This window comes from Microcaecilia unicolor, unplaced genomic scaffold (assembly GCF_901765095.1).
Source record: "Microcaecilia unicolor unplaced genomic scaffold, aMicUni1.1, whole genome shotgun sequence".
Lineage (NCBI taxonomy): Eukaryota > Metazoa > Chordata > Amphibia > Gymnophiona > Siphonopidae > Microcaecilia > Microcaecilia unicolor.
The window spans coordinates 728082-800170 of record NW_021963668.1 but is presented as its reverse complement, the minus strand read 5'-3'; the positions used below and the strand labels follow the sequence as shown (position 1 = coordinate 800170).

Below are 72089 nucleotides of genomic sequence, written 5' to 3'. Positions count from 1 at the left end.
TCCGAATCAGCAGCGTACAGCATGGCCACGGAGGAGGACGACGAACAAGAACTTGAAGACCTCGGCGGCTGGCGGGGGTTGGGGTCCCCCGCCAGCTGAAGAATTATTTTTAAAAGCAGGCGGAAGCGGACCTCGGCTGGCGGGGGTTGGGGTCCCCGCCAGCAAAGGTAAACAACGTCAGCGGGGGAGGGTTGGCAGCGGGAGAGGAGGTGGAGAGAGTCGTTGGTGGCAGGGGGGGGCTAAATGTGCCCCCTCCCTCTGGCCCTGGCCCCCCCTACTGCCAGAGTCCAGATACGCCCCTGGTCCATAGCGATATGTATTGTGCAGCGTGACCCAACAGCTGCCAGGCATGAAATGTGGATAGCCAGGGAGTCCGAATTGTTCCTTCACTGCCCAGTATTTTGCAAATAAGAGTTTGACTGTTAATGCATAAGTGATAGTTGGTTTGTGTCACGTGTTTTTCTCTCTTGTCCCAGACCTTTGTCTATATTTACATAGGTTCACAAAGTTACTGTGTAAACCTATGTGCTTTGAAAATGAGCCTCCATGTTAGATTAACAGTGACTATTGCAAACAAAGCTAATGGCTAAAGGTACTTAAATTCTGATCTCGCCGCTTCCTATAGCCAAAGACGTGTAAGCAAAGTGTCATTTCACAACATCAGCCAGTGTTTTTTAATATCATTCTTAAACCGATCTTAGTTTTCTGATTATTTGCATTCCAACTTTCAAAACAGGTCACCTCAATAAAGATACAATTTTGCAGATTTGTGTACAGATATATTAACCCTTCACAAATTCTTTCCAAGGTGTTGTACTGAGTGGTATATAAGAAACAAAAATACATAAAATGTTACCAATTTCAATTCCTTGCAAATTGGTTGATTGTGTTGTAAAATTTATTGAGGCAAATGCAATGAATGACCATTTATGAGTGTAACTTTCAGACATGTTTACATGGGTATATTTGTATTTGGCTACATAGCATTGCCACTTTGCTGAGTGGGTAAAAGAACATATGTTTGATGAAAGGGGTAGAGCAAGATTGGGGTTGGAAAAATATGGGCAGGTTTTTCATCTGTGTACCTGCTTGAAATCACAGCAGATGGGTGCAAAGTATCCTAATTGCCCTGCTGGCCTGAATATTAAAGGAAAATCTTCATGGACCATTTTCCTATGAAAATGAGCTTGCCAGGTTCCTGAGTACAGTGTACCCACAGGAAAGAAAATAGGGGGGGGGGGGAACAGTAGAGAAAGCTGAAATCAAATTGCCATAATTTAATGAAGGTGATTTAGAGGCTGTAATATGAAGCTTGCATTTAATTCAGAATTGTAAGAAAAAGTGAATAGTTCATGTTTTCTTAAAATAGTTTGGGTTTCCTGTCATGTACATGAAAGTTCATAGATTTTAAGAGTTTCTGCCTGACCTCCTAGATGGCTGTCTTCACTCCCAGTTTCCTCTCTCCCTCTACCCCATGCAGATCTGAGATGTGTTCATAGAAAGTAGGCAGTGGTTACCAGTTTGTCTAATCATTACACTTTTCAGGGGTTTGGAAAGAGAGTTCCATGATTCTCAAAATGTCTTTAAGAGTATTGACTTTTCATTGTGTGCTCACTTTTGAGTGCCCTTGATGAAGACTTGATAAGCAAAACGTGAGTGATATATTATTCTGTAAAGGAAAGTAAGTGTCTATATTCCTTTATAGAATAGGTTCCTGGGAGCTTAGTTCTAGGTGCCTTCTATATAAATTGCTTTGATATGGTTTTGTTCCATCTGATCATTGCTTACAATCAAAGATCACTTAGGAGGTTAGTGATGTTGCTTTGCATTTATTTATTCATTTCTTAATTCTCACCAAGTCACAATTAAAATGTAATAAAACACAGTGCAACAACATTACAAAAATACATCATTTGTTTAAAGCAGCAAAGTAACAGCTGGCACACCCAAGGTGTTTACAAAGGAGTGCATAAAGGAACGTGATCTTTCCAGTTCACTTCTGTGGTCATTACACCATTTGCTGGTGACAGTTTAAAGATCCAGTTGGGAGTGGATCAGATCCAAGACGTAGGCAGAGCTCAGGCTCCTGCTTTCATACAGCTAAAGTGACTTGTGATTATAAAGTGCATTTTCTCAACAGCAATGCAGGTAGGTGAAGTTGCACCACTGACCCTTTAAAGCATGCTGTGAATACAGAATGTAGCTGTTAAAAAAAATTGTGGGTATCCAGCATAAAAATTAGGTGCACCACAAACTTGGATCCTTTTTTTTTTTTTTTTTGAGACATTTTAACATTATAGTCTACAAAAAACTTGTATAGAAAGCTGAATAGGAAATACATCTTTAAATAATGTAAGGAAATTACATTCTTTTGAAATCTGGGGGGGGGGGGGGGGGGAGGACTAAGTCATCTCAAGTACATAAATAGGGGGGAGCCAGTACCATCAGAGATACTTAAAAAAAGGAAAAACAAAGCTACCTGTAGATCACATAGGACAAATATACAGCTAATTACCACCAGCAGGAGATGCTTCTAAAAGATATCTAGTTGCCAAAAGGTTGGATATGAAGGATCCCAGAAAACATATTAGATTGATAAGTAATTAAACATTGACATGGGAACTTCAGATTGAAAGCAGCACCCAACTGAATTACCTCTGGTCTTAACAAAACTTGTTTTCTCCTCTTGAGTCTCTTAAGAGAGATCAGGAAAAACTTTCCCAAAACATTCTTATATCTTATCTTATAACACACATTTCAGAACATAATCTCTGTCTCTAACATTTACAAAAGTTACTATCAAAACCATTCCAGAAAATTCTCCCTCTGCTCTGGCAAGTAATAAAAGCTTTAACTAAAGATAGAATATCTTACTATACAGCAAATGCAGTGTTTCCATGTAATAATGTGTAAACTAGGGCTGCACATTTAACGTATTAACATTATTAACGAGTTAAAAATGTAACTTGCATTAATAAATTGAATGTGATTAACTTATCTCTATCCTGCGCCCATAGTCTGGGTTCTCTGATTCTTCCAGCATTTCTCTGTACTCGTGCCCCCCCCCCCCCTCCCCAGACCGGGGGGGGGGGGGGATTTCAGGAGTAGTAAGCAGAGGTACTCAGCTGACAGGAGAAACTGGAAGAGAGAGATGTGGTGTTAGGTTCCATCTCATGCGTTAGCACCCAAGAAAAAAATCTAGGTGTTCATTGTAGACAATACACTGAAATCTGGCCAGTGTGTGGCAGTCTCCAAAAAAGCAAAATGCTAGGAATTATTAAGAAGGGAGGAGTGGCCTAGTGGTTAGGGTGGTGGACTTTGGTCCTGAAGAACTGAGTTTGATTCCCACTTCAGGCACAGGCAGCTCCTTATGACTCTGGGCAAGTCACTTAACCCTCCATTGCCCCATGTAAGCCGCATTGAGCCTGCCATGAGTGGGAAAGTGCAGGGTACAAATGTAATAAAAATGAATTATAATGCCTCTGTATTGCTCCATGGTGCACTTGGATTGAATTTGTTCAATTTTATATACCGCTTTATACCACGATCTCACCTTGAATATTGGGTACAACCACCCGCCCATCTCTCTGTTTTCTTCCCCCACTCATCACTGTTACCTTTCCCCATGAGACTGTCATTGTAATGCTTAACATGTGTATTCTGCTATGTCATCCTTTGCTCATTTTGGACCTGAAGAAGGAAGAAAGGTATCATTGTTTGTTACATTTGTACCCCGCGCTTTCCCACTCATGGCAGGCTTACATGGGGCAATGGAGGGTTAAGTGACTTGCCCAGAGTCACAAGGAGCTGCCTGTGCCTGAAGTGGGAATCAAACTCAGTTCCCCAGGACCAAAGTCCACCACCCTAACCACTAGGACACTCCTCCACTCCTCTTATTTTCTTTGTTTTTTTATTTCTGTTTCTTCTTTTCTGAAATACAAAATACCAATGAAGCCACTATGTGCAAAAATCTACCTTTTGACGGAATACTAATTAGGGGCCAGATTCTAGAGATCTGTGCCAAAGTCCAGGTGTATTCTATAACAACGTGCATAACTTAATTGTCTTAATCAGCGTTTTTAACAGCACTTAATGAGCACTAATTGGCCATTAGAATTTATATGCACAACTTGCTAAGCATATTCTCCTGCATGCAGTTCAAAAGGGGTGTGGCTATGAGCGAAGAAATGGGTGTTCCTAACTTTATACACATAGTTAATACACATACAGTGGTGGAAATAAGTATTTGATCCCTTGCTGATTTTGTAAGTTTGCCCACTGACAAAGACATGAGCAGCCCATAATTGAAGGGTAGGTTATTGGTAACAGTGAGAGATAGCACATCACAAATTAAATCCGGAAAATCACATTGTGGAAAGTATATGAATTTATTTGCATTCTGCAGAGGGAAATAAGTATTTGATCCCCCACCAACCAGTAAGAGATCTGGCCCCTACAGACCAGGTAGATGCTCCAAATCAACTCGTTACCTGCATGACAGACAGCTGTCGGCAATGGTCACCTGTATGAAAGACACCTGTCCACAGACTCAGTGAATCAGTCAGACTCTAACCTCTACAAAATGGCCAAGAGCAAGGAGCTGTCTAAGGATGTCCGGGACAAGATCATACACCTGCACAAGGCTGGAATGGGCTACAAAACCATCAGTAAGACGCTGGGCGAGAAGGAGACAACTGTTGGTGCCATAGTAAGAAAATGGAAGAAGTACAAAATGACTGTCAATCGACAAAGATCTGGGGCTCCACGCAAAATCTCACCTCGTGGGGTATCCTTGATCATGAGGAAGGTTAGAAATCAGCCTACAACTACAAGGGGGGAACTTGTCAATGATCTCAAGGCAGCTGGGACCACTGTCACCACGAAAACCATTGGTAACACATTACGACATAACGGATTGCAATCCTGCAGTGCCCGCAAGGTCCCCCTGCTCCGGAAGGCACATGTGACGGCCCGTCTGAAGTTTGCCAGTGAACACCTGGATGATGCCGAGAGTGATTAGGAGAAGGTGCTGTGGTCAGATGAGACAAAAATTGAGCTCTTTGGCATGAACTCAACTCGCCGTGTTTGGAGGAAGAGAAATGCTGCCTATGACCCAAAGAACACCGTCCCCACTGTCAAGCATGGAGGTGGAAATGTTATGTTTTGGGGGTGTTTCTCTGCTAAGGGCACAGGACTACTTCACCGCATCAATGGGAGAATGGATGGGGCCATGTACCGTACAATTCTGAGTGACAACCTCCTTCCCTCCGCCAGGGCCTTAAAAATGGGTCGTGGCTGGGTCTTCCAGCACGACAATGACCCAAAACATACAGCCAAGGCAACAAAGGAGTGGCTCAGGAAGAAGCACATTAGGGTCATGGAGTGGCCTAGCCAGTCACCAGACCTTAATCCCATTGAAAACTTATGGAGGGAGCTGAAGCTGCGAGTTGCCAAGCGACAGCCCAGAACTCTTAATGATTTAGAGATGATCTGCAAAGAGGAGTGGACCAAAATTCCTCCTGACATGTGTGCAAACCTCATCATCAACTACAGAAGACGTCTGACCGCTGTGCTTGCCAACAAGGGTTTTGCCACCAAGTATTAGGTCTTGTTTGCCAGAGGGATTAAATACTTATTTCCCTCTGCAGAATGCAAATAAATTCATATACTTTCCACAATGTGATTTTCCGGATTTAATTTGTGATGTGCTATCTCTCACTGTTACCAATAACCTACCCTTCAATTATGGGCTGCTCATGTCTTTGTCAGTGGGCAAACTTACAAAATCAGCAAGGGATCAAATACTTATTTCCACCACTGTAGTTATAGAATGTGGCCTAGTATGCATAAATCTATGTGCAGGGATTTAGGCTATATTTTTGTTGGCCTAAATGGGCACGCATAGATTTAGGTGCAAGGATTTCTGCCTAAGTGTATTCTATATACCGCGCCTAAATCTAGACTCCGCTTATAGAATATGCTCAGGCATAAATCTTTACCATGTGGATTTTTTAGGTGTCATATATAGAACCTGGTCTTATATAAATACTTGTGGTTTAAACTTACTAGTCTTAAAAATCATGGTTTTAGTGACAGCAGCCTCTAAGTAACCCCTGACTGTTCAGCCATTTGGTTCCACTTCCTAGGCCCTCTAACAGCAAGTTTCTCACAGCTTTTGGGATGGTTCTCACTTTTGGGATACATCAGTGCTGTCCTGAGAACTGTGGAGGTGGTGTGACTAGATGGGGCACGAGAAAGATGAGCGTAAAAATTGCTTCCTGTCATTTTTTTTTTTTTTAGTTACATTTGTACCCCGCACTTTTTTCCCACTCATGGCAGGCTCAATGCGGCAGGCAATGGAGGGTTAAGTGACTTGCCCAGAGTCACAAGGAGCTGCCTGTGGTGGGAATCAAACTCAGTTCCTCAGGACCAAAGTCCACCACCCTAACCACTAGGCCACTCCTCCAAGCTGAGAAATATTGTGTTTTCATGGTCTAGAGCAGAGGAGGGCAACCATGGTCCTCAAGGGTCGCAATGTAGTTGGGTTTTGCAGGTTTCCACGACTATGCATGAGATTGGTTTGCATACAATGGAAGCAGTACATGCAAATCAATCTCATGCATATTCATTGTGGAAATCTTGAAAACCCGACTGGCCCTCGAGGACAGTGGATGCCCACCCCTGCTCTAGAGCTGGATACATTCCCTGAAGTCCTGCAGAACTTGCCTGTCCCTCGCTATTGGCAGGACTGTAGGTGGAGGACTCCTGCTCAGCTGAAGGAACAGTACTTCCCATCTGTTTTCTCCCCTGCACTGGTTGTGGGATGGGGGCACGGGGTGCAATTCTAGCTTGGAGCGCTCCGGGGGATAGACAGCCAAAATTCTTAAGCTGCTCCCTACCTGAGACACTCTCCTGCTACAACACTAGCAGCAACCTCAGCTGCATTGCTTAGGGAACTTTTTACCTGAACAGGATTGACAAAGACATCTGCCACTTCATCAGACACATGCGTTAATAGCCCTCAAATGTTTATGCCTCAATAAATTGGTTGGTCTATAAGGTGCTGTATGCTTTTGGAATTATATTACACCACACTAGCATGGCTACCCCTTTTTAAAGTTTTTACCTGAAGAGAATGGGTTGTACAATAAGCCTGTGCATTTTATTTTCTGTATCGTCTCATGAGTTAGCAAATGACACAAAAGTCCTACAACCCCTTTCTCTCCTCAGCTCCATCTCCTCTATATTAATGATGTTCTGTCTCATGGTTGGATGAGCTGTGCTTTATGTCAGCAAGCTTGATCTGAATACTGAGAAGCACAAAAAGGTAGTATGGTTCATTAATGGGGGGAAATGGGTTGGCGGTGAAATCTGAATTTAATACTTTTTTTTAATGGTGAGTTGTAAGGAGAAACATGTAATTCTTCGTTCTCTACAATTCTGTTAGAATCATGATCTAAGTGTATTTCTGGTACAATGGTAGTATAGTGTTCACCTATTAGCTGATTTTCAAAAGTAAATTTGGGTTTGCTGGGGGCTGGTGAATGCATAATTTGTTCATTGTATATTTTCAAAACACATATATATATATTATCAGGCTTTTTAAATTGCAAACTGCCAGGCATTATCCATATAAATATTACAAATGTTAGATGGGGTTGGGGCAGTGGAAAAGCAGCTCTACAAATGAGCTGGCTAGTGGCAATATTCAGCCACAATCCACATAAGTTATCTAAAGAGTATTAGCACAGTCACCTGTAGGGGTGGTTCCTGGGTCACATCTGTTTACTGATGGGTTCATCTTAACTATTGTTGCAATCTGCCTTGGGAAGCCTGGTGTTATAAAGATTGGAAGTAAAATTAAACTCTCATTGGGGCACATGGAATCACATGTTTACCTTATGTCTCCTGTACAAATAGCTTATTCTGTTTTGAACATGTTTCAGGGACAAGTGGTTTTCATAAGTCAAAATAATAAAAATAAATATTTTCTTTCATGTAGATCTCTCATTTGTTTAAACATAACTAAATGGGATGCAGTCCATTGGTTTCTTATATTTTGTCCTTGTGATGACTTATACTATGCCAAAACTGGAAACAGTGAGACAGAAAGAATAATAGAATTCAATAACATCAAAACATATTAATTAACATAATTGTGTTCACATTTGGGTAATAACGGAGAAAATGCTGTTGAAAAATGACTTGAAAAATAAATAAATATATATCACGGAACTGGAAAATATTGACACATTTAGACTTGACTCTGGACTTCTGCATGACGTTAGCTCTGCCCTCAATACCCTCATTACCCTCATTATTGAATAGCTCTCTTTTAAATATTAGTAATAACATTGAGTGCATTTTTACAATATATCACTGCATTCCACAAAAGAAAAGGTGCAAGTTCCCACAAACCATCTTTCTGTTTTTATCTAGGCACAGGGAAAAAAAGATTTTAAATGCTCCCAAGCATAGGCGCCCGGTATCGAAGGCTTGGGCAGGCTAAGCCGCAGCGAGCCGGCTCCTCCCCCTCCCTCCGGATCTGGTCCCGTCCCTCACATTACTGATCTGACTCTTCGGACCTCAGCTGTCAGCGCTAACTCTCCCCCGCTGGCGCTGCCGGCGTTCGTACTTTAAAAATGGCCGCCGAGACTTCCAGAGGCGGCCTCGCGAGACCTGCTGAAGTCTTGGAGGCCGCCCTGTAAGTCTTGGTGGCCATTTTGAAACACGAACGCCGGCAGCGCCAGCGGGGGAGAGTTAGTGCTGATAGCTGAGGTCCGAAGAGTCAGATCGGTGTGAGGGACCGGATCCGGAGGGAGTGAGAATTCACCGTAGAACTCGGGAGGGGGTGGCAGGGGAGAGAAAGGAGTCGCAGGGCATTTGTGAGAGAAGGGTCGCTGGGTATAATGGGTGCATGCAGGGCAGGGGAGGAGGGTTGCTGTGTATGGGTGCTTGCAGGGGCAGAGAAGGGTCACTCACTGGACATGGGTGGATGGAGGGCAGGGGAGAGGAGGATCACTACTGGACATAGGTGCATGGAGGGCAGGGGAGAGGAGGGTTGCTATGTATGGGTGCTTGCAGGGGGAGAGAAGGGTCACTGGACATGGGTGGATGGAGGGCAGGGGAGAGGAGGGGAGAGAGAAGAAATGCTGGGCATGGATAGAGGGAAGGGAAGAGTGAGGAAGGAGATGAGAGGAGAAAAACTGCACATGGATGAAGAAAAGAGGCAGAAGCTGAGGACCAGAAATGAAGAAGAAAGGAGGAAAGAAATGGAAAGGAAGCCCTGGAAACGGAGTTAAGAGGACAGATAGCAGCAGCAGAATCGGATACTGGGCCAGCATGATCAGAAAAATAGTCACCAGACAACAAAGGTAGAAAAAAATCATTTTATTTTCATTATAGTGTTTGGAATATGTCCACTTTGAGAATCAGGTGCTCAACATTAAAAGTTTATATTTATTTACTTATGTATGGCATTTTATCCCACATTAAACATGAATTAGGATGTTTTGTGGCTCTACATGAGAATTGTGATATTATGATCCCTTGTTTCATATTGTTGACGGGTCTGCATTTTCCATGTGGGTGGTATATTGGTGTATTAGGTTCTGCCCAGTGTAATATTTATGGTACAGTAAGGTTCTGAGTGTGTTTTTGCACAAAGTTGTGCATAGTGTTTTGCAGTTGAGCGATTGTGGTTAGTATATGCTTTGAGCAACCACTTTATTCTTTGACATATGATACATATCTAATATCTATATTTAATAAAAGGTATTAATTGTGACATTTATTTATTTTTTCTGTGTGTTATCAGACAATTATGGATTTAAGCTCCATCCCTGGCTCCACCCCTAACCCCGCCCCCTTTAGCTTCCCCAAACAGTTGGGCCACCGACCGCCTATGCTCCCAAGTTTCAACCTAATTCATGTTTGATGTGGGATATAAATGTCATAAATAAGTAAATAGAAACTCTAAATGTTGAACACCTGATTTTCATAACATGATGTCTGTTTTAGTGGTGCTTTGCTAAGAGAAAAATAATGTCTGCATGAATACAACACATGCTAGGGTGTCCTTATAACCAGCCCCTCCCAATGACACACTGATTGCAGTTTATAACAAATTACTATTCTACCTAAGAAAAGTGATTCCGTTACTATACTTCCTCTGTGTACATCCATATGCTGCATAAGCTGGCATATTTGAAAGTTTTTTTTTATATAAATCGTTTTTATTATCCGTTCTCACTTGAAGCAGTACAATCAATATGCTTTATCTTTCTACAACCATTAACATTTCTACATCACTCTACTCCAACATTTTCTATATTTTCTCCCCCTCCCTCCCTCCTCTTCTCAGAGCCAGAAGGATGGCAAAGTGTGTGGGTGTTTTTCAGGGTTTAGCCCATTACAGTTCCCCATTCTCCCCCCTTCCAGTGCAAAGGCAGTGGTAGGATCCAGCCAATGGGAAGGCTTCTAGTCATAGGAAGGAGGAGTTGATCACTTAAACTTTCAAACATGTCTCTGGTGGCATGTTTGAAAGTTTAAGTGATCAACTCCTCCTTCCTATGACTAGAATCCTTCCCATTGGCTGGATCCTACCATTGCCTTTGCACTGGAAGGGGGGAGAATGGGGAACTTTAATGGGCTAAACTCTGAAAAACACCCACACACTTTGCCATCCTTCTGGCTCTGAGAAGGATAATTTACAAATTTTTAGAATCATGAAAAAATCTAGACAGTTGGCAATCCTATCCCGGCTGCCCATCCATGCTATTTACTCTCCCTATCACTACCTTAGAGATCCTCTTGCATTCAGATACTGTTTTCATCTCCACCACTTCCATCAGGAGGCCATTCCACAAATTCACTACCCTTTCTGTGAATAAGTATTTCCTCAGTTTACTTCTAAGTCTATCCCCTTTCGTCTTCATCCTATGCCCTCATTCTAGAGCTTCCTTTCAATTGAAAGAGACTCACCTGTGCATTTATGCCACATAGATATTTAAATGTCTCTATCATATCTCCCCTCTCCTGCCTTTCTTACAAAGTTTACATATTGAGATCTTTAAGTCTGTCCCCATAAGCTTTATGACGAACACCACTGACCATTTTACTAGCTGTCCTATGTACTGACTCCATCCTTATGTGCGGTCTCCAGAATTGCACACAATATTCTAAATGAGGTCTCACCAGAGTCTTATACAAGGGGCCAGGGGCATCACCACCTCCTTTTTCCTGCTGGCTATTCTTCTCCCTTTGCACCCAGGCATCCTTCTAGCTTTCCCCACTGTCTTTTCTAAGGAGAAACAGGGGTGATATGAGACGTTCAAATATTTGAAAGGTATTAATCCGCAAATGAACCTTTTCCGGAGATACGAAGGTGGTAGAACGAGAGAACATGAAATGAGATTAAAGGGGGGCAGACTCAAGAAAAATGTCAGGAACTATTTTTTCATGGAGAGAGTGGTGGATGCTTGGAATGCCCTCCTGCGGGAGGTGGTGGAGATGAAAAAGGTAACGGAATTCAAACATGCGTGGGATAAACATAAAGGAATCCTGTTCAGAAGAAATGGATCCTCAGGAGCTTAGCCGAGATTGGATAACAGAGCCAGTAGTGGGAGGCAGGGCTGGTGGTTGGGAGGCGGGAGTAGTGCTGGGCAGACTTATACGGTCTGTGCCAGAGCTGATGATGGGAGGCAAGGATAGTGCTGGACAGACTTGTACGGTCTGTGCCCTGAAAAAGACAGGTACAAATCAAGGTAAGGTATACACAAAAAAATGGCACATTTCTTGGGCAGACTGGATGGACCGTGCGGGTCTTTTTCTGCCGTCATCTACTATGTTACCTGTTTGGCATCCATAAGATCATCAAATATGATCACACCCAAGTCCCACTCCTCTTTCATGCACAAAAGTTCTTTATCCCCTAAGCTGTACGGTTCCCTCAGGTTTTTACAGTCCACATGCGTGACCCTGTATTTTTTACCATTAAATCTAATCTGCCAAATTCCAGACCATTCCTCTAGCTTTGCTAAGTCCTTTCTCATGTTATTCACACCATCAGGGGTGTCTACACTATTGAAGATTTTGGTATCATCCGCAAAGAGGAAAACCTTACCAGACAGCTCTTCAGCAATATCACTTACAAAAAAGTTAAAAAGAACCAGCCCAAGAACCAAACCTTGCAGCACACCACTGGTACCATCCTTTTCCTCAGAATAAGCTCCATTTACCACTACTGTCTGTCACCTTCCACTGAACCAGTTCCTAACCCAGTCAGTCACTTTAGGGCCCATACCAAGGACACTCAGTTTATTTACTAGTTGTCTATGCAGAACCATGTCAAAGGTTTTGCTAAAATCTAAATACACCACATCTAGCGCTCTCCCTTGATCCAGCTTTCTGGTCACCCAGTCAAAGAAATTAATCAGATTTGTCTGACAAGACCTGCCTCTAGTGAAACCATGTTGCCTCGGGTCCTGTAATCCATTGGTAACTAAGATTTAATACTAAAAAATGCAGGTTTATGCACTTGGTCTGCAAAAATCCAAGGGAATGGTATGGTATGGGGCTGAAGTTTAGCCCATTACAGTTCTCCATTTTCCCCCCTTCCAGTGCAAAGGCAGTGGTAAGATCCAGCCAATGGGAAGGCTTCTATTCATAGGAAGGAGGAGTACTTCTGTGTATGAAAAAAGAGCGGGACTTGGGGGTGATCGTATCTGATACTAAAATTCTAATTACATTCGTACACCAAGTTTACAGATATAACGATCATAGTCAAACACCAATCAATCTTTAACCTTCTTTGCTAGACCTGAATTTGAACCATCTGAAAATGCCAAAGTAAAAAGTAGGCTTTTAGTTCTTTCTTAACAGAATCAAGCTTGGGTTCTAACCATATATGTGCAGGTAAAAATTTCCATAAAACAGAGGCCAAATAGAAAAATGTTGATTCACAAGTTGAATTCAGTCTTGCTCTTGATAAAGATGGAATGACCAATCCAATCTAAGTTTGAGATTTTAATGTATGAGATGAACAGCAAGGGATCAGAAGATTTGTCAGATATTGTGAGTTAAAACTGAAACCTTAAATCTCATACAATAAAAGCGAGGTGACCAATGGGCTCCTTAAGCACAATTGCTAGACTTCAAGCAATTCAGAATTTAGCAATTTAGGTTGTTGCCGGAGCCAGGCGTATGATAGGGCTTCTCCCTTACTAAAAGAAGCCCTATCATACGCCTGGCTCCGGCAACAACCTAAATTGCTAAATTCTGAATTGCTTGAAGTCTAGCAATTGTGCTTAAGGAGCCCATTAAATAAGGAATTTGCATAAACCAATCTACTTAAAACCAAAGCATGAAGAAGTTTATGCAAGTCCGCCCTATCTACATAAGGTCTTAAAGACCTTATAAGGTGTAACGAACTAAAACAGCCGCTACATAATGACAGGGGGTGGGATTTGATATTTGTATACCGCTAATATCCCGTTTCCAGGGTTCACTGCGATTTACATTCTATGTGAGACAAAAGCAAATAGTGTTATTGTGAGGTTTGAGAAACATTAGAGATCACTGGATTAATGCATGACACTAAAAACATTAAGGAAAGGATAACAGATGATACTAGGAGGTAGAGTCATGATGGACTGTTATGAAGCAGTCTTTGGTGCAGGTACTTATTTTGTATATGAGGCAATGGAGGGTTAAGTGCCTTGTCCAATGCAATACGACGGTCAAAAGACAATTGAGAGTCTAACATAAATCCTAAAATTTGTACAGAAGAACTTAGTGGTAAAGTGTACACTAATAATTTGGGGGCTAACTTTGAAATTGAGAGAGAGCCAGTTATCCAGATAGCTATAGATTTTTGAGGATTTAATTTTAGATGATGGTCTTCCAAGCACAAAGCAATTTTGTGTAAACTAGAATTGAAATTACAGAAGTACATAAGTATTGCCACACTGGGACAGACCAAAGGTCCATCAGGCTCAGCATCCTGTTTCCAACAGTGGCCAATCCAGGTCAGAAATACCTAGCTACATCCCCCAAAAAGTTCAATTCATTTTATGTTGTTTATCCCAGAAATAAGCAGTCCACATACACCAGAAGTTAGATACCATCTGCAAAAAAATTGTGCAGAAACACCAACCTCTTGCTATATAATAATTCTCACCTCCAACGTTCTGACTTGCTGCCTGGGACCGTGGCTCATTCTGAGTTGGTCTGCTAGGCTCCGTAGATCAGGCTGACATCACCGTAGCCATTATGATGTCAACTTCAGAACCCGGGGGGGGGGGGGGGGGGGGGGGGGGGGGGAAACATGCCTAAAAAACATGCCTCACAGCTGATCCATGTCCAGAGGAGGTTCGCTGGACATGGGTGACTGGAGGGGGAGCAGGGGAGAGAGGAGGGTCGCTGGAAATGGGTGGCTGGAGGGGGGGCAGGGGAGAGAGGAGGGTCGCTGGACATGGGTGGCTGCAGGGGGAGAGGAGGGTCGCTGGACATGGGTGGCTGCAAGGGAGCAGAGGAAATCCTTGCTAGCGCCCGCTTCATTTGTGTCAGAAACAGGCCTTTTTTACTAGTGTTTTAATAATGCTAATGGACTCAGAAAAAGATGAAAAAGTAGAGCAGAGATTGCTACGTACATGTTTGTATACAGCATTGTGCACTGGAACTGGCTCTGTGGTGCTTAAGCACCCCCAATATTGATCAAAATCCTTGACTGGGTCTAGAGAAGGTTAATTTCCATTGGGTTTTACACCCTCAATCATTTTGAAAAGTTGGTTCCTATGGCACTGTGTACTTCTAGTAGCGCTATAGAAATGATAAGTAACATTAACGGCAATAGCAAAACAGTGGAGTGGAGTAGTGGCCTAGTGGTTAGAGCACCACCCTTACAATCCAGAGGTGGCCAGTTCAAATCCCACTGCTGCTCCTTGTGATCTTGTGCAAGTCACTTAACCCTCCATTGCCTCAGGTGCAAACTTAGATTTTGAGCCCTCCTGGGACAGAGAAATATCCAGAGTACCTGAATGTAACTCACCTTGAGCTACTACTGGAAAAAAATGTGAGCAAAATATTCAAATGTATTTCCAATCAGAACCACACAGATCCAGGTTTATCAGACTCCCTGGATCCAGTATGTTTCATTCTACAATAAAAACAACAAAGCCAGCAAAACTAGGTATATTTCCCACCAGAAATTTATTTTCATAGGGTGTACAATGGGGTATGCCTAATTTCTAGGCTTTTGTACATTTGAATACAGTGGCAAACACCTATATCTCTCCCTCCACAGTAAAGTTTTTAGATAGAATACATTCATATATTTTCAGCAGCACTTACAGAATACTAAAAAAATTTCCTCTTCAATTCATGTACGCTCTAGCTTAAGTGCAGGGAGAGCTGGGAATTACACAGGCCAAACGGCTTAGCCCACAAAAGTAACCCAGAAAGTAATTTCTCACAGGACCTGCACCATGTCTTTCCTGTTTGATGAAGGTCATAAAACATTTTATTGATTAAAAGCTCTATTCTATTCCATTCACTTCTGTATGATTTTTTTTTTTGTCTAGAGTGCCAGGGAACGAGATGTGTCAGACCTGTTCACAAGTCCAGCTCATAATCGGAAGCTTAACCAAAGAGAGAGGGGAGAAAGGAACTGACATATTGAATTGATTTGGATTTAGCTTTGCTATTTCACTGCTAGCTCAAGGTAAGTTGCATTCAAGGTCAGTAGGTATTTCCCTGTCCCTAAAGGGCTTATAATTTAAGGGCTTTCATGTATTAATGTTCCGTTATTCTCAGTGGAGCCTAATGACTGAGTGCTAGTGAGGTGTATTAATTAATGTGCACACAGTTCAAATGCCTTAAAGAATTTACTGCATGTGAAATTGATTTAATGTGTTTTATCCTATGAATTAACCTATGTTAAGTCACTTAGGGCCTCTTTTTATCAAACCACGCTAGAGGTCCCTGGTGCATTAATGCAGACAAAGCCCATTTACTCTGAATGGGTTCCATTGTCATTGCCTACTAGAACAGCTTAATGAAAGAGGCCCATGGTGGGGGAGGGGGGTAGTTATGGAGGTGTGATATGGCCATAATGTGCATTACTTGCCCCTTACTGCATACAGCACTAACACACATTATACTACCTGCAGCCTACATAGGAATGAAAAGAGGAAGAGGTATGGAAGGAGAAAGAAGGGAGAAGGTTGAAGAGGGTAGAGCAGCAGCGTAGCCAGACCTGCCATTTTGGGCGGGCCCCGCATTAACCTGGGTGGGCTGTTCCCAACCCCACCCCTACACAGTAATTTTAAAATATTCCCCCCCCCCCCCCCCCCCCGGCATTTTCTTCTGTCTCCCTCGGCCTACCTTGGCAGCGCTTTCTCCCTTCGCCATCCCCTCCCTCTCTTCTGACGGCTCTCCCCGTCCACGTGGTCTGTTTATTTTTAGTCCTTGAAGCACCGTTCTCCCTCCAGCACCGCATCGGCGATTCCGATAGCCTTTTGCCAGCGTGCGTCGTCGGGGACGGGGCCTCTCAGGCGCGTCCTGAGGTGGGATGCGCCTAAGGAGAAGCCCCGCCCCCGACGATGCACACTGGCAGAAGGCTATCGGAATCGCAGGTGCGGTCCTGGAGGGAGAACGGCGCTTCAAGGACTAAAATTAAACAGACCACGCGGATGGGGAGAGCCAGCAGAAGAGGCAGGAAAAGATGGCTTGGGTTGGGGCTTGTTAGGGTGGGCGCTGGGCGGGCCTGAAGGAAAAGTGGCTGGGCCTGGGCCCGTCCAGGCCCACCCGTGGCTACGCCCCTGGGTAGAGAGATGGTGTGAAGAGTCCTAGGGAGCAGAAAAATTGTTGAGAGGCAGTGTAAAGAGATAGAGGATGGTTTGTGCTGTTCTCATGAGAATCACTGCTGTTTCATAACACTGTGCAGGGCCGCTGAGAGGGGGGGCAGGAGGGACAAAATTCCCCGGGCCCGGGCCTCCAAGAGGGGCCCGGCACCTGGGTCAGGCCACCAGCGCTGCAGTTCCCGGTCTCACCTGCCTGTCTCCTCGGCTCTGGGCCCCCTGCATTTAAAGCGGCAGTCACAGATCGCCTCCCTTCGGGCCTTCCCTCCCTGTCTCCCGCCATCGCGGAAACCGGAACTTACATCAGACGATGGTGGGACACAGGGAGGGTAGGCCAGAAGAGAGGCGATCTGCGATTGCCGCCCTGAATACAGGGGGCCCAGAGCTGTGGAGGCAGGAAGGTGAGACTGCGGACTGCAGCGGCAGGGGGTGGGTGGAGGCAGGGCAGCCTTGCCCCTGGCCCGGCCCAGTCTCTCGGCGGCCCTGACGCTGTGCTATTCTGCTGCTATTGTAAATAAAAGAGCACCCCTTTATTTTCATAACACACTTGGTGTGGAGTTTTTTCTTTATATTGTTTAGGTGTAGTGGGCTTGGATGTAAGGATAAAGGGGAAACACACTTCACTCACTAATGTGAGTCCCGTTTGGGACCATTTCTTTCAGAATTTATACTGAGTGTCAGGTACCCCAGTAACACCCCAAAGGTATGTTATCTGTCATGCGCCTACAAATATCATGACCTTGAATAGCCTTTTTTCAATGTTTCTTTTTCGAGGTGGGAGTTTTCCAAGCTTTCACTGCTCTACCTTAAATCCGCTGTGTCAAATATAGCCCTCTGCTGTGCATCTCATAATGGGTTTCCATAGCAATATTGTAGGAGAAAAGGACTTCACTTGCATGTGATAATAAAACAGCAGAAAAGCAGCCTAACTGCATGAAAATATTTAACTCTGAAAATCTCCAGTACCTGAAACAGTAGAAGGCAGTGGGGAAATGCACAGAAATAACTTCTTGTTCTGGCATGTCTTGGCTTTTATAGTGCTGGAGAGAATCTTGTTTTTGCATGTGGTGAGTTAAAAATAAAACCCTGACATAGTTAATTTAAAAGGAAAATAAAACTGCTTAAGCATTAGCAACACACGAAGGTGTAATCTCCCTGAAAATGGGCTCTGGCATAAGGTTGGAGGAGGGAGGATTTTCTGGGAGGGTCATTAAGGAGACAGCGCTGGTATTGACAGCCTGGTGAGAGAATCGGAGTAAAGGCCAGCCCATGGGGGCGGGGCCAAGAGGTAATAAAAGGCATTGCATGGAGAAAATTTGGGTCTTTTGTAGCCCACCCCCACCGAAACCCGTAGCACTGAGGAGGAAGTCCTGGGTACCAAGGAAGGAGAAGTTTTCAGTGTGTGGTGATTGGAAGCCTCTGGTGCATGGCTCAGTTCTAGTGTGAATGACCCCTGTTCCAGGATAGGACAGAGAATAACTGAGGAGATTATGTGGAGATGATCGTGGACTGAGAGTTTAAGAGATCAAAAAGTACTTTGTTCTGGTTTGCAAACAGAGGAGATTTCAGATAGAACTGAACTGTGAATTTGAATGCCCTGATATCATGTGGAGACTATGTTTATTGTAAGCTCTTTCAGCAGGGACTGTCTTTTTTGTGTATGGTGTACAGCGCTGCGTAGTAGTAGTAGTGCTGACCATTTGAAGAAAACACTGATATGTAAAAATCAAGTTGACAAGTTTATGAACTGGGTTTATTTTTTTTTTTCAAGATACTGTTAGTAAAACAAATTGAAGTTGAACTCTGAGACTGCTGACTAATTCTTGAATGAGAGCACCTGGAGAAAGAATACCCTCGGTCTACTGCAGTTATTCTGGCCCCGGCCTGCACCCAAATCAAGTGATCTAGCCATTGGGAGCTGTGTGTGTGCAGAAGTATTGTTAGTGTGACCCCGATCTCGGGTGGTGCGAGCGAAACCCCGGCCAGAGCTGAGCTGGATTTGTGCCCGGGGGTACAAAGGCAAATGCATGTGCCTGAAAACACTCTTGTAATATTAAAATGAAAGGCAGGCACCCTAGAAATCAAAATACTGGAAAATTCTTGGTTTCTCTTCAAGTACCCTAGTGCGGTCTATGGCATCAATAATGTTGCCTACCAGACTATGAACCAAAAGAGAATCCACGCAAGTGGAGAATGCAAGAAGTCATTGAATTTTGCTTCATGCATACAGGTCAGTTTTTTTCATTTGTACTTTCAGTGGCCTAGTGGTTAGGGTGGTGGACTTTGGTCCTGGGGAACTGAGTTCGATTCTCACTTCAGGCACAGGCAGCTCCTTGTGACTCTGGGCAAGTAACTTAACCCTCCATTGCCCCATTTAAGCCGCATTGAGCCTGCCATGAGTGGGAAAGCGTGGGGTACAAATGTAACAAAAATAAAATAGATACTATTGGAGATTCTGGAATGTTGCTACTATTGGAGATTCTACATGGAATGTTGCTATTCCACTAGAAGGCTGCGCAAGCTTCTGTTTCTGTGAGTCTGACGTCCTGACTCACACAAGCAGAAGCCTGCGCGGCCACATTGGTGATCTGCAAGGGCCGCCGACTTCTACATGGAATGTTGCTAGTGGAATAGCAACATTCCATGTAGAATCTCCAATAGAAGCAACAGTGGAGGAGTGGCCTAGTGGTTAGGCAGCTCCTTGTGACTCTGGGCAAGTCACTTAACCCTCCATTGCCCCACGTAAGCCGCATTAAGCCTGCCATGAGTGGGAAAGCGCAGGGTACAAATGTAACAAAAATAAAATAGATACTATTGGAGATTCTGCATGGAATGTTGCTACTATTGGAGATTCTATATGGAATGTTGCTATTCCATGTAGAAGGCTGCGCAGGCTTCTGTTTCTGTGAGTCTGACGTCCTGCACATACGTAGAATCTCAAATAGTAGCAACAGTGGAGGAGTGGCCTGGTGGTTAGGGTGGTGGACTTTGGTCCTGGGGAACTGAGGAACTGAGTTCGATTCCCACTTCAGGCACAGGCAGCTCCTTGTGACTCTGGGCAAGTCACTTAACCCTCCATTGCCCCATGTAAGCCGCATTGAGCCTGCCATGAGTGGGAAAGCGCAGGGTACAAATGTAACAAAAATAAAATAGATACTATTGGAGATTCTGCATGGAATGTTGCTACTATTGGAGATTCTACATGGAATGTTGCTATTCCACTAGCAACATTCCATGTAGAAGGCTGCGCAGGCTTCTGTTTCTGTGAGTCTGACGTCCTGCACATACATGCAGGACGTCAGACTCACAGAAGCAGAAGCCTGTGCAGCCACCTTGGTGATCTGCAAGGGCCGACTTCTACATGGAATGTTGGAATAGCAACATTCCATGTAGAATCTCAAATAGTAGCAACAGCGGAGGAGTGGCCTAGTGGTTAGGGTGGTGGACTTTGGACTGAGTAACTGACTTCGATTCCCACTTCAGGCACAGGCAGCTCCTTGTGACTCTGGGCAAGTCACTTAACCCTCCATTGCCCCATGTAAGCCACATTAAGCCTGCCATGAGTGGGAAAGCGCAGGGTACAAATGTAACAAAAATAAATCCATTGCACTCTATCTTATTTTAGACATTTATCTATAATACTTATTTTTATAGACTCCTCCATGGTATTTTTTATTTATCATTATTTTTTAGTTTTCGGTTTTTAATACATACACACACATAATGTTGACTGTCATTCATAACACCACCACCCAATTACTCACGATTCTGATACATTTTCATGTCTTTCAAGTGTCCAGTTGATTCAACATTTTCGTTTTCATGTATAAGTTATTCATACAGACATCTTTCGACGTCTAGTGATATATGCATTTCATGTTTTTAAATATTGACTGCGATTTTATTTTATTTTGTGTTCACATTTGCATTTCATGTGTTTAAGACCTTGTTTGTGTTTTACATGTTATGATTGTATTTTATTCTTATATAATGTTTTTATTTGTAGACTCCTGATGTAGGCCTTGTGGCCGAAACACGACGTTGTGTCGAGTCATTGAATAAACTTTGCTTTGTTTTCACTATCACTGTGGTCCAGACTTTGGGAACCCTGGTTTTTAGTCCCACTCCCCCTTTTTATCTTGAGCCTACCAGACTGTGGCATACTCCATATATTTAGAGAACTCTTTGGCTAATGAGGATCGAGCCTGAAAATGATATATATGGGAAAAAGCCAAAAATGTAGAACGAACTCTTGAAAAACACAGTCCTCACTGAATTCACTTGGAGAAACAGGTCATTAATAAGTTAAACTAAATAATAAATAAATATTAACAAGTTGAATTGTTAAATAAATATAATGACGTTTATTTTAAAGCGTGAACGTTACATCTTCATGATTCTTATTTGTGGCTCTCGTATAACTTTCTGATAATAATGTATGTTTAATTGGGAGTAGATGTATAGAGAAACCTTTACATTATTGATTTGAGACATTTTTTCAAAAGCTCAGTTTCCTGCACAGTGAAATAAGAAATCAAATTCCTCAAGTATGTGTTTTCCTCATGCATTAACTGACACCATTAGACATGACTGACCTACTGTCTGATAGGATCAGGTAAGGAAGGATCCTCATTTCATTGATTACAGTATGTCTCCAGCTCATGACTTGGGGGGGGGGGGGGAGTGAGTGGCAATTGAGCTCACTGAGGGTGGCTAGGTCAGAGCCTGGGGTCAAAGTCCCAGGGAAAGACCAGAAGGAAGTAAGAAGGGGGTGAATGGCTAAGAATGAAGAGAGGGAAGGAAGTGAGAATGGAATCAGATTGGAGGGAGGAGGTGAGAAAGGAGAGCAAGTGAAGAGAGGGAAGGGTTGAAAAGGGGGTCAATATGGAGGACGGAGAAGGAGAGAGAAGGAAGTCAGCATAGAAGGGTGGATAGAGCAAGAAGGGGGTCAGATTGGAGGGCAAGAGAGGGGCTGGTGAGAAAGGGATCAGCATAAAGAGAGGGGTGAGAATGGGAAAGAGGGTACAAAGGGTAGACTTGTGGGGAAGAGGAGAGGGAACGAATGAAAAGAGGAAGAGGTATGGAAGGGAAAAGAAAGGAGAAGATTGAAGAGGGTAGAGAGATGGTGTGAAGAATCCTAGGGAGCAGAAAAATTGTTGAGAGGCAGGTTAAAGAGACAGAGGATGTTTGAAGAGTGACAGATGAAGGGGGCAGATCTGTGAAAAGGGTAAGATAGCTTGGAAATGAAACTGGGGAGGTGAAAAATGGAAGAAAGTAGTTGGTAATAGAAAAAAGGGGCTGAATGTCAGTTGGGATTGAGTGACAGTGACACAGCCAAGGAGCTGGGGCTGGTGAGAGGATAAAACTTGGACAAAGGTAAATGAAGGATGGGGAGAGAATGAGTACAGAGGACAGAAATGGGTATGCAAATTTTGATTTTGTCTTTCTCATTGTCTGAGATGCTTTTATTGCACTTTTTTTGGGAGGATCGTCAGAATATCCTGCATCAAACGCTGCTGAAAAAACTTTCATAAGGCGGCGAAGTGCAAATCCTCATAGATCCACAGTTTTTTCTTTAACCTCAATTTCATATAGGTAGTATTTAAATTAAATTTTTTTTGTAGATTTTTTGCAATATAATTATAAGATATGGCATCACTTTCACATTACTTAACTGGCAGCAGCTTTCAATGAAGAGAGAACCTCCGCCGACATGGCCAGGTTTCAAATTCTTCGTCAGGGAAGAGGTTCACTGGAAATAAACAGCATTCATTTAAAAACTAATATTTTAAAATTCCAATCATTGTGATGACAAACTCCTATATATTATCAAAAACTCACGTTGCAGTTAACAACATCATTCTCTCATGCAAGGAAAAGATGGCCGCGGCATCTTTGTAAGACGCTCACATTTAAACCAAGCTCAGCTGACTGTCAAATACAACATTCTGATTGGATATCTACCAAGAGGTTCTTAGCCAATCAGATCAATGACCACCAATCCAAATCTGAATTTAACCCCAAAGGGCAAAGTGTCTTAAGGGCAAAAATCCAGCCTTGCTCCTTGTAGTTTAATAATTGTTCAGCGTTCCCACCCTACCTGAGCACTATCTAAAATTCTCCATCTTATGTCATTTAGTTGATGACGAAAATCAAGCCAATGTCGTACTAGAAGCGGAGATGTTAATATGCTATTTTTTATTCTTGATTTGTGTTCATTAAGATGAACTTTGATCGGGCGACTCGAACGCCCTATATATGTAATAGTTGACATGGGCTGATGATGACATATACCACGCTGAATAATTATTAAACTACAAGGAGCAACACTGGATTTTTGCCCTTAAGAATCTAAGAAAATACTCTTTCACCGAAAGGGTGGTGGATGCGTGGAATGGCATTCAATTTAAGATTTGAGCATTAGTTTTTAGTTCTCTCTACGATCTGGCCCCATTATATTTAACTGATAAGATTATAATTCCAGTACAGCAAAGGAATTTATGAGATCCTATGCATCTTCATTTTCCTAATCCTAGTTACCTGAAGAACAAAACCATCTTTTCCGTTAGCTCAAACTATTTGGAATTCTCTCCTTGTTCTCAGAGAGACAAGAAACTATTTGGCCTTTAGAAAAGTACTAAAAACATTTATTTTTAAGTAATGTTTAATTATCTGAAGTCTGAATAGTTGCTATTGTTTGAATTGGTTAAACTGTAATCTCTCAGGGATTGCCTAATTATCTTTAGATTTTGTGATCCACGTAGAACTCCATTGGGAAATAGCGGAATGTATGGCAGATGAAATTTAATGTTGACCAATGGAAAGTGATGCATATTAGGAAGAATAATCCAAAACATAGTTATCTGATGCTAGGGTCCACTTTAGGAATCAGCACTCAAGAAAATTTCCTAGGGGTCATTGTAGACAATACATTGAAATCTTCTTCCTAGTGTATGGCGGCAACCAAAATATCAAACAGGATGCTAGGAATTATTAGGAAAGGAATGCAAAATAAGACCAAAAATGTTATAATGCCTCTGTACCGCTACATGACGTGACCTTACCTTGAGTATTGTGTTCACTTCTGGTTGCCGTATCTCAAAAAAGACATAGCGGAATTAGAAAAGGTTCAAAGAAGAGCGACCAAAATGATAGGGGGGGGGGGGTTGGAATTGCTCCCATATGAGGAAAGGTTAAAGAGGTTAGGGCTCTTCATCTTGGAAAAGAGACAGTTGACGGGGGATATCATTGAGGTCTACAAAATCCTCAGTGGTGTGCAATGGGTGGAGGTGAATAGATTTTTCACCCTTTCGAAAAGTACAAAGACCAGGGGACACTTATTGCAGTTATATAGAAACACTTTCAAAACAAATAGGAGGAAATATTTTTTTCACTCAAAGAATAGTTAAGCTCTGGAACTCATTGCTGGAGGATGTGGCAACAGCGGTTAGCATATCTGGATTTAAAAAAGGTTTGTACAAGTTCCTGGAGGAAAATTCCATAGTCTTTTTATGAGATGGACATGGGGGAAGCCACTGTTTGCCCTGGGATTGGAAGCATTGAATGCTGCTACTAATTGACCTTCTTGCTGGCCTCCCACTTAGTCACCTCTCCCCTCTCCAGTCGGTTCAAAACTTTGCTGCCCGTCTCGTCTTCCGCCAGGGTCGCTTTACTCATACTACCCCTCTCCTCAAGACCCTTCACTGGCTCCCTATCCGTTTTCGCATCCTGTTCAAACTTCTTCTACTAACCTATAAATGTACTTACTCTGCTGCTCCCCAGTATCTCTCCATACTCATCCTTCCCTACACCCCTTCCCGTGCACTCCGCTCCATGGATAAATCCTTCTTATCTGTTCCCTTCTCCACTACTGCCAACTCCAGACTTCGCGCCTTCTGTCTCGCTGCACCCTACGCCTGGAATAAACTTCCTGAGCCCCTACGTCTTGCCCCATCCTTGGCCACCTTTAAATCTAGACTGAAAGCCCACCTCTTTAACATTGCTTTTGACTCGTAACCACTTGTAACCACTCGCCTCCACCTACCCTCCTCTCTTCCTTCCCGTTCACATTAATTGATTTGATTTGCTTACTTTATTTATTTTTTGTCTATTAGATTGTAAGCTCTTTGAGCAGGGACTGTCTTTCTTCTATGTTTGTGCAGCGCTGCGTACGCCTTGTAGCGCTATAGAAATGCTAAATAGTAGTAGTAGGTACTTGTGACCTGGATTGACCACTGCTGCCAGCAGGATACTGGGCTAGATGGACCATTGGTCTGACCCAGTATGGCTATTCTTATGTTCTTAATTGGCATCAATTTGAATCTGTGCACACATCTTACTACATACAATTCTATAACAACGTGTGCTCAACCCAAAAGGGGACCTGGCCATGGCAGATCCATGGGTGGGTCAGGGGCATTGCTAAAATTTGCATACAGTCTTGTAGAATGGGGATGTGTGCCCAAACTGGGCACTGGGAATTACACCTGGTTTCAACAGGCATAAATCCTGGTACCCAAATTTGGGCCACCAGAACCACAGAAGAACTTGCCTCCATGGAACCAACACAGCAAGCACACAACAGTGGAGGAGACCATTAAAAACTCGTCATTCAAATGGTGTCCAAAAAAGTACTTTATTGAATCTCCACAAAGACCCTTAATCTTCACAAAGACCTGACACGACTCATGTTTTGGCCAAAATGGCCTACCTCAGGGGTCTAAATCTGCAGTTGTACTCTGGTTACCTTCCAAGGAAACCACAAAGTCAACCCAGCAAACAGTGTCTTTAAGAGTATAAACCCGACACCATGAAAGGAGATTGCACCACTATATAACGGACCAAATCGCTTCAAACAAGATACCCAGTCCTCAGAATACACCTAGCAAGTCAGGATTTCAGGGCAGACATTGAGATCAACATCTATCTAGGAAAAGATAATAAACAGCATTTTATTTTCAGTTTACTGACTCGACTATGTAAAGCTGAGATCTAACAGCTGTAGGCTCCTGGACTAAACTGGATTCTCTGCATGCTGTGATGACTTTTTCATGTATCAATGCAACTATTATCCAAAAATATGCTACATGAGCTATCCAATTATGCATAGGCCTTGTCTTCAAAGCTGAGCATTGTCTCTGATGTGCCATTCAAAGAAAGACCTTTGTAGTTTGAAAAACTTGTTTACAATGTTATTAAAGTAATTCTTGTGTTGATTGGAATATAATTTCATTATTATGTTACCTGTATGTTTCAGAAATGTTTATTATAGTAGTTGATAGCTAGAGCATTTCAATAATCAATCATTAAAATACTATGCATTTAATTTCTAAGCATATGGATGTCCCAAAATGCCAAGATGGATGTCCATGTGATTGAGTAAAAAGGAAATCAATCCCACAAAAATCACTGCAAACTTGGTAGAAACCAAGGGACCTGCAAATGATGTAATGCAATAGATCATTTGAAAGAATATATATAAAAGGAAAGAAGGAGAATTCAGTATAGGCTGTACCAACAGCCGAGCTTGATCTCAGTGAGAAACGCCGACAAATTCGGCTCACTTAAAATGCTCTATACATCATTAAAGCAGCAAAGGGGAGAACGCTGATATATTAAGATAAGTCACACCTGTACTGCTTTTTGAATCACTGGTGCTATACAGTTCATTATATATTCATGGACATTTAATCTTCATGTTTGAATTGAGAGACAGTCATACATTTTTTTGAAAACTAGATACAGTTTTCTTTTTAGCAGACGGACATTTTTTTCTTCTCCGTTAGTTACATTGAGAATCTGTTGGTTTAAAGAAATACCCTATATAAGAATTTTCACCTCCAACATTCTACGTCTGGGTGCCTGGGTTCGTCACATCCATAACCACTCATTGCCCCGCCCTTGTGTCAAAACATAATGACGCCAGAGGGCAGAACAGTGAGAGGGAAGGGAAGCCAGCGCCAGCCAGCCAGAGAACGTTCAGGTACAAATCGAGGGGAAGAATCGTGAGGGGAGGGAGGGAGGAAGAGATGGGAGGGGAGGGCAGGGGAGAATGGATGGGATGGGAGGACAGTAGAGGAGAGAATCGTGGGACATTGAGGGGAGGGAGGAAGGGGAGGGCAGGGCAGAGGAGAATTGATGGACATGGATGGGATGGGAGGACAGTAGAGGAGAGAATCGTGGAACATTGAGGGGAGGGAGAAAGGGGAGGGCAGGGCAGAGGAGAATTGATGGACATGGATGGGATGGGAGGACAGTAGAGGAGAATCGTGGAACATTGAGGGGAGGGAGGAAGGGGAGGGCAGGGCAGAGGAGAATTGATGGACATGGATGGGATGGGAGGACAGTAGAGGAGAGAATCGTGGAACATTGAGGGGAGGGAGGAAGGGGAGGGCAGGGCAGAGGAGAATTGATGGATATGGATGGGATGGGAGGACAGTAGAGGAAAGAATTGCAGGACACGGATGGGAGGGCAGGGAAGAGGAGAATCGCTGGACATGGAGGGGAGGGAAGGGAGAAAAAAAAAAGCTTGCATGACAGCCTTCCTAGGGCCTGTTTCATTGTTGAGGAAATGGGCATGGTTCCACTAATAATATATAAACAGAAATAAAGTATATTATTATTAAGTTTTGTAAAGGGAATTTCAAGGAGTCTAATGATGTATAGAGCATTTTAAGTGAGCTGAATTTGTCGGCGTTTCTCACTGAGATCAAGCTCGGTTGTTGGTTACAGCCTACACTGAATTCTCCTTCCTTTTATATATATACTAGTAAAAAAGCCCCGTTTCTGATGCAAATGAAACGGGGGCTAGCAATGTTTTCTTCTGTGTGCATGTGGGAGTGTGTGTGTCCCTGCCCTCTGGCCTCTCTCCCCTCCCCCCTCTGAGTCCTTCACTGTTACAGAGCCAGCGATTTGATTTCGTGCTCTGCTGTTTTCCTTCACTGACTGTGTTACAGAGAGGGCGGGGCAGACACTCATAGGGAAACCGGATATCTCGCCCCCTTCACACTTCCGGCTGGAGGCTTCATAGAACGTTGGTGTTGCCTTTTATATAGACAGATAACTAGTAAAAAAGCCCCGTTTCTGATGCAAATGAAACGGGGGCTAGCAATGTTTTCTTCTGTGTGCATGTGGGAGTGTGTGTGTCCCTGCCCTCTGGCCTCTCTCCCCTCCCCCCTCTGAGTCCTTCACTGTTACAGAGCCAGCGATTTGATTTCGTGCTCTGCTGTTTTCCTTCACTGACTGTGTTACAGAGAGGGCGGGGCAGACACTCATAGGGAAACCGGATATCTCGCCCCCTTCACACTTCCGGCTGGAGGCTTCATAGAACGTTGGTGTTGCTTTTTATATAGAGAGATTCTTTCAAAACATCTATTGCATTACATAATTTGCAGGTCCCTTGGTTTCTACTGAGTTTGCAATGATTTATTGTGGGATTGATTTCCTTTTTACTCAATCACATCTAGAGGAGTGGCGTACCTACAGGTAGGGATGGGTAGGTACAGGCCCACTCATTCTTGCCTCAGACCCACCCAGTCCAATGGCTCATGAGGTCCCCAAAATACCTCAGTGGCAGTGCCTCACTCCCCTCTCTCCCTCTTCTCTGCTCATGGCCCAGCATCTGTCCGTCTCTCTGAACTCCCATCCCCCCTGTTCTACCTCAGAGTCGTTGCTGGCTGCGATTCCTATAGGCAACATGCACCGGCCCTGCAGGCTTCCCTGTACCACATCCCCGCCAGTGAAGAAACAGGAAGTGACGACATCGAGGGTGAGATGCGGTAGAAGGAAGCCTACAGGGCTGGCACAGGTTGCCTATAGGAATCACTGCCAGTGACAGCTCTGAGGTAGACCGGGAAGGGGATTCAGAGAGAGAGGGGGGCAGATGCCAAGCCACAGGAGGAGGAGGAGAAAGAGAAAGATGAAGACGTGACTAGGGGCAGAGGGGATGGAAGGGAAGAGAGAGAGGGAGAGATGGGTGCAGGGGTAGAGAAGAAGGAGTAATGGTTGACGCTTGGAACCATGGCGGGTATAATTTTATAAGAACTTGCATGTGTTACGGTCACATCGGTGCCTATTTTATAAATACAGAGAGGTGCCTACATGTTTTTATAAAATACTAGCACAAATCCTGCAGAAATAGTGGCTAGATCAAGGCTGTGGATATTTACGCATGTCTAGCAGAAGGCATATTTTATAAAATACACTTGTAAATTGTGACATCATCCAAATGCCTCCCCCGAATGTGCTTACTCTAAGGTTGTGTACACATCTGTGCCTAATTGTACTGCATGTACTTTTGCACCTCAGATCATTTGATAGGGGGGGGGGGGGGGGGGGCTTTTATACATACATATGAAAAATCCTTCGTAAAATTTCCAGCTGCGAAACTGGAGCTTTCTCAGCAATGACTTTAGCTAAGAAGATCTTGTGATCCTCACTGCTCTCCTTGTCTGCTTTAATCACTAGGGATACGTTTCATCTGATTTCCAGAGGATACCAATTGTCTGATTGGCTCCACTGATGCCGATGAGCTCTGATCCCTCCAGGGCTGCCGAGAGGGGGGACAGGGGGGGACAAAATTCCCCGGGCCTCCGGGGGGGCTTGGCGCCACTGCCGCAGTCCGGCCCGCCCGCCCTCCGTCGCTCCCTGGCACTGACCTTAAGCGTTTCCCTCACCTTTCCTTCGAAAGCGCAGCAAGCAGCAGCAGACCACTCCTTCCTTCCGTGTCCCCCCCTCGCCTGACGTAACTTCTGCGAGGGTGGGGCAAGGAAGGAAGGAGTGGTCTGCCGCTGCTTGCTGCGCTTTCGAAGGTGAGGGAGACGCTTAAGGTCAGTGTAGAGGGTCCGGGGGTGGAGAGAGGGCCCGGCCCAGTGGTGGGTGGAGGGGGGTCCGGCAACCTCAGGTGGGGGGGGGGCCCAGGGGTGGCCTTGTCCCGGGCCTGGATCATTCTCTCGGCGGCCCTGGATCCCTCCAACAGAAAGTCTCCAGTGCCCAAATTCTGATACAGCACTGGTAAAGCAGAGTGAAACTAATAACGCTAAGCAAAGACAAAGGGCTTTGATTTTTTGCCATCTTCTGGTGCCAAGGTGCCCAAGAACCTAAGGGCGTGCTGCTGCTATGCTGTCCACCAAGACAACACCCATAAGACTTATAGACCTTGCTGGACATCAGGCCATCTCATTTGCCTCTCTCTTCACGTCTGTGGCCTCAACTTCTGGCTCACACAGGCAGCTCATCATCTGAGGACCACCAGGTTGGCTGAAGTCTGTGCAAGGAGAATTATTCCAGCCTCTACATGGAGCAAGAGGTATTTTCTGGATACAGATCTGGAGGGAGTCTGTGTTTTTCGTCTGCCACAAGAAGATTGTCTAGCTGTTTGTTGTTGTTCGAGAAGTTTTCCTCGGTTCCAGAAGTGTGAGTCAGACAATCTGATACTTTGCTGTATCCATAAGGAAGATTTATTACTTACTACAAGATAAAGTGTAATCAAATTTTTTTTTGTTACATTTGTACCCCGTGCTTTTCCCACTCATGGCAGGCTCAATGCGACTTACATGGGGCAATGGAGGGTTAAGTGACTTGCCCAGAGTCACAAGGAGCTGCCTGTGCCTGAAGTGGGAATCAAACTCAGTTCCTCAGGACCAGAGTCCACCACTCTAACCACTAGGCTGCCAGTTATGCCTTTGCTATAGTTCAATAAGTCATTATAATTTCCGAATGTTTCTGCTCAGCCTTCCCTTTGTCGGTCAAGAGTGGGAACCTGAAACAGGGGAGGGAGGTGTAAATTCCCTAGGCAGTGCACACCTCCCTACAGCATACATAGCCCAGGCCGGGATTGAAGAACAGTTTGCCATAAAATCATCAGATGGATACCTTCCATGAAACTGAAGATTTCTCCAGCTCCAGGCACAAGAGGCAAATCTCTTTCATCGTAGAAATACCTTGCACATAAAGAAATGACAAAGTTTCAACTAAGGAAATAGAGCTTTTTCACCGCTTCCCCATCTATTCATGGAAATATTCCTAAGCTCTGAAATCAGTTGTCACAGATCCAAAATCAGACTCCAAGCAAAGCCTGACCTAATTTGATGCCGCTGAAATTTCAAGAGCATGATAGAACATTTCTTAAGGGATTTGTACACTTGTATATATTTTTTTATTCATAAACCCGAACATCCTTCCATGCAGTATTGTTCCAAAACCGAACAGGACCAGAAATCTGAAACCGCAAGTTACCACAGATCATTCAGCAAAGGAATGCATTAATACAGCGGAGCTTCTTCCCCGCCCCCCCCCCCCTCCCTCCCTCCGGTTTCTTCGGTGCTTTTCCCAGTCGGACAACACAGAGACACCCCAAAGGTTTCTCTGCCTACTTACCCTCTGCAAACAAGAGACCGGTGCAGTCTTGCATCGCTCGAGTCGTTCAAAGGCAAATCAGCAGCCGCTTTCCTTGCGTTTCGGAACGGGTCAGAGAGAGCTCAGCAGTTTCGGCAGATGCCACGCTTTCCCTTTTCGTCAAAACCGGAGCCTACCTCTACGGTATTGTGCAAGCCACATGGAACCTGCAACTAAGTGGGAAAATGTGGGATATAAATGTGTAAAATAAATAAAAAGGGACAAATGGCCGCAGTTGGACTGGTGCAAAGAAACAGCGCGGCTAAAATCAATCCCAGACCAATATGCGCTTCTTTTTCATTCGAATGGCAAAGGACAACGTTCGGCATCTCTTCCTTCACAAAAACTTCCAGCTGCTTCCTGCATTTTAACCAGGGAGATTCACACGAATGAAACAGCTTTTCCAGTGCGGGTTTGTTATTTATAAGCGCTATTACTCATTTTCAACTTTGCCATCACCGTTCGAAGAAAATGCACGTTTAAACTGGAAACCAACAAGCCCCTGGAGAATCACGTCTCAGATTTACCTCTGGGATCAGGAGGAGAAGACGGAAAGTTTTGGCTGGAATTGGAGGGCCGGTTCGGAGGGGCTCCCCCCCCCCCCGCCCCCTCCCCCCCACACCCCCTTCCTCCTCGTTGCTGCCTGAGCCCAGCGGTCTGATCTTTTTCGCGGGTTTCCCTGTGATCCGCTTTTAACCCGGCGCGCTGCTTGACCACTTGAAGAGCATTTCCATTCGGAGGATGGACGATCGGCCCTTCAATCGCCTACAGGACACTTTGAAATGGAAATATAAGGGAGCCGCCGCTCGCTTCGATCCGCCTTCCAGAGCCGGAGAGCCAAGGCACATGGCAAAGGAAGCCCTGAGATGGGCTCCAGTTTGACTTTCCCCCCTCTTTCTGTGCCTAAATTAATAATCCGAGGGGAAGGGGGAAGAATTGTGGGGATCCCCTTTCTTAGATGCATCTGCTTGGAGCAATGGCCACGGTGATGGACATCAACGGGTCAGCGGTGGGGGTCAACTACAGCTCCGAGGACAGCATCCTCCGGAGGGGCCCCTTCTCCATTTTCAGCATCCTGATCCTAACTTTGCTGGTCATCCTGATCATCGCCACCTTTCTGTGGAACTTGCTGGTGCTGGTGACCATCTTGCGGGTCAAGACGTTCCACCGGGTGCCCCACAACCTGGTGGCTTCCACGGCTGTGTCCGACGTGATGGTGGCAGCGCTGGTGATGCCCCTCAGCCTGGTGAACGAGCTGTCGGGCAGGAGGTGGAGGCTGGGCAGGCTGCTGTGCCAGGTCTGGATCTCCTTCGATGTTCTGTGCTGCACGGCCAGCATCTGGAATGTCACAGCCATCGCCCTGGACCGGTACTGGTCCATCACCAGGCACGTGGAGTACACCTTGAAGACCAGGAAGCGCGTTTCCACCATCATGATCGGCCTGACCTGGGCCCTTTCAGCCGTCATCTCGCTGGCGCCCCTCTTCGGTTGGGGGGAGACCTACACCCCCGGGGAAGAAAACTGTCAAGTCAGCCAGGAACCTTCTTACACCATCGTTTCCACTTTTGGAGCCTTCTACTTCCCACTGGGGGTCGTGCTCTTCGTGTACTGGAAGATTTACAAAGCAGCCAAGTTCCGGATTGGAGGTCGCAGGAGGAACGCGGTGATGCCTCTCCCCGAGGTTGTCCAGGTAAGGGGAACGACGGGGCTGCTGGGGAAGAGATTTCTTTGGAAGGGAGGTACTTCTTTCCGGCTAAGGGTTATCACGATTTTTCCCCCTTTGTTTAAAATAGTGTGGTTGCCCTGCAAGTCCATTTGAATACACAGAAATAACATAATATTTTCACTTTTCACAACGACAACCCCTCATCAGTGAATGGGATACCAAAAGAGACATACAGACAACCCAGAAGTTAAGGTTTTTTGAAATTAAATTTGAGCAGACCCTTTGAAACCGACAAGACAGGACTCAGCTGAGACCTGGGTTCCTTAACACAGTTCCAGCCATAAATTCCCACTGCCTGTCACTTTCTGATCACTCTAACCCTCGCTGCCTCCTGCCCTTTCCCTGTCTCCACACTGTCATCGGAATCCGGTTTATGGTTCACTTGTATTTTCTGCATAGAAATAAGGGCTAATACTTTATGAAAAATACATAATGTACCTTTTTATTTGACTTAACAAACATTATCTGGACCTAGCATCCATTCCTCAGTTCAGAACGAGCAAAAGATTTTCTGACAAATGCCATTTTTTGATCATTCTGTTCAGACCTGGGGAAGAGAGCACAAGCCTCCTAAAAGCAAGTCAAGAAATGTATTAAATTAAACCAATAAAGCAAGGGGTATCACCCTGTATATACCTTCATTTCTTGCATTGCTTTGTTTCAGAAACCATCGTTGGCCCACTGAGCAAAAAGGTATCAAAAATGGGGTTTTATTTATTGTTACATTTGTACCCTGTGCTTTTGTACTCATGGCAGCTTACATGGGGCAATGGAGGGTTAAGTGACTTGCCCAGAGTCACAAGGAGCTGCCTGTGCCTGAAGTGGGAATTGAACTCAGTTCCTCAGGAACTAAGTCCACCACCTTAACCACTAGGCCACTCCTCCACTGTTGCTGCTATTTGAGATTCTACATGGAATTTTGCTATTCCACTAGCAACATTCCATGTAGAAGTCGGCCCGTGCAGATCACCAATGTGGCCGCCTGCACATATGTGCAGGACGTCAGACTCACAGAAGCCTGCGCAGCCTTCTACATGGAATGTTGCTAGTGGACTAGCAACATTCCATGTAGAATCTCAAATAGTAGCAACAGAATCTCAATATTAGCAACATTCCATGTAGAGTCTCCAATAATATCTATTTTATTTTTGTTACATTTGTACCCTGCGCTTTCCCACTCATGGCAGGCTCAATGCGGCTTACATGGGGCAATGGAGGGTTAAGTGACTTGCCCAGAGTCACAAGGAGAGCTGCCTGTGCCTGAAGTGGGAATCGAACTCAGTTCCTCAGTTCCCCAGGACCAAAGTCCACCACCCTAACCGCTAGGCCACTCCTCCACTGTTGCTACTATTTGAGATTCTACATGGAATGTTGCTATTCCACTAGCAACATTCCATGTAGAAGTCGGCCCTTGCAGATCACCAATGTGGCCGCGCAGGCTTCTGCTTCTGTGAGTCTGACGTCCTGCAAGTACGTGCAGGACGTCAGACTCACAGAAACAGAAGCCTGCGCAGCCTTCTACATGGAATGTTGCTAGTGGAAAAGCAACATTCCATGTAGAATCTCCAATAGTATCTATTTTATTTTTGTTACATTTGTACCCTGTGCTTTCCCACTCATGGCAGGCTCAATGCAGCCTACATGGGGCAATGGAGGGTTAAGTGACTTGCCCAGAGTCCCAAGGAGCTGCCTGTGCCTGAAGTGGGAATTGAACTCAGTTCCTCTACAAATATCAGAGATAAAAGCTATAAAAGTTTTAAAAGTGTTGTGTAATATATAGGGTCAGTAGAATGGGACTTTGCAATTTTTGTTTAAATAACTTTAATGTTTTTCATGTTCTACAGCCTCAGGTACCTAAAGTGGGGTATGTGATTTCCGGGGTTAATTACTTTTATAATTGATAAAAGTTTTTCATTTTTAAAAGACATAATTAGTCCATACCTAAGGCTAAAATTTGGTAGGATTGTGCAATTGATATACATAGTAGATGACGGCAGAAAAAGACCTGCACGGTCCATCCAGTCTGCCCAACAAGATAACTCATATTTGCTGCTTTTTGTGTATACCCTACTTTGATTTGTACCTGTGCTCTTCAGGGCACAGACCGTATAAGTCTGCCCAGCACTATCCCCGCCTCCCAACCACCAGCCCCACCTCCCAACCACTGGCTCTGGCACAGGCACAGACCGTATAATTCTGCCCAGTACTATCCTCACCTACCAACCACCAGCCCTGCCTCCCAACCACCAGCTCTGGCACAGACCGTACAAGTCTGTCCAGCACTATCCCCGCCTCCCAACCACCAGTCCCGCTTCCCACCACCGGCTCTGGCACAGACCGTATAAGTCTGCCCAGCCCTATCCCCGCCTCCCAACCACCAGATATCCTTCTGTCTCGTGCTATAAATAAGTTGCATACCTCACTTTTGACACCTTTTCACTCAGCGGGTCACATTTATTTTATAGAGAACATGAAGCCTGCAAAAACTCTGCATGTCCCAAAATGTATAGCTCTACTTGAAAGATGCTGATGGCTCTTGAAACTAGTGCTATAAAATAATGAGTGGAGTGGAACCGGTAGATGTGAATGGCTTGTTTACTCTTTCCAAAAATACTAGGACTAGGGGGCACGCAATGAAGCTACAAAGTAGTAAATTCAAAACAACTGGAGAAAATATTTCTTTACTCAACATGTAATTAAACTCTGGAATTCATTGCCAGAGAATGTGATTAAAGCATTTAGCTTAGCGGGGTTTAAAAAAAGGTGTGGATATCTTCCTAAAAGAAAAGTCCATAAGCCATTATTAAGATGAACTTGGGAAAATCCACTGCTTATTGCTTGGATAAGCAACATAAAATGTATTGTACTATTATGGGATCTTTCTATGTACTTGTGATCTGCATTAGCCACTGTTGGAAACAGGATACTGGGCTTGATGGACCTTCGGTCGGTCCCAGTATGGCAATGCTTATGTTCTTATGCAGGGCTGCTGCCTCCCCGGATCGCGGCTGCCCCCCCCCCCCCCCCACACACACAATCACCACTGTTCCCCCCAGATCGCTGCTGTAATTATTATTATTTATTGCATTTGTATCCCACATTTTCCCACCTATTTGCAGGCTCAATGTGGCTTACATAGTTTTGTTATGACATTGTCATTTTAGGATATCAGATACAATTAGTAATGTGCAGGGATTAATTAAGGGAAGAAAGCAGGAAGTGAATATGGTAAGTGTAGAAGGTGGACTTTCATAACTGGGTAGATTGGTGAGGTGGATTATTGAGGCTACATGTTCTCTTTGTAGGCCTTGTTGAAGAAATATGCCTTCAGAGATTTGCGAAAGTTAGTTATTTTGTCGATTGTTTTCAGGTCTGTAGGTAATACATTCCATAACTGCGTGCTCATGTAGGAGAAGGTAGTGGCATGCATCAGCTTGTATTTTAGACCTTTACAGCTGGGGAAGTGCAGATTGAGAAATTTACGGGATGATCTTGAAATACTTTGTTGGCTGACGGAGATTCCCAGGCCCCACCAGCAGAAGACGTCTTCCTCCAGCGCTGCTGTTCAGTCGATTGCCTGCCCCTGCATCTGCTTTTCCTCTCAGTTCATGCTGTAGGCAAGGACAAATCAAACTCGGGTATACATACAATGTATCACATACCATGTAAATGAGTTTATCTTGTTGGGCAGACTGGATGGACCATGCAGGTCTTTATCTGCCGTCATTTACTATGTTACTCTGTATGTGTCCCTGAGAGGAAAAGCAGCTGCTCAGCTGAACAGAAGAGCAGCTCTGGAGGTGCTTCTCCGGGTCCTCCCCAGCTTCCAAGGGGGAGCCGGCCGCAGCGCCGGAGCTTTCTCTCTCCTGCTCCTGTTGGGACGCGATCACTCAGGTCCCGTGAGGAGCAGGAGAGAGAGAGACCCCGGCGCTGGGCCCCCCCCTTGGAGGCCCGGTCGCGGGGAATTTTGTCACCCTGCCCCCCCCCCCCCCTCAGCGGCCCTGTTCTTATGTCCTTAAGATTTATCCCTAGGAAGTTTCATGTTCTCTGTTTACCGTTATATATATTTAATAACATGTGTTGTTAAACGTGAGATTGCAGAGATCCCTTATGAAACCCTTCAGAATCATGTTCTGTTCTGTCACTTGCAAAGGGATGTTTTAACTAAACTTTCTTTCTGTTAAACCAATTACTGGGGCTGACATTCACTCCTCATTTATCTGCCGCCCCATAAGACAAGAGCAAATTAATATGCATGAGTCTGCATCTTTATCCTCTCTCTCAAGTCATGTAAACCTCATGGGACAAAAGCTACTGTTTTGGAATGTTAATTGCTTAACCAAACACTATTTGGGATATGTGTTTGTATCTAAAGCATCTTAATTTTAATTAACTGTTGTTTTTAATTGGATGGATTATATTTTAGGCTAAAAAGGATGAAAATCTATGTGTATTGATCCATTTGCTAATAATAGTGAGCTGCCAAGATAAAGTGAGGACACAGGCACCTTACATGTTGGAAATAGACATTATGCTGATTTGTCTGTCACTGAGTATTACCCTATATGGTCTATTTTAAAAATTATGATTTTAAGTGTGTTGTGCAGGTTTTTGGCTCATCCATGTGCTAGATTGGAGCTGAAAGTGCAAAACCATTGTGTTAAGCTGTGTCAACAAATGTGCCCATCTGATGACTGCTGTGAAAGAGGTTTACTGTCCAAGCTAATGAACCTGGGAAGAGAGGCTTGGTGTATTCATTTGAAGAAAGACTTTTTCTGGCCTTACAGCTTCCTTCACTTCTTTGGGGCCTCCGCCTTGACCACAGCCAGCCTTTACAAAGTTCTGATGCCATGATCTTTCATTCGCAAGGGGATGGAACGACTTTCCTATGAGGAAAGGCTAAAATGGCTAGGGCTGTTCAGCTTGGAGAAGAGATGGCTGAAGGAAGATATGATAGATGTCTATAACATACTGAGTGGAGTGGAACAGGTAGACATGAATTGTTGTTTATTCTTTTCAAAAATACTAGGACTAGGGGTTATGCAATGAAGCTACTAAGTAGTAAATTTAAAGCAAGCCACAGAAAATATTTCTTCACTCAACAAGTAATTAAACTCTGGAATTCATTGCCAGAGTATGTGGTAAAAGCAGTTAGCTTAGCAGGGTTTAAAAAGGTTTGGATAGTTTCCTAATGTCACGCTTCACACGAAACACTGGATAGTGAGCCCTTGGGCTACTGCCGAGGGCGGCAGCGGCAGGAGGAACACCCACCGGAACAGAAGCCACAGCAGGGAGCAGGAAGACAGTCCACGAATCCAGCAGAACCGGGGCCAGGCAAACAAAGTCAAGGTCCAGCTCCAGGCATGGGTTCCAAGGCAGGCGGCAAACAAAGTCCAGGTCCAGGCAAAGGTTCAAAGGCAGGCAGCAACCAAAGTCAAAGTCCAGGTCCAGGCAAAGGTTCAAAGGCAGGCTGCAAACAAAGTCAAAGTCCAGGTCCAGGCAAAGGTTCAAAGGCAGGCGGCAAACAAAGTCAAAGTCCAGGTCCAGGCAAAGGTTCAAAGGCAGAAACTGAACGTAGCAGGGAAAGCACAGCAACAAACAACCGCAGAAGACACACCTCTGAGGACCTCTGTTGCAAGGCAAACTAGAAACACTTCCAGGTGGTTAATAAGGGCCAACAGCCAGGGAGTTCACCAGGTACGGAAACAGCTGAGTTCCAAAAAGTCTCGAGACCAACTGGCAGGCTAGAAAATCTGGACTGGCATGACTTCTGGAATCGGGAATCCATCAACAGACAGTCCATTGCGACCACCAGGTCTGACCACCAGGGGGCGAGATGAATGAGAGCATGATACCGGGGCAGAGTCATAATACCTAAAAGAAAAGTCCATAAACCATTATTAAAATGACCTTGGGAAAATCCACTGCTTATTTCTAGGCTAAGCAGCATAAAATGTATTTTACTGTTTTGGGATCTTGCCAGGTACTTGTAACCTAGATTGGCCACTGTTGGAAACAGGATACTGGGCTTGATGGACCTTCGGTCTGTCTCAGTATGGCAGCATATGTTCACATTTTATGGTGTAGCCCAATTTCATCCAGCCGTCTCGGTAACAGTCCAGGCTAGGAACAACAGACCAGGGCTTCTTCGTAAACTCAGAGCATGTGCCCCCAAAATCTGGCCACTAGATGTCATAGCTGTGAGATGGCTGAGACTCAGTGGTTGTAAATACTAGATTGCATTCATTTGAAACAAGGTAGGAAATGTCATGTCACTGCAAACAAAAATAAGCAGAAAAAAACACATAGTAGGGAATTCTGTATATGGTGTTTAGTGCTATGCACTATTTCTGCACCAATGTGTTGGCATCGAAAAGCATTATAATGGAAGCAAGGTGCCGAAACGGGCCAAAAATGGCAGATTGGTGCAGAAGTGAATACTACCTAATTGTTTCTGAGTGAATCTGAAAAAAGGGGCGTAACAATGAGAGGAACGTGGGTGGGGCAAAAAACAGTGGAGGAACAGAAAGGAAAACCTCTCACAGATGGTGTCCAAAAACCTTCTTTATTTCGGTAAACTTCAAGATCAATAAACGAGACCTGGCACGATTCATGTTTCGGCCCTACTAGCCTGCATCAGGGGTCTAAAACATAGAAAAATAAACAAATGAAAACCTATACCATATAAATAAATTAAAAAAAAAAAAAAAAAAAACTAAGACATATAGATCATACATAAAAAGTGTGTAAAAAAAGGGAGGGGACATGGGCGGGTCAGGGCCGTTCCCTTAAAATGCACATAGTGTTATAGAATTTGGAGGATCTGTGTCCAGCTTGGATGCTGGGATTACACTGGTTTAAGTTGCTGCAGTGGCGTTCTTAGGGGAGCTGACACCCGGGGCGGATCGCTGATGCGCCCCGCCCCCCGGATGCAGCGCGACCCCCCCCCCGTGAAAGAACCCCCCCGGGTGCACGCCGCTGGGGGGGGTGCTGCACGCGCCTGTCCTTCCTTCGTTCCATGCTCCCTCTGCCCCAGAACAGGAAGTAACCTGTTCCGGGGCAGAGGGAGCATGGACCGAAGGAAGGACAGGCGTACGCACGGCACCCCCCTCCCCCCATTGGCATGCACTCGGGGTGGACCGCACCCACGGCCCCCACCTAGGAACGCCACTGAGTTGCTGTACATGATCGCACCCAAAACTGGGCACAGATTCCAGCATTATACGCTATTCTATAAAGGGCACCCATCCTAGAGCACCCTTTATAAAATACTGTTCAGCTCTGACTTTTTCTGTGCTAATTTCTGAGCACCATTTATTGAATCAAGCCCAAAATGTCACGTCTTTTCATGCGCTCTTTTGAAAGAGTGTGCACTCTTAGCAACATTGATTCCGTGACGACAGAGTTAAAAAAAAAATGAACATGGGAATTGACATGGGAAACCACACGAAATAAAACATTTTCTAGCTGCATGCCCCGGTAAACACGACCTCTGTAGCATTCCTAATTCTGTCTGCCTATGGAATAGTATCTGCACTCGAGTCTGGAAGCCAGAGCTCTAGAAGGTGACTGCTTCGGTTTTGTTTTTCTTGGGGGGGGGGGGGGGGGAGGGTTGTTTGTTTTTGGCCAAAACTGAAACTGCAGCCAAAATTTGCTGCTCAGTTTTGTCTGAAACTGAAACTGGCCACTACTGCCCCGAATCAGCGCTAAGGCCCAGCCCACCCTGTCCTGCCCCCAAACAGGGGCAGTCCCCCTCATACCTCTTCTCCCTCTACCCATAAGCCTCCTGGGCCCACCTTACAATCATTGATGTTCTTGTGGCATAGTTTGGGGGCAGGAATGATCTGTGGTCTCCGCTGTCAAAATGGCTGCCGCAACCTCTACTACTACTACTACTACTATTTAACATTTCTAGAGCGCTACAAAGTGTACGCAGCGCTGTACAAACACAGAAGAAAGACAGTCCCTGCTCAAAGAGCTTACAATCTAATAGACAAAAAGTAAAGCATTTAAATTTAAAATATTTAAGCAGTCAAGCACAAGAGAACAGTCACAGAAGGACAGAAGATGTTGAAGGGTGGTCAGTGTGATTAGGTGTAACTCTGGTTGGAGTAGTGGGAGAAGGTGATAGAAGAATAGAAATGGGTGAGGTAAAGTAATGAGTGGGTTGATAGGGAGGTTATATAAGACATGTCACTCTAGGGGTGGGTGGGTAGAGGGGTAGGGTGGGTGGAAGCAGGAGAAGGTATTCTCTGCAGCCTATCTGTGAGATGGAAAATGCTCTCTGAAGCTGCTGCTATAAGTTGTTAGTTTTCTCTCCCTGAAAGAGATCCAAGCCACACCCACGAAGTTCAAACTGTCAGTGGGGAGGGTGAGGGGAGGAAATGGCAGTGCTTGATGAAAAAGAGAGCTCAGTTTGATAGGAGATATACTATAGGATGTCATTCTGAGGCCAGGCTAAGTCTAAAGCAGGAGAAGGTATTCTCTGCAGCCTATCTGTGAGATGGAAAATGCTCTCTGAAGCTGCTGCTATAAGTTGTTAGTTTTCTCTCCCTGAAAGAGATCCAAGCCACACCCACGAAGTTCAAACTGTCAGTGGGGAGGGTGAGGGGAGGAAATGGCAGTGCTTGATGAAAAAGAGAGCTCAGTTTGATAGGAGATATACTATAGGATGTCATTCTGAGGCCAGGCTAAGTCTAAAGCAGGAGAAGGTATTCTCTGCAGCCTATCTGTGAGATGGAAAATGCTCTCTGAAGCTGCTGCTATAAGTTGTTAGTTTTCTCTCCCTGAAAGAGATCCAAGCCACACCCACGAAGTTCAAACTGTCAGTGGGGAGGGTGAGGGGAGGAAATGGCAGTGCTTGATGAAAAAGAGAGCTCAGTTTGATAGGAGATATACTATAGGATGTCATTCTGAGGCCAGGCTAAGTCTAAAGCAGGAGAAGGTATTCTCTGCAGCCTATCTGTGAGATGGAAAATGCTCTCTGAAGCTGCTGCTATAAGTTGTTAGTTTTCTCTCCCTGAAAGAGATCCAAGCCACACCCACGAAGTTCAAACTGTCAGTGGGGAGGGTGAGGGGAGGAAATGGCAGTGCTTGATGAAAAAGAGAGCTCTTTCACTTCTCTGCTATCCACCTCTACCTTTCCTCTCCACCCGCTGCAGCTATTACCTCTCCTCCTCCCAATTGGCAGCTGCTGTCGCTGTTTCTCCGCTTTCCTTCTACACTCTGTTTCACTCTTCACCTAGTACAATCATCACTTGTCCTCTCATCCATTGCTTCTCTTCCATCTGCTGTCACTATACCTTCTCCTCATTCTCTCATTCAAACATAGAAGAAAGACAGTCCCTTTTCAAAGAGCTTACAATCTGGTAGACAAAAAATAAAGCAAGCAAATCAATTAATGTGTAGAGGAAAGAGGAGAGGAGGGTGGGTGGAGGCGAGTGAATACAAGTGGTTACGAGTCAAAAGCAATGTTGAAGAGGTGGGCTTTCAGTCTAGATTTAAAGATGGTCAAGGATGGGGCAAGACGTAGGGGCTCAGGAAGTCTATTCCAGGCATAGGGCACAGCAAGCCAGAAGGAGTGAAGTCTGGAGTTGGCAGTAGTGGAGAAGGGAACAGATAAGAAGGATTTATCCAGGGAACGGAGTGCACGGGTGTAGGGAAGGACGAGTGTGGAGAGATACTGGGGAGCAGCAGAGTGAGTACATTTATAGGTTAGTAGAAGAAGTTTGAACAGGATGCGAAAACGGATATGGAGCCAGTGAAGCGACTTGAGGAGAGGGGTAGTATGAGTAAAGCGACCCGGGTGGAAGACGAGACAGGCAGCAGAGTTTTGAACCGATTGGAGAGGGGAGAGGTGACTAAGTGGGAGGCCAGCAAGAAGCAGATTGCAGTAGTCTAAACGAGAGGTGACAAGGGTGTGGATGAGGGTTTTGGTAGAGTGCTCGGAGAGAAAGGGGCGGATTTTACGGATATTGTAAAGAAAGAAATGACAGATCTTGGCGATCTGCTGGATATGAGCAGAGAAGGAGAGAGAAGAGTCAAAGATGACCCCAAGGTTTTGAGCTGAGGAGACAGGGAGAATGAGAGAGCCATCAACAGAAATAGAAAACGGGGGGAATGGGGAGGTGGGTTTGGGGGGAAAAATGAGAAGCTCAGTTTTGGTCATGTTTAATTTCAGATGGTGTTGAGACATCCAGACAGCAATGTCAGACGAGCACGCTGAAACTTTGGTTTGGATGCAAGGTAAGATATCAGGGGTAGAAAGGTAGATTTGGGAGTCATCAGCATAGAGATGGTAGGAAAAGCCTCATTCCCTATAAGTGTATATCCCACTCATCCCAGCCACTATTCCCATTCTCATCCACTCTCTACAGCACCACCCAGCATGGCTGGATTAACCATTAAGCAGACTAGGCAATTGCCTTTGGTGGCAGCTATAGTCAAAACAAAACAATAGTTCTAGACGGATACACAAACTAAAAAAAAACATCCATGCCTACTTTACCTACAGGGAGGGAGGGAGCAGTTTTCAAATAGCCTATTCATCCAGAAAAATAGCCACTGAACTGGGTAAATGGATTTTGTAACTCTGCCTCATTATAGATATATAATATATATAAAACCAAGTTTGCAGTTAAAGACATGATGCCTAATTATGCATTTTGTGCAGATTGTTCTCAGAGGGATGCTGAGAACAATCTGTACAAAATGTAGATTGTTGAGTTATTTATTAAAATCTTGCCCTGGGCACCTAACACATTTGCAGTGGCTCTGCTACCCAGTGCTGCCATTCTTTTTCTCCTCCACGTGTATTCCTCTTTTCCACCCTCCAGCCTGCCCCAGGAAAACAATTCATAAGAACATAACAATAGCTATACTGGGTCAGACCAATGGTCTAGTATCCTGGTTTCAACAGTGGCCAATCCAGTTTACAAGTACCTGACAGAAACCCAAATAATAGCAGGTACTATGGATGTCTTTAACAGTAGGTTACAGATTACTAACAGCAGATCAGCAATTTCATGCTTGAGTTCTTTCAGTATCCTTGGATGCATGCCATCTGGTCCTGGTGATTTACTACTCTTTAATTGGTTGATTTTGCTCAGTACGTCTTCCAGATTCACCAAGATTTCTTTCAGTTCCTCTGCACCATTACCCTTGAAAGCCATTTCTAGTACAGGTAGATCTTTTACATCTTAAGAACATAAGAATAGCCATACTGGATCAGACCAATGGTCCATCTAGCTCAGTATCCTGCTTCCAACAGTGGCCAATCCAGGTCACAAGTGCCTGGCAGAAAAACAATTAGTAGCAACATTTCATGTTACCAATCCCAGGGCAAGTAGTGGCTTCCCCCATGTTCATCTCAATAACAGACTATGGACATTTCCTCCAGGAGCTTGTCCAAACCTTTTTAAATCCCAGCTACGCTAACCACTGTTTCCACATCCTCCGGCAGCGAGTTCCCATGTTTAAGTATTCTTTGAGTGAAAAAATATTTCCTCCTATTTGTTTTAAAAGTATTTCCATGTAATTTCATTGAGTGTCCCCTGGTCTTTGTACCTTTTGAAAGAGTGAAAAATCGATTCATCATTCTACACCACTCAGGATTTTACAGACCTCAATCATATCCCTCCTTAGCTGTCTCTTTTCCAAGTTGAAGTTCCCTAACCTCTTTAGCCTTTCCTTACATGAAAGGAGTTCCATCCCCTTTATTATTTTGATCACTCTTCTTTGAACTTTTTCTAATTCCGCTATATGTTTTTTGAGATAAGGCGACCAGAATTGAACGCAATGCTCAAGGTGAGGTTGCACCATGGAGCGATACAGAGGCATTATAATATTCTTGGTCTTATTTTGAATCCCTTTCCTAATAATTCCTAGCATCCTGCTTTTTTGGCCGCCACCACACACTGGGCAGAAGATTTGAACATATTGTCTACAATGACACCTAAATCTTTTTCTTGAGCACTGACTCCTAATGTGCACCCTAGCATCAGGTAACTATGATTCAGATTATTCTTCCCAATGTGCATCACTTTGCATTTGTCCACATTAAATTTCATCTGCCATTTGGATGCCCAGTCTTTCAGTTTCCTAAAGTCTTCCTGCAATTTTTTCACAATCCACAAGTCTTTTGACAACTTTGAATAGTTTTGTGTCATCTGCAAATGTAATCATCTCACTTGTCATTCCGTTTCCCAGATCATTTATAAATATGTTAAGTAGCACCAATCCCATAACAGATCTCTATGGTACTCCACTATTCACCCTCCTCCATTGAGAAAAATGGCCATTTAACCTTACCCTCTGTTTTCTGTCCAATAACCAATTCCTAATCCCCAGAAGGACATTGCCTTCTATCCCATGACTTTTTATTTTCTCAGGAGTCTCTCTTGAGGAACTTTGTCAAAAGCTTTCTGAAAATCCAGATACATTACATCAACCGACTCACCTTTATCCACATGTTTATTTATGCTTTCAAAGAAATGAAGCAAATTGGTGAGGCAAGACTTCCCTTGGCTTAACCCATGCCGACTCTGTCCCATTAAACCATGTTTTTTTAATGTGTTCTATAATTTTATTCTTTATAATAGTTTCCAGTATTTTCTCTAGCACTAAAATCAGGCTTACCAGTCTATAATTTCCCAGATCACCCCTGGAACCCTTTAAAAAAATCGGCATTACATTGGCCACCCTCCAGTCTTCAGGTACTGTGGATGATTTTAATAACAGGTTACAGATCACCAACAACAGATCATGACAGTTCTTTTGGTACCCTGGGATGTATGCCATCTGGTCTAGGTGATTTATCACTCTCAATTTGGCTTAGTATGTTTTTCAGGTTCATGAGATTTCTTTCAGTTACTCTGCACTGTCACCCTTGAAAACCATTTCCGGTACAGGCAGATCACTTACATCTTCTTTTGTAAAAACCGAAGCAAAGAATTAATTCAATCTCTCCGCTATGGCCTCACTGAGTGCCCCTTTTGCTCCTTCATGATCTAAAAGTCTCATGGATTCCTTAATAGGCTTTCTGCTTCTGATATACCTGAAAGAGTTGTTACTGTTGTTGCCTCTGCAGCAAGTTTCTCTCTATGATCAGAGATAATGCATGCAAATTTAAGCAGCGCAATTATCTCTGATCATGAGGTAGAAGTGCGGGAGAATTGTGCCTGAGCATGCACTCAGCACAATCCTCCCACACTTGTTTGACAGATCTGGGCTGTCAAAAGGCCAAACCTGTCAAACACAGGGGCTGGAGGTCCATGGAACCACCAGGTCCTGACTATCCCTGCCCCGAGCAATGGGGGCTGCAGGTCCGGCAGACCTCCGGTCCCCCCAATGATCCCCCCCCCCAGGTTCAGGGAGGGCTGGAGATCCAGTGGGTCTCCAGCCCCCCCAACCCCCCAGCAAATGGTCCCTGGTGGTCCAGTTGGCACCAACCAAGTCCCCCCCTCAGTGACATGGGGACTGGAGGTCTGCTGGACCGCTGGTCCCCCCTCCCCAACACAACCCCCAGCATTGGCAAGGGTCCCTGTGTGATGGTCTTGAGACTCCATCCACCGCCCACCCTCCCTCTCTGCCCGCCCACCCCTCTACCTTGGTTGGAGGAGGGACGCAGCCTGCCTCCCTCCTCTTCCTTCGACACCGCAAAATGGCAGTGCCAAGCCCTGCCCAGCACATTCTGGGATGCGCTGGGTGGGGCTACACACCATATAAGGGAGTTTGCTTTTGATCATCTGCCTGTGAGTGAAGGTGAGTATGGGAGTAGGAGGGAGAACAGCAGCAGTGGGGGGGGGGGGGGGGGGAGAGACGGCAGTGGTTAGGACTGAGTAGGGTACAGCATGGTAACACTGGACTGGGGAGAACAGAGAATGATGGTATTATGTAAGGGAGCTGTGTCTCACAGGGCATGTAAATGGAAGTGTTGCAAAGTGTCATGGATTTGATATACCACCTTTCTGAGGTATAATCAAAGCAGTTTACATATATTATATGCAGGTACTTTCTCTGTCTCTAGTGGGATTCACAATCTAAATATTTTGTACTGGGGCAGCAGAAGATTAAGTGACTCTCCCAGGGTCACAAGGAGCCACGGTGGGAATCAAACCCCATTCCCCAGGTTCTCAGCCCACTGCACTAACCATTGGGTTACTTCCTCAATGGGAGCAAGTTTCAAATAGTTCCAAATGGGTAAGGTACTTTTTACCCAAGGACATTGTTCCAAATTTCAAAGGGAAAGTATGTGCTTTTCGTGTGCCTGTTATTTTGTGATCCCACAGCCTCCTCCAAATGTGGTTGGAAAGATGTCCTTTTTTTGAACCCTGTGTATAATTTTGCCAGACTAAGGCAGTCTGTCCAAATAAAATGTCATAGGTAGCTTTTCAAATTGCTCTCAAAGGAGGTCATTTTATAACCTAATGCCTATGTCAAAGTTCCAAAAAAGGAAATCAAGACAGGAAAAGTGCTGTCACCAACTTATAAACATCAGCAGGGTTGACGGTTCCCCTGAAGAAGTCTGAGAGGTGAAACGGGTCCCCCGTTGGGATTGTTCCTTCTGTTAAAGCTAAGTTAAACTAAGTTGTGCTTGGTTTACATTCTCAAAGTGAAGATGTTTGCTGGAATCAATGAACATTGAGTCATACAGAGTTTGAAAAATTATATATTGGGACCAAGTTCAGCTATTAAAATTACTATGCACAAGAGAACAGGCGATGATTGGAAATGTTAATAAATAAATACGTAAATGGAGGTCTTTTTTGACCAATGAATGAGACTGTGAGCTGTGACAAGAAAAGGGCTGCAACTCAGTAAGAGAACAGCCAGAACTTCGTCAGCTGATGACCACAGCCAGCTGAGGTCTTTTCCCTTCATCCTTTGCTTGTCAAGTACATATTTCATTTTTAAGTTTTTGGATTAATGAGTGAGTTGTTTGTTCCACTATTTATAATTTTGATGTTTACAGAATACAGTGGTTCCTTCAATTTTTGTATTTTACTCTTTAAAGTTCCTAAAGCACATATGTTCTGCCCATTTTATAAAACCAATATAGGTATCTATGTGTATTTATAAAATTGGTACCTAGAACCAGCCCTTGTAGCACACAGATTTGCATGGATGTACTGCATTCATGTACATACCTTACATCTCTGCCTACTCTCCAACCCCAGAAATCTCTATGTGTGGTGTGCATGTGACATGTGATATTGCTTAAAACCCACCTCTTCATTGCTGCATTCGGCACCTAACTCTTACCGTTCAGTAAATCCAGATTGCCCCAATTTGACCGTTCACTTGTCTACTAGATTGTAAGCTCTTTGAGCAGAGACTGTCCCTCTATGTAAATTGTACAGCGCTGCGTAACCCTAGTAGCGCTTTAGAAATGTTAAGTAGTAGTAGTAACACGTATGCTTGTACATACATATGTGTCTCTGCAATTTTAAGAGTCATGTAAAAATGCTGCATACATGGAAAACGCTTCTATAAAACTTTTCCCCACAATATCTGTGAAAGAATGTACAACATGACAACATGACTGTACACCATTATTATTAAAAAAAAAAAAAGATTTTCCTTGATATCCCCTGTATGAATTTCCCTTATAAAGGTATTAAAAATATGTCAATCTTCATGTCGAATCTACATCAAAAAAGATGACTTTCAGGTAAATAATTGAGCTCTGGCAGCTGCCAAGAAAAACCAATTTAAAAATTGAATCTGTAGCTCCCAGCTGTACCATTGTGGAATTAGCTGTGCAGTCAGCTGTTCGGAGAATGGAAGGTTACTTTCTCAGGCTAGTGTGATTGTTCCACTGTGGTCTAGGCATTGTATCCCTCTACCCCTCTCTATCATCACTCGCACCAAATACTTCCCTCAATTTATAGAAAACAATATCCTTTTTTGGCCCTCCACCAGAAACCCAACTTGTGGAGGAGTAACCTAGTGGTTAGTGTAATGGACTTTGATCCTGGGGACCTGGGTTAAGTTCCCACTACAGCTCCTTGTCAGTCTGGGTAAGTCACTTAGGGGTCCTTTTACTAAGCCGCGTAAGTTTCTACGCGCGCCAAAATGGAGTTACCGCCCGGCTCGTGCGGTAACTTCATTTTTGGTGCGCATCTGATACGTACATCTGAAAAATTGTTTTTATTTTTGTGCGCGTGTAACGGACGCGCGCCAAGTGGCATTTGACACTTGTAGGTCATTACCGCCCGGATTCTTTACCGCTAGGTCAGTGGCTGGCGGTAAGGTCCCAGGCCCAAAATGGAAGCGCGGCAATTTTGATTTTGCCACAGGTCCATTTTCGGCAAAAAAAAGGCCTTTTTGCATGGGCGTTAAAAAATGGATCGGCGCGCACCCAAAACCCACGCCTACACTAGCGCAAGCCACTTTTCAGCGAGCCTTTGTAAAAGGAACCCTTAATCATCCATTGCCCCAGGTACAAAATAAGTACATGTATATTTATTTATCTATTTATTTATTTGTTGCATTTGTAACCCACATTTTCCCACCTCTTTGCAGGCTCAATGTGGCTTATGTAGTACCGTGAGGTGTTAGCCACCTCCGGTGATGAAACAAATACAGAGTGATGTTGTTACAGAACATTACACAATCAAGAGAAGAAGAGTGTAATATTGTTCATTGCAAGTTATGGCTTCGTTGTGTTGCTGAGTTCAGTTACTTAAGTTGGATCAGTAGTGTATGCCTTTTCCAACAGATCGGTCTCTAGTGATTTCCGGAAATTGAGGTGATCCTGCGTTGTCTTTATGGCTTTATATAATATGTAAGCCACTTTGATTGTAACTACAAAAAGTTGGTATATCAAGCAGGGGCGTATCTGAGGTTCGGCGGTAGGGGGGACAGGGGCTAGAGTGAGGGGGCACATTATAGTCCCCCGCGGCCGCCGCCCCCCCTACCGCTGTCAACCCTCCCCCGCCTACCGCCGTCACCTACCCCCGCCAAGGTCTGCTTCCTCCGGTCCGGTGCCTTTAAAAATGTTACTTCAGCTGGCGGGGGACCCCCAACCCCCACCAGCCCAGCCGAGCTCTTGTTTTAAGTTCTTCTTCCATCCTAGTGCTATTGAAAACTGCCTGCCTGCATCCCTTCCAGTTTCGGACTGAGTCTGACGTCGCAGCACGTTGTACGTGCAGGACGTCAACGTGCTGCGACATCAGACTCAGTCCGAAACTGGAAGGGATGCAGGCAGGCAGTTTTCAATAAAGAACTTCTTAAAACAAGAGCTCGGCTGGGCTGGCGGGGGTTGGGGGTCCCCCGCCAGCTGAAGTAACATTTTTAAAGGCACCGGACCGGAGGAAGCGGACCTCGGCGGGGGTAGGTGATGGCGGTAGGCGGGGGAGGGTTGACGGCGGTATGGGGGTCTAGGGCCAAATCTGCGGGGGCCCAGGCCCCTGTGGCCCCACGCAGATACACCCCTGATATCAAATCCCTTTTTACCAGGTTACTGAGTCTAAGTCATTTTCTGCTTGGTGCGCTAAGGGAGTTCTGTCTGTGTTAACAGAGGAAGTTAAACTTCAGCCCTTTTCAGACTTGCAACCCAATATCAACTTACACAACTAAGGACCACTTTACATACTTGCAATTGCAACATTATGTCCATAGTCTGCCCTGGGAGCAGTGTTGCAAAGATAAGCAGGATACACTGTCAACCGCATATACCGTAGGATCACAACAACTTGTTCCTTTGTTTTACCATCATACATTTCTTTTGGAAATTGTACCTGACAATGATTTTGCTCATCTGACAACTTTGTGGAATAATGATTTGGTAATTGAACTGGATGAACATTGCTTGTTCTGCTGTTTGTTTGCTGTCTGTAATGTCATTCCAAATATGCAGTTGTGAAAGCAACACTATAACTTTCTCTTACATCTTTATGTTTCTCCTGGACGTGCCTTTTGGACACGTGCCCAAAGTGCTCTAGGCAGGGAGCAACTATGGACCACGTTTTGGTTCTGCCCGGGAGTCCTTGCCTTTCGAAAGACACTAACAGACTTTGGCCCCCTTTTACCAAGCTGCGGCCAAAGGGGGCCTGCATTGGCGTCAGCGCGTGTTTTATACGCGCGCGCCAAGGCCCCCTTTTACCGCAGCTGGTAAAAGGGCCGGTCTCGCTTTCCTTCAGGAAATGGCCATGCGGCAAGTAAAGCGCTTGCCGTGTGGCCATTTTGGGAGGGGGAGAGCCCTTACCACCACCCATTGAGGTGGCGGTAAGGGCTCTCACGCTAACCCGGCGGTAACCGGGCAGCATGCGGTACAGCCCGATTACCACCGGGTAGTATCTGGCGCTACAAATTTGTGTAGTGCCGGAAATGATGGCGCGGTACCGGGGGGGGGGACGTACTGCTGGGCTGCTGCGTTAGCCTGGTGGTACTTCCTAGATAGTGAGTGGTAAGCTCGCATTGGGCTTACTGCCGCTAAGTAAAAGGCGCCCTTTGTTACTCTCATTTAGAAGCACACTTTCTGTTGTGTCCCTGAGATATTGTTTGGCAATAATGACCTGGGGAAGCCTGTTCTGCCTGGCATCTTAGGCTTTTTAGCTCGTGCAGTTCTGGTGGCTCTGCGGGTGATACTCCTCCGGTTGTCATTGGAGCCTCCATCATTGTCATTGTGGTGCCAACATATGATCCCTTCTACTACAGATGCTGAGATGGGATATACAAAATAAATAAATAAATAAATAAATAAATAAATATATATATATATATATATATATATATATATATATATATATATATATATATAATTTTGAATGGATATTTCAGCAAAAAAAAAAAAAAGGACAAAGGGCCTCCAGGATAGAGCTAGCAGACCTGTATTGAAAGATCCAACACGGGCCGTGTTTCGGCATAAATATCTGTGTCAGAGGTCAATGTAGTACAATCCACACAAGACCAAGATACTATCCAATAGCAAAGTCACATGTTGATTATCGACTCCCTCTCTTCTCGCTGAATGGATAGTTCGAACACAGCAAAGCTATTATTTCAAGCAGTTGTCTTCCTCATCTGTCACTTAGCTGTGTTATTCTCAGAGCCAGCTCAAGAGACTGTGGTGCCCTGAGTAAACTTTTGCTTTGGTGCCCCCCCCCCCCACCCACACTTGTAATCTGGTATATCTCCCCTCCACTTCCCCCCTCCCCCTTGCTTGTGATTCAGTATCTTCCCCTCTATCTCAAGTCTCCTCTTTTGCTTGACCAAGTGAGGCACTGGCTCAGGGATTGCTAGTGATAAAGAGCACCGCAATCCCATTCCAGCATATATCCTTCTAGGAGTTTTAAGGTAGACCAGACTGGGATTGGCACTCTTTATCACCAGCACCCTGGGTCAGTGCCTCACCTGATCCACAGGTTGAGCTGGCCCTGGCTGCAATGTTTCCTCTAAGCGGAGCACATGAGCGATTGTTCATATAGATTGTACATGGTTACTCACAAAAATTATTTTTCCTGCTATATACATAAATGCATTTGCTAATACTGGTGCTCAAAAATTGTAGATTTTTAAAACGTGTTGCTCACACGAAAAAAAAAAAAAATTTGCACACTTCAGTCCAATCCTTAGAGGAAACATTGCCTGGCTATTCTCGAATTTAAGCTTGTAAGTAATAAACACTTTTCAAATGGACAACACTGGATGGATTCCAGAAATGGACTGCTCATGGCCTTCAAGGGTTCTTGTATAATTCAGAGAATTACACCAGTGGAAACATAATTCATGTCACACAGCATATTCCCTAACACTTGACAGTATATATAAGGATCAGGAGAATGGTGTCTTGTTATGAGAACTTTAGAGTTTTTCTTTAAAACATGGAGAAAACAGAAGGAAAATGATTTGGTGTCGTACAATGTTCCCTGTAAGCTGTGTGGGAGTCCTCTACCTACGTTCCTGCCAGTGGGGGGGGGGGGGTGAAGTTTTAATATTATATTTTTAATTACTAGAGGCAGGCAGGTCCTCTGGATTCCTATAGAGCTTGCCTGTTCCATTCTATTGAAAATGTGACAGTGAAACAGCACCCCCCACTGGTAGGAATGTAGGTGGAGGCCTCCCACACAGCTTAGAGGGAACACAGCAAGGCATCATTTAATTTTCCTTCTGTTTTCGCCACGTTTTAAAGAAAAGCTGACCTCTAAACCTCTCATAGCAAGAAACCATTCTCCTGATCCATATATACCTTGTAAGTAAATTTAACATTATTTGGCCCTCTTTCACTTTGTGTACTGATTGATGTACCGTTGAGGAATAAAGTCCATAAGCCCACCTTGATGAATCTCAAGCCAAAAAAAGCACTGTCCGTACAGCTCTTAAAATGTATGGAAAAAGTTACTATGTTGACAGCTGCTTGGTGGTTCATGAATAATCAGGATTAGTTGCAGCACTGATAAATTCTTACCCAAATATTTGCAAAGATGTGGAATCATGAGACTGCTCTCAGCTGACTGGAGTGCTGACAGCCAGAGAAAGGTGATGAAAGACTCTAGAGCAAGTATACAATTTGTGAGGCACATTTCAGTGTCAGGATGGAAAGCATATCCAATGCTCTTCACAGATACCCACAGGATCCATAGCCAAAGTAAATGTGTTAGTCAATGAACCTCGATAGTAAAGCGCTGTGTTTATATCCACTCATACACAGTGTCTTACATACTTAAATCATCATTGGTTCAGTGACTGCCACCTTCCTATATAATTTTTTAATCGTTGAATGAACCTTTTATAGTCATAAACTTATATTAACTGGCTTATATTATTCTTGTTACTTAATACTCATCGTAAAAGTAGAACACTTGATCTAGTTGGCTTAGGGGCATTCTTCTTTGACACGGCAGATGTTTTGTAGAATTGCTTTTTCAAGGAAGTTCCCTAATATTAGCCATTGCTTATGTCGGCAGGATGAGAGGTGGTTAATATTAGGGGACTTCCTTGAAAAAGTAGTTCAGAGAAACACGTGCCATGTCGGAGAAGATTGCCCCTAAGAATGTCCTCCAGCCTTTATAAAAATAGTGGGTTCTGCTTTTCCTTAAGGGCTGTGTTCAGCCCTCTAACGGGACTCCAGGAGGATGCATTCTACGTGGGCAAAATAACAGTAAGAGAGGAGGAAGTCCTGCTCTGTACTGAGAATACAAAGCTGTTGTCGTGTGATCCAGCTTCACGTCTATCTGTTGACCTTGTTGGTGATTGCCTCTTTTTGCTGATTGTCTTCAGACTCTACTCCTCTTAAAAGGGAAAACAAAATCATCATTAAAAACTCATTTGCAACACTCCACGAGCACAAAGGTACTCGAGCAGGACTACGAGCTGCACGGACTTTTTCGTATTCTTGAAATTCATCGTATCCAGTTCAGGTTACAGCTCCAAGAAAATCCAGACTAGATGAGTTGAGTGCTTTACAATTGCCTATACTGAAGCAAACCCTATAGCAGAGAAAGAAAAATGCAGAATAAAAAACTAGAAATAATAATAGACATAAACATGCACAAAAACAACAGTTCTTTAAAGAAGAAGGGAAAAGATAAAATGTTTAAAAGTAGTGATTTCAAAAAAATATACTCACTTGTCACCCACATAACATGTACATTAGTTTTGTTTGGTTCCTGCAAAATCAAGTCATGCTCAAAATATAGAAGGAAGAGTATGAGAGAGCGGAGTATGGAAGGATGCAGTGGTGTGCTGGAGCTGGCTCACGTGAGCCAGTTGGTTTTTTGTCAAATTTTGCGAGCTGGTTGTTGCGCTAATTAGCTGGGGCAGGAGCGATCCTCCTATGCTCCTGCCCATGCAATCTCCACTCTCCATACTGAAAGTGACTGCCATAAGTTTCAGCGGCAGTCTTGCAAGATTACTGCGAGAACTCGCAGCAGTCTCGCAAGATTGCTGTGGGAATATGTCTAAGACTGAACTTATTGTCTTCCCACCCAAACCCACTTCCCCTCTCCCTTCACTCTCTATCTCAGTTGAGAACACCCTCATCGTCCCCGTCTCATCTGCCCGCAACCTCGGTGTCATCTTCGACTCCTCCCTCTCCTTTTCTGCGCACATCCAGCAGATAACCAAGACCTGTCGCTTCTTCCTCTATAACATCAGCAAAATTCGCCCCTTCCTCTCCGAGCACACCACCCGAACTATCATCCACTCTCTCATTACCTCTCGCCTTGACTACTGCAACCTATTCCTGACCGGCCTCCCACGTAGCCATCTACTCCCCCTTCAGTCCATCCAGAACTCTGCCGCACGTCTTATCTTCCGCCTTAACCGATATACTCATATCACCCCTCTCCTCAAGTCACTTCACTGGCTCCCAATCAGATACTGCATACAGTTCAAGCTTCTCTTACTCACCTACAAATGCACTCGATCTGCGGCCCCTCCGTACCTCTCTACCCTCATCTCCCCTTACGTCCCTACCCGTAACCTCCGCTCTCAAGACAAATCCCTCCTTTCAGTACCCTTCTCCACCACCTCCAACTCCAGGCTCCGTCCCTTCTATCTCGCCTCACCCCATGCCTGGAACACACTCCCTGAGCCCATACGCCGTGCCCCCTCCCTACCCATCTTCAAATCAATGCTCAAAGTCCACCTCTTCAATGTCGCCTTCGGCTCCTAATCACTACACCTCTTCTCAGAAAACTTATCTACCCCAACTTGACATTTCGTCCTTTAGATTGTAAGCTCTTCTGAGCAGGGACCATCCTTAATTGTTAATTTGTACAGCGCTGCGTAACCCTAGTAGTGCTCTAGAAATGTTAAGTAGTAGTAGTAGTAGGAACTCATGGCAGCCATTTTCAGTACAGAGGAGAGTGGAGACTGCATGCCCAACTGTGAAATAATTATACTTGGCCAGGAGCCACAGACCATAGAGTCCTCTGAAATCCTATATGTGTGCACCTTCAGTAGGTGTCACTGTTATGCAATGGCTGAGACTTCTACCACCCAGGTCTATGAACATTGCCTTCACCTTATCCCAGTCATAAGTACATAAGTATTGCCACTCTGGGAAAGACCAAAGGTCCATCAAGCCCAGCATCCTGTTTCAAACAGTGGCCAATCCAGGTCACAAATACCTGGCAAGATCCCCAAAAAGTTCAATACATTTTATGCTGCTTATCCCAGAAATAAGCAATGGATTTTCCCCAAGTCAAATTGGTGGGAAAATGTGGGATACAAATGCTACAAATAAATAATAATGGTCTATGGACTTTTCCTTTAGGAAGCTGACCAGACCTTTTTTAAACCCCGCTAAGCTAACTGCCTTTACCACATTCTCAATTCCTAAATAATCCCAGCTGACTTTATTAAAATATGCAGGAGGAATTTTATACTTACTGGATGACCCAGGTTAACAGAAGATTCAAACCTGGATTTTCTATATGGCAGTATACAGCACTATGCCAAACTGGCTCTCCTCTCCTTTTATATCCTTTTTTCCCCCTGCAGTTTAGTCTTATTTTAGTAAATCTGTTTGGTCAAGTTGCAGGTTGTCTTTCTCTCTAGAGCTATAGGAAATTTTAGACTAAAGTGTATTTGTGCAGTTCCAATATACAGTTAAATATCAAAGCATTATCGAAAAGAATTCTAAAACCATATGTGAACTGTAGCATCTTCTCTCAATCCTCCTAACAATAGAGCCAAACTGACATGATATCATGTTTTGAGCTTCAATCTATGTTTCTGGGCCAAACAAACATCTTAACAGCAAGTCCAAACTTCACCAGCCTTCTCTATTCCTCAATATTTCAGTCTTTGATGCTGAACTGTGTTTTGGAGTATGCATAGATACAGTTTGGTGTTTGAATGGAAGTTTTGCTTGATATTGGATCCATGATTGTATCTCATTGACAAAGGGCCATTGAGAGGGGGTCGGGGGGGGGGGGGGCAAGATTCCACAGGCCCAGTCTCCAAGGGTGGCCTGGTGCCAGAAGGTTCTGCTCCCTTGATCTATCTTCTCCTGTGTGTCGGGACCCGGCTGATTGTGTTAACGTGTTAACCCAGATCTGGGCACACAGGAGCAGGAGAGTGACAGACCGAGGGAGGAGCAGATGCAAGAAGGTAAGGGGGTGGGGCAGCAGCCCCAGGCCCAGCTCTGTCTCTCGGTGGCCCTGCATTAAGACACAATTAAATAACTTTAGTGTCTTCCTCTGTGTGAATTGATATGAAGTTCCAATAAATATTTTTCTCTCAAAATTTGAATATTTATACTGCCTCTAATATTAATGAACTTGAGTTGAGATTGCTAACGCAGTAGTGAGTCAGAGTAACATGCTCTTTATTCCAGCTACTACTACTACTACTTAGCATTTCTATAGCGCTGCCAGGGTTACGCAGCGCTGTACAAGTTTAGCATGGGGAAGGACAGTCCCTGCTCAAGAGAGCTTACAATCTAAAGGTTACAAACTATGTAGTCAGTGTAGGTAACTTACAACTTAGGTAGTCAATGTAGGTAGCTTACAATCTAAAGGTTATAAACTATGTAGTCAGTGTAGGTGACATGAATGGGGAAGGTGGTTAGGCGCCAAAAGCAAGGGAGAAGAGATGGGCTTTGAGTAAGGACTTGAAGATGGGCAGGGAGGGCGCATGGCGTATGGGCTCGGGAAGTCTGTTCCAGGCATAAGGTGATGCGAGGCAGAAGGGGCGGAGTCTGGAGTTAGCGGTGGTAGAGAAGGGTACAGATAGTAGTGATTTGTCCTGAGAGCGGAGGTTACAGGTGGGAACATACGGGGAGAGGAGGGTAGAGAGGTAAAGGGGGGCTGCAGATTGAGTGCACTTGAAGGTCAATAGGAGAAGCTTGAACTGTATACGGTAGCGGATCGGGAGCCAGTGAAGCGACTTGAGGAGAGGGGTGATATGAGAGTATCGATTCACGCGGTAGATAAGACGTGCGACGGAATTTTGGACAGATTGAAGGGGGGATAGATGGCTAAGCGGGAGGCCAGCAAGAAGAAGGTTGCAATAGTCAAGACGAGAGGTAACGAGCGAGTGGACGAGGGTTCGGGTGGTCTGTTTAGAGAGGAATGGGCGAATTTTGCTAATATTAAAGAGGAAGAAGTGACAGGTTTTAGCTGTCTGCTGGATATGGGCAGAGAAGGAGAGGGAGGAGTCGAAGATGACTCCGAGATTGCGGGCTGAAGAGACGGGGAGGATGAGGGCATTGTCAACAGAGACAGAAAGTGGGGGAAGAGGAGAAGAGGGTTTGGGTGGAAAGACAAGGAGCTAGGATTTTCTGTCTTTCCCTATGAATCAAAAAGCTTTGGGAGTGTCAGATTTGCTCTCATTGGAAGTAGTAGGATGTGCAGGACCATGGCAGTGCTATTTACTACTCACACTGCAATCCTGGCTTTGGGTTTAAAGATTGCTGGAGAACAGGAATTTGGGTGATTCAAACATTGTAGGTTGGTCTGTGTGCAGCACACAGGATGAATGTACAGTATGGTACTCCAAATATCTTTCATAGATGGAGACTACAGCCTCGGAAAATGTATTTCTTTCTCCTAGAAGTCAATCCTTAGATGTAAAAACATAAAACAATTGCATGGCATAAAGAAGCCGAACTCGAAAGAGTGTTTGCCTCTCTCAATTCAGCTAAATCAAGGCCTTCGGGGTCTGGAATCCCAATATGTTTGCCATTGCACTCAATGAGGCAGATTTTACATAGGATGTGGAGAGGAGAATTCACACATCCAGGTCAGGGCATAGAAAATTTGGCTTGTACAATTGGTGCAGGACAGCATGTAGATGTCTCCCCATGCCTAGAGACACCAGTGATTTAAATAAAAAACTGGGCATTGTGAAACAAAAGATGTTAGATTAGCCCACATATGGGTGGGAACAGCTTAATAAAATTACTGCTCCCCATCTGCCCACACACTTCAACCCTGCAGTTTCAGCCTCTCCCCTGATCATCCATGATATCTTTCCCCTAACCCCATCACAGGATCATACCCCTTAACACCCCAATCATCCAATCTCCCCAACAGGAAAATCCCCACCTGATCATCTGAACCCCCACACTCAATACCTCTGGTGCAAGACGACCCCCTCACACACACACACACACACACACACACACACACACACACACACACACACACACCTCCCACCCCTTCCCCCTGATCCCAGCCCTGGCCTACTAGGGGTCCCTGGTGTCTAGCAAGAGCAGGAGTGATTCTCAATCACCCCTGCTCTCCATGGTCCTGATTTCAAAGTGGCATGACCACTAGCTGTAGTCTCACATTAGTACCACTAGGGGTTTGGCTGCTAATTAAGCAAAATAATTTGTTGGGAGGTGTGACAGAACAGTGTGCTTTAAGCCTGTAAATTGTATTGGGTATTTCCTGAAGTGTATTTCACTAGTTTGGCAGCAAGTGGTGCATGTTTATGTTTTAAAGCTGCTGCAGAACCAAGGCTGTTTTCTTTTAGAAAGGCAGTCTGCAGTATACTTTCAAATTTGTTGTTCTGGGCTCTAATTGGCTCAGGAGCTCAATTTCTTTTGGAGTGTACTGGCTTTGCCCCAGTTTTAACCAGGAAGAAAAGAGAGTAGGATCTCTTTACTGAGGCTCTGTGAACAGTTATATGACCTGATTTTCACAGATACTTTTTAGAAAGTAAACAAATGTTCAGATAGTTTTATAATTGATACATATTTCAGTTCTCTGTTATTGTTTGCTGATTGCACTTTTTCTGTTCATTGTTCAATATTTTTAAGACAATAAACAATTTTCAGCTTATTGCCTCTGCCTGTCTGGACTGATAAAGAATCCCGGTGGTTTGTGTGTTGGGTGTATGAGTGCTTTCTGGGAACTGTGGGGCCACTAGGAGCATGGCCCCAATAATCTAGAAATTACTGGGGATAATTTGAGAGCGGGAGACTCACCCAGAGGAGCTTGTTACCCAGTCGTGGGAGGAATGTGCTAGTATTAAGCACAAGTGGTAGATGCAGGCGGACCTGAGCTGTGCTGGGGATAGACCCTCTAAGTGGCTGCGGGGTAACCCCAGGTAGGTGGCTAGGCATTTCATGACAGGAGGGGGGATTGGATGACCAGGGAGGGTTTAAGGGGGATCTGATGCCATGGAAAGGTTGGAGGGAATATATGCCTGAGGGCAGGTGTAAATGTGGATTTTCCTTTTAAGATGAGGAACCTATGTCAATGCATTAGGCCTGCCCAAACCACTCCCTCTCTTCATACCCTACCATGCCTCTTGGCAAAACAAACATGATAAGCTAGGATTTACATGTGTATGCCAATCTACTCATTTAAGTACTGCTAATTACATATGGGGATGCTTCTAGAATAAGGGCCATAGTTTATTAGTGAGGTAGTTCTTCTAAATTATTTCTTGCTTGTATAATTTAAAATTAGAAATAAATCAAGATGTTGCATTATGAACTATCAACCTCCCCCCCCCTTTTTTTTAAGTAAGATTGTTGGGTTTCTTTAGTTGTTATAACAAGGTCGGTGTGTGTAAGTGGTTAGTGCAGCAGGCTTTGATCCTGGCAACCTGGGTTCAATTCCCACTGCAGCTCCTTGTGACCCTGGGCAAGTCACTCAACCCTCCATTGCCCCAGGTACAAAAACTTGGAGCAGAGGAGTTGCCTAACGATTAGTGTAGTGGGCTTTGATCCTGGTGGTCTGGGTTCAATTCCCACTGCCACTCCTTGTGACCTTAGGCAAGTCACTTAACTCTCCATTGACCAGGTACAAAAACAAAAAAAAGCTTAGGTTGCAAGCCCTCTAGGGACAGAGAAAATAACTGCATATTTTTATTTTTGTTACATTTGTACCCCACGGTTTCCCACTCATGGCAGGCTCAATGCAGCTTACATGGGGCAATGGATGCCCAGAGTCACAAGGAGCTGCCTGTGCCTGAAGTGGGAATCAAACTCAGTTCCTCAGTTCTCCAGGACCAAAGTCCACCACCCTAACCACTAGGCCACTCCTCCACTGTTGCTACTATTTGAGATTCTACATGGAATGTTGCTATTCCAACATTCCATGTAGATGTAGAAGTCGGCCCTTGCAGATCACCAATGTGGCCGCGCAGGCTTCTGCTTCTGTGAGTCTGACGTCCTGCACGTACGTGCAGGACGTCAGACTCACAGAAACAGAAGCCTGCGCAGCCTTCTATGCTAGTGGAATAGCAACATTCCATGTAGAATCTCCAATAGTAGCAACATTCCATGTAGAATCTCCAATAGTATCTATTTTATTTTTGTTACATTTGTACCCTGCGCTTTTCCACTCATGGCAGGCTCAATGCGGCTTACATGGGGCAATGGAGGGTTAAGTGACTTGCCCAGAGTCACAAGGAGCTGCCTGTGCCTGAAGTGGGAATTGAACTCAGTTCCTCAGTTCCCCAGGACCAAAGTCCACCACCCTAACCACTAGGCCACTCCTCCACTATAAGGTGTATCTCCAGTAGCACTATAAAATGATAGCAGCAGTACATTAAAACAATGTAGCATGCTTAGGCCTATTTTGAGACTGAATTTATGTCTAAGTGGTTTACACAGGCTATGTGGTTACTCTCACTTTCCTGTTGCATATGTCTCTCTGTGCTATGAACATTTGTGCTGTACTTTTTCCTCTTTCTGTCTGTGTTCTTTAGGACGCTACATAGGTCAGAGACATTCAGCGATTTGATCTGTCATTTTCTGCTTGTCCTTTCACCTGCCTTCATTCATCTTTTCTCTTTCCACTTTATTGGATAGCATGTGGCGTTTTCTTGCAGTGTGTGTGTGTGTGCTTGCTCTGTAGATTCCAAGGTTTTGAACATTTCATGATATTGATCATTCCGTCAGTTTCCACCGCCAACAAAGTATCCTGTGTTGCAGGTTCATTATTCACTTGCTTATCATTTGAAATGGTGACCTGGAGTCATTACATTAGTTTCAAAGGATTAAATAATCAGCAGTTATCATTTGAGGCTTATTTCTTCTCAAAAATAGATTATTTCAGTTCTGGATTTTAATTACTTGAGGAGGGTATGATTGACACCATGGGTTTTCAGAAGGAAAGTATGCTTATTTATTAGGTGCAACTTATTGGCCACCTCACGTCACTGACTAAGAATGTCCAAGTTGTAGATCAGTTTCTATGGCTAAAGAACATATTCTTCTTAAAATAATAAAAAAAACCACCTCAAAACACTGGAACTAAGCGTTGGAGGACAATTCTATAACTTGGCGCCTCCAGTTCAGCACACTGATGCCGCATCCTGAGCTTCAATTCTATAATGATATCTGTGTTCCAAGATGCAGTTATAGAATATTGGTAGAGAGGTGTGGTAGCCGTGTTAGTCCACTCTTAAAGGTTATCAATAGAAATCAAACAAAATAAAACATGGAAAAGAAAATAAGATGATACCTTTTTTATTGGACATAACTTAATACATTTCTTGATTAGCTTTCGAAGGTTGCCCTTCTTCGTCAGATCGGAAATAAGCAAATGTGGTAGCGGATAGTATATATGAGTGACACATCCAAGCATTACTTTGACAGTCTGACAGAGGGGGAGGGTGGGGGTATGCATGGGGACATCAAAGCATTTCATTGACCCTGTGAGAAGGACGCCCATCTTTCAACACAAATCGGAAGATGGGCATCCTTCTCTTTCAAAAATGAGTCTGATAATGATTTTCAGCCGAGACCGAAAACGGCCAAAAATTAAAATAACCTCTCAGCCGAAACCAGGCAGAAAAAGGATTTTGGGCCAGTTTTGGCACCGTAACGAAACCGAGACTGAAATTCGGTCAACCTCTAGTATAAAACTACTACTACTACTACTTAACATTTCTAAAGCGCTACTAGGGTTACGCAGCGCTGTACAATTTAACATAGAGGGACAGTCCCTGCTCAAGGAGCTTACAATCTAAAAGACAAGTGAACAGTCAGTCCGAAAGGGGCAGTCAAATTGGGGCAGTCTGGATTACTGAACGGTAAGAGTTAGGTGCCGAACGCAGCATTGAAGAGGTGGGCTTTAAACAAAGACTTGAAGATGGGCAGGGAGGGGGCTTGGCGTAAGGGCTCAGGAAGGTTGTTCCAAGCATGGGGTGAGGCGAGGCAGAATGAGCGGAGCCTGGAGTTGGCGGTGGTGGAGAAGGGTACTGAGAGGAGGGATTTGTCCTGTGAACGGAGGTTTCGGGTGGGAACGTAAGGGGAGATGAGGGTAGAAAGGTAGTGAGGGGCAGCAAACTGAGTGCATTTGTAGGTAAGAAGGAGAAGCTTGAATTGAATGCGGTATCTGATTGGAAGCCAGTGAAGTGACCTGAGGAGAGGGGTGATATGAGTATATCGGTTCTGGCGGAATATAAGACGTGCAGCAGAGTTCTGAACAGACTGAAGGGGGGATAGATGGCTAAGTGGGAGGCCGGTGAGGAGTAAGTTGCAGTAGTCAAGGCGAGAGGTAATGAGAAGTGGTGAGAGCTGCATCCACTGTTGTTCGCACACATTTCATAAAATTAATATACTATTGCACAGATATATTTTGTTGGTAAGATCAACCTCTGACAGCTATAGTGAATACAACCCAACAAAACAATCACCTCTCTACTGTATTAAATGGTGCAACTTATAGGACATGATCGTAAAGTGTTGTTTTTAGGTATGGTTTTCATTTTTAACACGTTTTTTAAAAATACACCCTCCCTGTTTACTAAGCCGCGCTAGCGGCTGCTGTGCGCTAATGCCAACACAGCGTATTCACTTTCAATGGACTATGTCGGCATTGCAGTGCAGCAGCCGTTAGCACGGCTTAATAAACAGGGGGACAGTTTCTTACCCCATTTGATTCTCAAAGCACCAGCTAAACTGAAAAATGTTCAGATGCAGAACAAAAAAGACCTGGTGAACAAATGTGAGATTCTGACTTTACATCACAAGCAATGATGATTGAAATAGCAAAATAGCATCAGACAACCAAGAAAAAGATGTCTTACTGCCAGATATTTCCTTGGAGACACAGCAATGAAGTAATCATAGACTAGTGCTTGTCAGTAATTTGCACATCCATGTCAAAAGTTAGAAATCATTCTAAGAAGTTTAGCCAAAGGCACAGAATACCAAATCATTTCACATATGTAATCCCCGGTTAAATTGGGATTACTGAAAGCTAGAGAGTTACTGAGGGGAGTGACTGGGAGGTCCCTGGGTAGGACGAAGCCCAGTCCATGGGAGTGTTTATGAAACAAAATGCAGAGGCAAAGTGCCCCTGGAGAGAAGAGTGACAGGGGAGGTGGAGTTGAGGGATAATAAATGAGCCAGAAGATGTCCTTGGTTTTGCCTCTAAGGGTACGTAGTGAACTCTGATGGTCTGCAAGTCCCCGCCAAGTGACCAGGAAGGAGAAGGGGGATTCTGGAATGCCATTTACAGCCAGGCAGAAATTAAGGAGCAGTTACTGCCATTCTCACAATAAATGGAGAAGGAGTGAGAGCTTTGGTAGGACTGGGGAGGTGCACTTACTGAAGGAGGACAGCCCTAATGGGGTCTGTGCCTGATGGAAGAGGAGAGATTGAGAGTAGGAGAAATATAGCCCCTGTAAACTGACACCTGGCTACCAGGATAGGCATGGACAGGAGCCTTTGTCTCTATGTAAATAGCCCCAATTTAAGAATTCCCTGTACATATACCAACCAGAAAGGATCAGGAACCATGGAGTCCCCGGATATCAATAGTCTTGACACTGAAACTGTTTGGGAGCTGAAGCATTTGGATTGTATTGAAGGAAAGTTCAAGTTACTAACTGCCTGTTGCAGTCAAGTTCAATAAAAGTTAAGTTTGTTTATAAAACCTCCCAGAGTACCAAGTGGTTCCTGAACTGGAGAGTGGAGCAGGATCCTTCCTGGTAAAGTGTCTCCCAACCCCCCCGGATCGCTATTCCGGATCATTGGCCCACTCCCAGCTCATCTGGAGTTTGTCTGAAGGCTTGAGTATGGTAAGTGTGGCCTGAATGAGCAGTGATTGCTTTATGGGCCCGGGTCCAGAGCTAGAACTGGATGAGACCTGGGCTATATTATATTACATTATATTAGAGCACCAATATACCTGCTACTGGGAAACCGGAGCAAGATGGATACAGATTCCTACACAGACACCACCATGTCAGCAGAATCCTTCACCTCAGTTGCAGATACAAAACATGACTCTCACTTGATACAAAATGAGGAACTACAAAAACCATGCAGACAAAAGCTCAAAGCAGAGATACTGGACTCAGCATATCATGCAACACCTGAAAAATATAAATGCATGTCCTCCTGTACAGTGCAAAATAAATTCTCAACACCAGCATAATTCAATCACTAAACTGAAAATTAAATCATTTTTTCCTACCTTTGTTGTCTGGTGATTTTATTATTGCAATCACCTTGTTTCCAGTCTTTGGTTCTGCTTTCCTCTCTCTGTACTCTTATCTCTGTTTCCAGGGCCTCCTTTCCATTTGCAATTTCACCTCCTGTCCTATGTTTGTTTGGCACTAATCAGCTGTCATCAATTTCTCTACCTCCTTTTTTTCAGATCTATCTTGTTTTCCTTTCCCTTCCCTTCATGTTCAGCCTATCTCCCGTTGTCCCTTCCCTTATGTGCAGCATGTCTCCCCTCTTCCCTTCCCTTTTGACATTTCTTCTCTCTCCATGCCCACCATCATTCCCTCTGTGTTCTGTTCTGTCCTGTCTAGCATCTGCCCACTGTGTTCCCACCCCTCCTACTGTGTCTCTGACCCTTCTAGTGTCCAGCTTCCCCTCTTCATCCAAGGGCAGGCATCTCTCTCAATTTTTTCTCTTTCCATTATTAGGTCCAGTATCTTTCCCACTTTTCCCTCTGCTCACTTGCCTTCCCCCCTCAGCATCTTCTCTCTCTTTCTTTCTCTCTCTCTCTCTCTCTCCTTCCCTCCATTACTCCAACGTCTCTCTCACTCTCTTTCTCACTGCTTTATCCAACCTCTCTTCTCTCCAGGTCACCTCCCCCTCTCAGGCATCTTTGTTTCTCTACTCACCTTGCTCTGCTGTGCTCAACTGATGGGCAGCATCTTTGTCTCCTATATCCCCCCCCCAAGGTGAAGCATCTTCCACCCATGTGTGTCCTCCTGAACCAGCATCTTCTACCTGTGCCCCACCCTAAACCAGCATCTTCTACCTGTGCCCTCTCCCAGCACCAAACTGCCATCTTCCACCTGCGCCCACCCCTGAGAACCAGCATCTTCCACCCATGCCTGCCCCCACCAAGAACTGGCATATTCCACCTGTGCCTGCCCCCCAAGAACCGGCATCTTCCACCCATGCCCCCTCCCCCAAGCTCCAGCTACTGTTTTTATGCTTTTCCTCCTCCACCCAACACTTTCAGCCTTCTGATTTAGTGCCAGCAGTGGCGGAAATCAAGGCAGGCTGGTCTCTGAAGCTTTTTTCTGTAGCGCCCACCTACACGGGGACAGGAAATTGCATCAGAGGAAGCAGGAACTGCACGAAGAAAACTTCTGGGATTTGCCTGCCTTGATCACTGCCACTTCTGGCACTGAATGCGAAGGTTGGAAGATCATCAGAGGCAGGAGGAAAGGAACAAAAATAGTTGACAGGCCTGAGGGGGGCGCAGGTGGATGATGCCAGTTTGGGCAGGGGCACAGGGCACAGGTGGAAGATGCAACTCATATCTCTGTCTGTAAAGTGGAGTGGAGGAGTGGCCTAGTGGTTAGGGTGGTGGACTCTGGTCCTGAGAAACTGAGTTCAATTCCCACTTCAGGCACAGGCAGCTCCTTGTGACTCTGGGCAAGTCACTTAACCCTCCATTGCCCCATGTAAGCCGCATTGAGCCTGCCAGGAGTGGGAAAGCGCAGGGTACAAATGTAACAAAAATAAAATAGATACTATTGGAGATTCTACATGGAATGTTGCTATTCCACTAGCAACATTCCATGTAGAGCTTCTGTTTCTGTGAGTCTGACGTGCAGGACGTCAGACTCACAGAAGCAGAAGCCTGCGTGGCCACATGGGGGGGTGATCTGCAAGGGCCAACTTCTAGTGGAATAGCAACATTCCATGTAGAATCTCAAATAGTAGCAACAGTGGAGGAGTGGCCTAGTGGTTAGGGTGGTGGACTTTGGTCCTGAGGAACTGAGTTTGATTCCCACTTCAGGCACAGGCAGCTCCTTGTGACTCTGGGCAAGTCGCTTAACCCTCCATTGCCCCAGGTACAAATAAGTACCTGTATACAATATGTAAGCCACATTGAGCCTGCCATGAGTGGGAAAGCACAGGGTACAACTGTAATAAAAATAAAGTGGATCCCTGTGGGATTCCCATGGCACCCCTGGGGAGCAGCTGCGGCACACCGGTTAAAAAACGCTGATTTAGACTATATAGAAGTATTCACCAAGGATGCCCTATGTCTCCAATATTTTTCAACCTGGTACTGGAGCCTTTCCTTGCAGCTATTTGCCAAAATGATCATATTAAGGGTATTGATGTTTTGGGTGTCATTCTCAAACTTTCACCATATGCTGATGATGTACTCCTATATCTATCTGGATCCATACCCTCTTTTTTGGGTTATATGTAGATTGGGAAAATATGGAACTAATGTCCTTAAATAATCTCTGCATCCCCTTCAATATACCCCAATATAGTTTAAAATGGATCACCTCTTCTATTAAGTATTTAGGTGTATATTTTGATAGAGATCTTCTTTCCTCCTCAACACTCAATATGGATAAAATTATTCAGAAAGTTAAAGACCTTCTCAATACTTGGTCACCCTTACACCTATCCTGGTGGGGAAACTGGATACATTAAAAATGCTGGTCATTCCTAAAATAATGTACATATTAAGCACGTTCCCTTTATATTTTCCACAAAACTTCTATCACCATTATTAGAAGGCTTGTTGGTAAATAAGGCTTCTAGAATTGCACTTGGTAAATTAAAAAGTCCAAAAGGATGCAACTGGAATCAGCTTTAATGTATCCTGTGCCTTTCTCTAGATTAATAGGTACTAATTTACCAAAGAATATAATAGATAATCCTGTCCTTAGCCATACTTTCAAACCCATTTCTTCATTTGATAGATCATTACAAAGTCCTTCGTTAACCACTTATTACTTCCCTTTATGAAACATTCCAAAGATATTAGCAAATGAAACATCTGTAAACTGGCAATCTTGGTAGAAATTAGGTAAATGGGGTGCGAGCACACTGCTGAATGATGATAAATCCTCCTGGCTGACTGTTAGTGAATCCCAGTCCTGGTTTCACAGTTTTATAGAGGGTTACAACTCAGATCAGCATTACGAAAATGTATTAAATTGTCATCATTATCAGACTCTACTCCAACCATTATGCTTCTACGTAACAAATTATTTCTGGTCGTACAGCATCAAAATTCTACAACCTTTTCAAGCATCTGAATTCAGATAATTTAACTGCAATTGAAAAAGTCACGGGAGAATGACTTAAATAGAACTATTCAAGATTCCGAATGGAAAACCTTTTGGCACATTACTTTTCATGCTTCCTGGTCTTCTTCAGTTATTCAATCACTATTCTTCTCCACAGAGCTCATTGGACTACTTTAAGGTCATATTAATTTAACCGTGAGTTTTCAAAAATGTATTGGTCTTGTGCTCCAGAGTTAGGCAATATTAAACACCTACTGTTCCGCTGTAAATGTACACAAACATGCTGGGTTTTAATTTGGGACACACTTTGTTTCATATGAAAACTACTCTTTCCTATAAGTTTCTCATTTTAAAATCCATTTCTATCACTAACATATTATCTTCAGAGCAGAGGCGTAGCCAGATACCCAACTTTGAGTGGGCCTGGACCCAAGATGGGTGGGCAGAAGAACCCCTCCCTGACCCACAGGTGATTTGGTCTCTCCTTGTCTCACCTGCATGCCATCTGCTATCTACAAGGTATGCAGGAGGGACAGTTGTTGGGAGTTTTCAGATGGTGGGGCTTGGAAATCCCTGCCAGCCACACCATAGGTCCCACCCTTGGCTACGCCACTGCTTCAGAGGGTTATTATTTATTTGGTTCCCTAATATCTCTTGCAATTAAGACAATTTTATCACATTGGTTGATTTGTCACAAGTGACATATGATAAATGGTGGAATTTAGGGCCCCTTTTACTAAGCCGCGTAGGCGCCTACGCGTGCACAACGCATGCCAAAATGGACTTACCGCCCAACTACCACATGGCTCCTGTGGTAATTTCATTTTTGACGCGCGTCCGCTACGTGCGTCTAAAAAATAATTTTTATTTTTGGACGCGAGTAGCGGAGGCGCGCCAAATGGCATCTGACACGTGTAGGTCCTTACCGGCCAAATTCTTTACCGCTAGGTCTACAGCTGGCATTAAAGTCAGAGACCCAAAATGTATGCGTGGCAATTTTGATTTTGCCGCACGTCCATTTTCGGCAAAGAAAGAGAGGCCTTTTTTTACAGGCGCGCTGAAAAATGATTCTGCATGCACCCAAACCCGCACCTACACTACCGCAAGCCACTTTTCAGCGCGCCTTTGTAAAAGGACCCCTTAGTTCTTCAAACTTAAAGAGATGAAGCTTACTTAGGAAAGCAAAGGAATCTGTTACACATTTAACAACAAATGGTACACTTTGATTTCCTTTATTGATGTGATGTTATAATAATTTGTTGTATCATAATCCATGCTTACCTTTAAGTATGTTATCCTATATAATAATTCTAACCTCCAACTTTTGGTCTCTGCCTGGGACCGTGGCTCCGTGGTCTGATTCCGGCAGTAGATCAGTGACGTCATCCGTATCACACAGCCTCTTCTATCGCTTCTGTTTCTGCTGTTCATGTAGTCCTGCCCTTGAAGGCGGGACCACAGGAACAGCTGAAACAGAAGTGAAAGAAGAGGCTGTGAGAAGCGTGCGGGAGGTAAAAACGTGCAGGAGTTGGGGAGGGGGGTCCTGAAACAACAGGGGAGGGAAGGGGGGTCATGACCGACACGGGGGGGGGGGGGAGGGGGTCATGAAACTACAGAGGGGGGCCTTGAAACGACACGGGGGAGGGGATTCCTGGAAATCAACTGGAAGGGTAGGGGCAGGTCCTGGAACTGGAAGGGGGGTCCTAGATTAGGGGGTAGGGGGGATGGGAAGAAGGGGGAGGAGGAGAGGGAGGGGGTCCTGGAACTCGGAGAGGCGGAGTGGGAAGGGGAGAGGGGGGATGGGAAGAAGTGGAAGAGGGTCCTGGAACTCACATGTGAAGAAGTGGGAGGGGTTTCAGGAACTCAGACAGGGGTGGAAGGGGGGAGGGGAAGGGAGTTCAGCAAACTCTCGGTCTCGCTGTGTCTCACATATGCACTCGCACACACTGTCATTCTGACACACACACACTCTCACAGACACAATCGCACCCAATCTCACTCTCTCTCTGACACACACACACACACTCGCACAGTCACTCTCTCTCTCTCTCACACACAGTCACTCTCACACACACACTCTCTCAAACATACACACTACGAGGAAAACCTTGCTAGCGCCCGTTTCCTTAAAAACTGAAACGGGCCTTTTTTTACTAGTCTAGTTATAATGTTCATATTTTTCTTTTTGTTACTTTTGTTGCTTGCTCTGCTGAAATAAATAAGCTAAGACCGAAAAGAAACAAAAAATAGACCGTACACTTCCCCAGGCACTTCCTCTCCTGACCTGTAATTCATAATTCCTTTTCCATTGAACGAGTGTCAGAAAATACAAATGCAGAGCTTTGCACACTCCCCAGCAACAGCAATAGTGGAACATGCTTTTGATTTATTTAATGTCTGCTGAAATGACAGATGACTGATTCTACCGTGATATTAGGTTTTAAACCATGTAACAGAGTGTATTTGTATCTTATAAAAACTCGTCTTTGCTTTTTCTTTTGAGGTAAAGGAAGCCGCCCGTGAGCCACAGATGGTGTTCACAGCCCGTCATGCCACAATCGCTTTCCAGACAGACGGTGAAACATGGCGGGAACAGAAAGAGAAGAAAGCTGCTCTGATGGTGGGGATTTTAATTGGAGTCTTTGTGCTTTGCTGGATCCCTTTCTTCGTTACCGAGCTGATCAGTCCCCTTTGCTCCTGCAACGTCCCCCCAGTATGGAAAAGCATCTTCCTCTGGCTTGGTTATTCCAATTCATTCTTCAACCCTCTCATTTACACAGCCTTCAACAAAAACTACAACAATGCCTTCAAGACTCTTTTTGTAAGGCAGAGATGAGGGCACAGTGTTTAGACTGCAATGCAGCTTCCTTGAGATCACCCTAAAGAAGTTTCTTGTATGTGCATGCAAAAGATAAACGCTTGCTTCAAAGATTTTATTAGACCTGAAGAGGACTGAAGAGTATTTTGTTATAATGCAAATAAAACACGATTGTATATTATAACTTTGAACGGACAAAAAAAAAAAAAGCACGTGAAAGAATCACAGTGAACTACAGCATGAAATCGACTCTTCTTTGCATCACCTTCCTTTGTGTACAATCTGGAGTCCTATGTTTGATTACATTTGTCTGAAAAGTGCAAGCCAACTTAACATCAATAATTGTGTGTAATGTTAACCCACTCACGGCACTTACCTTAAAATCAGAATTGTTTTCCAAAGGGTTTTTAACCTTAATGATAAAGAAAATTTATTTCTTCCATTCTTACTGATTTCATCTTGTTGTGCTTGGCCATCACCCAGAAGTCTGTATATTTGATTAAAGAAATAAATGATGACCCAGAGCTGGTCATCAGCTCTTGTAGTTCTTGGGCTGCTATAAAACAAAGTTGATTATAGTGTGACAGTTTTTAAATAGATGGAAGCTGTAATGGCTAATCACCTGCTTCTCAAGAAACAGGTATCTCAAAAATATTTGAACAAATATATATCTATATTTATTTATTTATTGCATTTGTACCCCACATTATCCCACCTTTTTGCAGGCTCAATGTGGCTTACATGGTGTTAATATGATATCATCATTACATAATCTTAGATACATTCGGTAATAGGCTGGAGGTAAAAGAATAATTAATTAGAAGGTGTTAGGTAAGGTTGTGTGAGGGGTGTTTAAGGCATTTGGGTGGTGTAGGGAGTGATTTGTTTCCTTAAGGATTATTTT

At 44.4% G+C, this 72089-nt stretch overlaps 1 protein-coding gene across 1 annotated transcript; it reads left to right on the top strand.

Moving 5' to 3' along the window:
• The first annotated feature begins 32229 nt into the window (after positions 1–32229).
• On the top strand, positions 32230–71203 carry LOC115459552 (5-hydroxytryptamine receptor 5A-like). The gene is made up of 2 exons (XM_030189364.1): positions 32230–32943; positions 70871–71203. Exons 1-2 carry the CDS (start codon positions 32230–32232, stop codon positions 71201–71203), a joined length of 1047 nt encoding a protein of 348 aa, XP_030045224.1.
• The last annotated feature ends 886 nt before the right edge of the window (positions 71204–72089 follow it).

Coding starts and splice junctions, on each gene's coding strand:
- LOC115459552 (XM_030189364.1), top strand. CDS start 32,230: ATGGCCACGGTGATGGACATCAACGGGTCAGCGGTGGGGGTCAACTAC. Junction 32,944..70,870: donor CTCTCCCCGAGGTTGTCCAG/GTAAGGGGAACG, acceptor TTTTCTTTTGAG/GTAAAGGAAGCCGCCCGTGA.